This window comes from Telopea speciosissima, chromosome 4 (assembly GCF_018873765.1).
Source record: "Telopea speciosissima isolate NSW1024214 ecotype Mountain lineage chromosome 4, Tspe_v1, whole genome shotgun sequence".
Classification (NCBI taxonomy): domain Eukaryota; kingdom Viridiplantae; phylum Streptophyta; class Magnoliopsida; order Proteales; family Proteaceae; genus Telopea; species Telopea speciosissima.
Window position 1 is genome coordinate 27,749,547 of NC_057919.1, and position 63,307 is coordinate 27,812,853.

The 63,307-nt window shown below is 41.0% G+C and overlaps 1 protein-coding gene and 2 pseudogenes across 2 annotated transcripts; all 3 read right to left on the minus strand.

The window, feature by feature from the left end:
* Nucleotides 1-6,400: 6,400 nt before the first annotated feature.
* LOC122659146 lies at nt 6,401-16,478 on the minus strand (annotated as a pseudogene).
* Nucleotides 16,479-19,613: 3,135 nt separating this feature from the next.
* On the minus strand, nt 19,614-45,045 carry LOC122660416 (WAT1-related protein At4g30420-like). 2 transcript variants are annotated; one of them, XM_043855719.1, is made up of 8 exons: nt 44,839-45,045; nt 44,695-44,748; nt 44,473-44,589; nt 42,895-43,123; nt 42,650-42,808; nt 42,406-42,557; nt 42,042-42,294; nt 19,614-19,651 (listed from the first exon to the last, which is right to left on the minus strand). In XM_043855719.1, the coding sequence occupies exons 1-7, from the start codon at nt 45,018-45,020 to the stop codon at nt 42,117-42,119; spliced, it is 1,071 nt and encodes a 356-aa protein (XP_043711654.1). In that variant the 5' UTR covers nt 45,021-45,045; the 3' UTR covers nt 19,614-19,651; nt 42,042-42,116. The 2 variants fall into 2 exon arrangements, with proteins under 2 accessions (XP_043711654.1, XP_043711653.1); XM_043855718.1 differs by having other exon boundaries at nt 44,695-44,757.
* Nucleotides 19,658-31,600, minus strand: LOC122660415 (annotated as a pseudogene).
* Nucleotides 45,046-63,307: the final 18,262 nt, after the last annotated feature.

Below are 63,307 nucleotides of genomic sequence, written 5' to 3' on the forward strand. Positions count from 1 at the left end.
AAGCAGCGGTGCCTTCTTGGAGTTCTTGATATCTGGAATGAAATGTTGAATGCATTAATTTAGTTTAGTTTTTAGAGAAATTCGATGTAACCATTGGTGCTTTTTGAGTGTTTTTGTATGTTCAGATTTCCTTCCCCAATGACTTGTTGGGTATCAATCGGATCCTATCTGCACATGAGATCCATGTGATATCAACCTTCACTCACACGTGAAGTCTCCTATCTTAATTATCTCAACCACCACTAGTATGGATGTCTCTTACATGAAGTCTTCCATCTTCATTACCTCAACCACCAACAACATGGATATCTTATCTCACCGACCAATGTGAGGCCATGTACATGTGTTTTGCATTTCTCCTATCTTCTTCTATATTTATATATTTGCATTGTAACTTATCATAGTTAGTTAATGAAATCAGAATTCTAATTCTAATATGGTATATAGAGCTATCGAGCAACCTCACCTCTATTTCTTCTCTTTTTTTTATTTTTTTATTTTTTTTCTTGCTCCACCGAGCAAGCATCCATGTTGAATTCACTTACACCTGCTTCTACCACAGCCGTGATTACTGTCGCCCCTCTACTCTCTTCTTCCACGTCTGGTTCTCATGGCTCCCACCATTACCTTTCTATCAAGCTTTCATCTAAGAACTTTGTTTATTGGAAAACCCAGCTCATCCCTTATCTCAAAGGACAGAGACTCTTCGGCTATGTTTCCGGCACCAAATTGTGCCCTACGGACCCTGCACTTGCTGAAACTTGGATGGAATAAGGTGCAGCCATTATGAGTATTTTGATTGCTTCACTCTCCGATAAAGCCCTTTCTCTCGCTGTTGACAAAAATACCAGCAAGGACTTGTGGGATGCCCTCTTTGCTGCCTTTAGTTTTGTCCATTATGCGACTTTTATCTCTCAATGTTACTCTGCAGAACCTTGCTCATAAACTTTATAAAACGGTGACCCATTTTCTCCACCGTGCAAAGGCTCTCTCCAACGAATTGACTGCTGCTGGCAAGCCTCTTGCACCTGCTGATTTCAATATACATATTTTCAGGTCTCTTCGATCTGAGTTTCACCCACTGGTTCCTACACTCATGGCACGTACTGATCCTATTCCATACACTGAGCTTCACAGCCTTTTGCTCAGTCATGAATATCTTCTTACCTCAAGATAATCTATTATTGATCCCACAGTTGCTGCTTCTGCCAATCTCATGTAACAAAGCCACACCTATGGCCCTTCTTCTTCATAACCACGTCCTAGTCGTGGTGGTCGTGGTAGAAGGGGCGGTTGCTCAGGTTCTCCAGGATGCTTTCTCTGTCCAATATGCAACCGCACTAATCACACTGCCGACCGGTGCTTCTATCGGCAGCAACACTTAGGCTAGTCATCTACTCCACCACTTCTCCCTACACCACCCTATTACCCTCCATCAAACCGCCAACCACCATCTCCCGCTGCTTATTTTACCCAAAATCAGCAACCCTCTCCCACTCCAAACCCTTACTCCTACCTCCCTCACCCTTACCAGAGTCCAACCAATACCCAAACATGGATTCCAGACACGGGTGCTACTCATCATGCAACGCCAGATCTTCAATCTCTATCTTCCTATGACACTTATTCGGGTAATATTCAACTTCAAGTAGGCAATGGTAAGGATGCTCCTATTTCACATATTGGTTCTACTTCTATCTCTTCTCTTTCTCGTTCTTTTCAACTTTCCAATATACTTCATGTTCCGTCTCTTACCAATTCTTTACTTTTCGTTCAAAATTTGCGCATGACAATAACGTTTATTTTGAATTTCATGCATCTTATTTTCTTATCAAGGATCCGACGTCCAAGCGTATTCTACTTTTAGGGCCAAGTAGAGATGGGCTCTACCTTATGCCCTCCTCCACAACTGTTCCACCCTCAGTTCATCTTGTAGCTTCTTCCTCCTACAATCGTTGGCATCAGTGTCTTGGCCATCCTCATGATCGTGCCCTCCGTCTTATGCTAAAGGATCACCAGTTCCCGTCGCAGTCTCATCTTTGTCTTGCATGTCAAATGCACAAGTCCTGTCGCCTCCCTCTCCATAAAACTACTTCTCGCAGTGTTTTTCCTTTAAAACTTGTTTTTAGTGATATATGGGGACCTTCCCCCACTATCTCTTCAGTTGGGTATAGATATTTTATCATTTTTGTGGATGATTTCAGTAAGTTCATTTGGTTCTTTCCTTTGAAAAATAAATCTAATGTATTTCCAACTTTTAAATGTTTTCAATTACTTGTTGAGCATCAATTTTCCCGTCAAATAAAATTCATACAGACTGATTGGGGTGAGGAATATCGTTACCTCTCTCCCTATTTCTTGTCCCTAGGCATTCAACATCGCCTCTCCTATCCTCACACTCATGAGCAATAGGGTTCTGTTGAGCACCGCTATAGGCACATTATTGAGACTGGTCTTTCCCTTCTTGCTAATGGCGGCATTCCTCTCACTTCTTGGGACTATGCCTTTGAAACAGCCGTTTATCTCATCAATCGGATGCCTTCCCCTGTGACATAATATTTCACCCTATCAATTGGTGTTCTATAAAAACCCCACATTCCTCCGTGTATTTTGCTGTTTATGTTTCCCTTTTCTGCACCCTTATAACCATCATAAAATGGACTACCGCTCTTCTCCCTGTGTTTTCTTGGGTTACAGCCCCTCTCACACTGGTTACCGCTACATGGATCTCTCCACTCATAGAATAGTGGGGTAAGGTCCCATACATCACTAAAAACAAGTTCTAAAGGAAAAGCACTACGAGAAGTAGTTTCATAGAGAGGGAGGCGACATGACTTGCCCATTTGACATGCAAGGCAAAGATGAGACAGTGACGGGAACTGGTGGTCCTTTAGCATAAGACAGAGGGCACGATCATGGGGATGGCCGAGACATTGATGCCAACGGTCATAGGAGGAAGAAGCTGCAAGATGAACTAAGGGTGGAACAGTTGTGGAGGAGGGCATAAGGTAGAGCCCATCTCTACTCGGCCCTGAAAGTAGAATACGCTTGCACATCGGATCCTTGATAAGAAAATAAGATGCATGAAATTCAAAATAAACGTTATTGTCATGTGCAAATTTTTGAACGGAAAGTAAAGAATTGGTAAGAGATAAAACATGAAGTACATTGAAAAGTTGAAAAGAATGAGAAACATAGGAGACAGAAGCAGAACCAATATGTGAAATAGGAGCACCCTTACCATTGCCTACTTGAAGTTGATTATTACCTGAATAAGTGTCATAGGAAGATAGAGATTGAAGATCTGGCATTGCATGATGAGTAGCACCCGTGTCTGGAATCTATGTTTGGGTATTGGTTGGAGTTTGGTAAGGGGGAAGGAGGTAGGAGTAAGAGTTTGGAGTGGGAGAGGGTTGCTGATTTTGTGTAAAATAAGCGGCAGGAGATGGTAGTTGGTGGTTTGATGGAGGGTAATAAGGTGGTGTAGGGAGAAGTGGTGCAGTATATAACTGGTCTGAGTGTTGCTGCCGATAGAAGCACCCGTCGGCAGTGTGATTAATGCATTTGCATATTGTACAAAGAATCCTGGAGAACCTGAGCGACCGTCCCTTCCACCACGACCACTATTGCCACAGCCACTACGGCTACCATGACTAGGATGTGGATATGAAGAAGGGCAATTGGTGTGGCTTTGTTGCATAAGATTGGCAGAAGTAGCAACTGTGGATCAATAATAGCTTATCTTGAGGTAAGAAGATATTCATGACTGAGCAAAAGGCTGTGAAGCTCAGTGTATGGAATAGGATCAGAAGTGCCATGAGTGTAGGAACCAGTGGCTGAAACTCAGATTGAAGAGACCTGAAAATATGTATATTGAAATCAGTAGGTACAAGAGGCTTGCCAGCAGTAGTCAATTTGTCGGAGAGAGCCTTTGCACGGTGGAGAAAATGGGTCACCGTTTCATTAGATTTATGAGCAAGGTTCTGCAGAGCGACATTGAGAGATAAAAGTCACGTAGTGGAGGCAGAACTGAAGGCAGCAAAGAGGGCATCCGACAGGTCCTTGCTGGTATTTTTGTCAATAGCGAGAGGAAGGGCTTCATCGGAGAGTGAAGCAATCAAAATACTCATAATGGCGGCATCTTGTTCCATCCAAGTTTCAGCAAGTGTAGGGTCAGTAGGGCATGGTTTAGTGCTGCAAACATAGCCGAAGAGTCTTTGTCCTTTGAGATAAGGGATGAGTTGGGTCTTCCAATAAACAAAGTTCTTAGATGAAAGCTTGATAGAAAGGTAATGGTGGGAGCCATGAGAACCAAACGTGGAAGAAGAGAGTAGAGGGGTGACAGTAACCATGGCCGTGGTAGAAGCGGGTGGAGGTGAATCCGGCATGGATGCTTGCTTGGTGGAGCAAGAAAAAAAAGAAGAAGAGAAGAATTAGAGGTGAGGTTGCTCGACAGCTCTGATACCATATTAGAATTAGAATTCTGATTTCATTAATTGATTATGATAGGTTACAATGCAAATATATAAATATAGAAGAAGATAGGAGAAGTGCAAAACACATGTACATGCAAAACATATGTACACGACTTCATATTGGTCGGTGAGATAAGATAAAAGACATCCATGTTGTTGGTGGTTGAGGTAATGAAGATGGGAGACTTCATGTAAGAGACATCCATGCTAGTGGTGGTTGAGATAATTAAGATAGGAGACTTCACGTGTGAGTGGAGGTTGATATCACATGGATCTTATGTGCAGATAGGATCCGATTGATACACCCCCTCAAGATAAGGATTGAAGCTCGTGGATCCTTAGCTTGTCACGCAAAAATTAAAACCGAACGGTACCAAGACCCTTGGTGAAGATGTCCGCAATTTGATCTTTAGTGGAGATGAACTAAACTTGAAGATCATGTTTGGCAACCTTGTCACGAACAAAATGAAAATCGATTTCAACATGCTTGGTATGAGCATGAAAGACCGGATTTGTAGAGAGATAGGTAGCCCCGATATTGTCGCACCATAGGATTGGGAAGTGGGTGACAGGGATACCAAGTTCACCAAAAAGAGACTGTAACCAAGTGAGTTCAGCCCATGCATCGGCAAGAGCCTTGTATTCGGACTCGTGGATGACTGGGCCACCATCTTTTGTTTCTCGGACATCCAGGAGATAAGATTGGGACCCATAAAAATAGCATAACCGCCAGTTGACTTATGATCATCACCGTCACCGTCCCAGTCCGCATCGGAGAAAGCCTGGAGACTAAGGGACGATGATTGGGAGATGAATAGACTGTATGATTTTGTATGCTTGAGGTACCGTAAGATCCATTTCACCATGGACCAATGAGATTCGGTTGGAGCATGCATATATTGGCATGCACGATTGACGGAGTAAGCAACATCTGGGCATGTGAGTGTAATATTCTGCAGGGCACCGACGATTGACCTATAGGTAGGGTCTGAAAGAGGAGCACCTCCTAAGTGAGACAGTTGGGCAGTGGTAGCCATGGGGGTGAGCACAGTCTTGCAATCAGTCATCCCAACACGGTGAAGGAGGTCAGTGATGTATTCGGATTGTGAGAGTAGGATCCCACCTTTTTGAGAAATAGCCTCAACACTAAGAAAGAAGCTCAGGGGACCAAGGTCCTTAATGGAAAATGCAGTTGCCAGTTGACCGAGAAGAGTAGTGACATGATCGAACTGATTGTCTGTAATCAAATATCATCAACATATACTAAGACATAAGTAGTGGTAGAGCCCTGAAGATAGATAAATAATGATGGGTCGGTTTGGGATGATCGAAAACTAGAGCGAACCAAGAACTGGGAGAGCCAATGGAACCAGCTCGTGGGGCCTATTTGAGGCCATAAAGGGATTTGTGCAGTTTGTACACATTGGAGATGGCTAGGGTGAGGATTGTACGAATGGTCGTAGGCTTGATAACAAGGCTAAATGTTTCATGAGAGTCCAGTCCAGGTTGCTGATGAAATCCCTTGGCAACAAGGCGGGCTTTGTAGCGTTCCAAGGAACCATCAACCTTTCTTTTGATTCCGTAGACCCACTTGCAACCAACTAAATTTATGGCCTGTGTGGGTGGCACTAGGGACCATGTGCCATTGCGAAGAAGGGCATTAAACTCAGTAGTCATAGCAGAGCGCCACTCAGGAATTTTATTTCCCAGTGTAAAGTCGGTCGGTTCGGTGAGTGAGGAGGTGATGTGAAGAGCATGGGGGTTGGAGGGACTGTGTAAAGCCTGTCGCCTCCCTTTCTTTTAGGTGATTCTGTCTTTTTAAATGATGAAATCTGATGGGCTAGTAAAACTTTTTGCTAATTCCGGACAAAATATGACATAAATTGTCAAAATTTTGATTCTAAATCGACTTTAAGATTACAAATCTAATAAGATTGTGAATCTGTGATGACTCTAGCCATCAATCTATCTCTCCTCTTCATCTCAACAATCTGCTTTCCACTTAATCCAAACTCCTTCTTCAAGAGCTCTTCTTTTATCCCAGACCCAAAATCCATCGTCGGGATTCTCTGCAATACAGGGTTTTGGTAGTTAAAGCTCCCATAAATCGTCGCCGATGAATCTCTGACATTCATCTAGAAATGCAACAGACCTTTTGGAAACACCATCACCTCCCCTTTTTCAATAACTTCCAATTAGTTGAATCAATGAAACCCGAGTAAACCTTTCCTTTCAGCACCAATGCAACATTTGTGGCTCTGGGATGGAAATGAGGCACATTGATGCCACCCACATCAAGGTTTGCTCGCACGATCAACATCCCTAGCATGTTAAGCCCCGGAAAGGCTGTGGGGTTGATAGACAAGGCTGAAAAGCTAGACCCTTTGAAGTCTTCGACGAATTTTATTTTGGAGAAGATGAAATTGTTTGCGGTGCCTTTTTATGCATTCTTGCACTGTTAGAGACTACTCAGTCGGCCGATTCTTACCAAATCAGGATTTGGTGTATAAGAAATGTAAAAATCTTGGACAAGATCTAGGTCGCTACTTCAACTTCCTTCTCTCCAGCAACGGCCATACGAGAAGGAACAAAATCATAAAAACCCTTCTGTGACTGGTTGGCCAGATGGCTGCCTAAACCAGGGTTAGGGTAGGGGTACGGGTTGGTGTAACCAGGGTTAGAGTAGGGGTTGGGGTAACCAAGGTTAGTTAAGAGTTAAATGCTTATTCTTAAATTGTGATTGTTAGATTAAACTCCGCCATGTGTCACAATTCTAAGGGGGTACTTACATGAACTTACAGATGGGGGAACCTGAGAGGAGAAAAATCTCACCTAGCCAACGTGCTCTCATTGGTTGCCGCACATGTGTGGCTCTTGCACTCTCCCAAAATTAAGACATTCAAACATTTTGAATGAAAAATTAAAGAGAGAAAGAATGCTAATAGGTGCTATGTGTGGGTGTGTACCTGCACCCAGACAAAGCCCAACTCGAAAAGATGATTGCAATCCTGGACCTTTTGTCACGCCCCAAATCACCCCCTGAGAGGATTTAGGCAAGTGACCCGGATATCCTACGACATCCACAAATCCCCAAGGATCCAGAAGCAGTACTTACATGTCACAAACCACACAATGAGGGTAAAAAGATAATAAATGTATATCGGAGTGCAACAGAAGACTTGAACTACCCATAGAATATTTATATCATTTATAATAAAATCCCAAATACCTATGTTATACCATATACATACATATCCATTTATGCTCAAAAGTATAACATTCTGATAATTACACTTCTTGAAAGAAAGAAACTTAAATAATAATAAAATTTTTGTAGATCAACAATGTGAGGAAGATCTACAGTTCCATCAACAGCTTCATTGTCCATTGGCAAACCAGTATTTGCAAAATCTCCTAAAAGAGAATATACAAAAGTGTGAGCTCCACCGAGCCCGTGAATGAAATATAAACCATGCATGCACATGCAAGCACAACCAAATGAATCCTATATGAAATGAGGTTCTTTATTATTATTAAGCCACCTAGCATCAAAACTAAGGCAGGTTCTGTGCTACTACAATCCCCAATAGATGTATCTCTGGTGTAGGATTCTAACCTCTTCCCGTGATACACCCATTGAGTTATCAGAGAAAACCAGTCGGCTCCCACATCAATCACCAAGGTTAGCCCGACCAGCCCTCTAGGTTACCACTGTGCTACCACCAGTCCTATTAACTGATGGGCCTACAGACAGAGCAATGTCTCCTTGAGACATTGGCCTCACACATTTCTATGCTACCACCACGTCCTAATGATCATGATGGGTCTACTGACCGAGCAATGCCTCCTTGAGACATTGGCCTCACACTTTTGTGGTATCCAACACCTAAACCCCTGTTGGCAAGGGTTCGTAGCACGGGTGATGATACTCTAGCCCAATGCATTCTATATGGCATAGTATGAGTCGGGTGGTGTCAATCGCATCCTATTCTATGGGCTACCACAAGCCTCATTTCCAAGCCGGCTACGGCATCGAGTCTAGCAATTGCATAAGTATAACATTAACATTCAATTCCTATAGCCATTAGATATGTATCAGAGTCAATAACAATATAAAGCAATTTAATGTCCTAGAATTGGTCTAGGTTGTGTTTGATTTAGGTTTGAGTTCATAATCACTAAGCTGTAATTCTCTGGGACTTGCACTGGGCCTTTGGGTCAAACTCCCAGTGCATCACCCAGAGATACAAAACCCATGTTCTAATAAATTTTAGGAAAAGATCAATTTAATCACAGCCCCAGCCAAAGGTTTCAACTCTTGTTTAGCTCAATCTGGGTATGTGTACCTGGCTCTATGGGGCCCACTTGTGCACCCAAAGTGTGGATGACAGCAAGGGTGGTAGGGGTAGGGGTTCATAATGGTTTTTATGCTATAAATACTATTTTGGGGTTGTGGGTGAAGTCCCATAAGGTTTGGATTAGGTTTGGTCACAAATTAGCTACTGGGCCTTTCACTGGGCGTTTGGGTCAATCGCCCAGTGCATCACCCAGTGCCTGTAGGACATGGGTTTCCAAGCTCCAATTGTGATCTTGGCTGCTGGGTTGGCCCCAAATCGACCAAGGATGAGTTCTGAAAAATTGTAATGGTCAAATTGAGATGACTGGGATGGAATTTATGTAACCATAGCTTGGTTAACCAAGGGGTGATGGTTTGGGTTCTCACACCATAGAGACACTCAAGCTTGGCTGAAATCAGATGCATAATCTTCATTAATCCACACCATAAGCTTGAAAACAGGTTCTATTTATCCATTACAGTAGCTAACTTAGGTTACAAACCAAGCTACCCAACATGCATGTAAGGTTTGAGGTCTCTAAGACTCTATTCACTTCATATGCATGCATTCCATTTCAAAACTGTACATGTATCATGGCTGGAATCGAAACCATGTATAAATAGATCATATCTAGTACAAACATCAATTAAAACATATGGAACCAAGCATGTATGCATGATCCATGGTTGTCCTAGCATTCTAGGTGATGAATTCATATACTACATTCAAGATTATGGCCAACTGACATGAGGAATGGGCTCAAACACTGTGAACAGAAGTGAGACATGGGGAAAAATATATTTTAATGGTCCTAGCTGGGTTACCTTGAGCTTGGAGAGTCGATCTAAATCTCCCAAGCCTTCAATCCCTTCCTCCTTTCCTCTCCTTCTTCCCTTTTCCTTCATCTCCTTCCTTCTCCCTCTCTTTCTTTCTTTCTCTCTTCTTTCTAATGTTAGGAACAGTAGTGAAAACGAAGTAAGGGCTGGGCCCTCCTATTTATAGGCCAGGCTTCACTAAGGCCTGTTTGGCCTTGCTGTCCCAAGCTCAAAATACATTTTTAAGCTAATTCTCCCTAATTCTAGCTACCTAGGTGGGGTCCACATGGTTCCCAAGGTAGGGAATGGTTCCTAAAATCCCAATGCACATGTATGAGGTGGTTACACACCAAGGAACTGGTTCCCAAAGTCCTAGAATGAAAAACACATGCTTCAGCAACTCTGGGCCTTGCACTGGGCGTTTGGGTCAATCGCCCAGTGCATCGCCCAGAGATTTCATTTGCAGAATTTGCTTGGATTGGAATGAAATTTTAGTTCATTTAGAGGCATAATTGGATTATGGTTCCTTCTAAGAAAATGAAGATCTATGAATCTAGTTTCTATCAAAATTGGAATCAAATAAAATAAAGATTGTATTATAAAGTTATGTTATTTTTATTATACAAAGGTCAATCTATCAAAACAGCAGGATTCAATTTTGACAGCAACTTGAAATGAACTTTTAACTAACTTAGAGACATAACTAGGTAATGGTTTCTTCTAATAAAATTTAGCCCTATATATGAGTTTAGTTTCTAACAAAATTGGAACCAAGATAAATGGAGTTATATCATTTTAACTAAGAAAAGGTCAATCTACAGAGTAGCAGAATTTGATATTTATGTTGGGATTTAACATGCATATGGAATTGGGTTCTCATCATCAAATCAATCATGCAAATTGATGTTTAGGTCTAAAAATACTTTATCTAAAACATTCAAAGTGATGAGGGTCATCATTAGTTTAACCTAGAACTAGGTCCTATGGTTGGGTTCTATACCTTAGATTTTGGGAGCAATTTGATAGAATTCCAAGCTTGGCTTCTCACACTCAAACTAAGTTTAGGAGCCTAGGCCTCCCTTTTATTCTTCTTTCTTTCTTACTGAAACAATGCCGAATCACCCCGATTATTACTGCCTTCGCGTATTAACCTTCCCTACATGTTTCATAGGCCTAATGTATCATGTACTCGGGTAGGGCCTGAGAAATCAAGGGATGATACTTTTCTTAGGCTGTACATTTGGTGGTGAGCTGTACAGTTGCAAGGAGTTGGTGTTTGCCTTCTTAATGGTATGTAGGTCATCACCAACGGGGCTATCTCATTAATTTCAACCACGGGTTCAATGCACCACAGTGTACTGGTAGCTTTGACCCCGGCTTCCGGACCTTCAACAAAAATTCAAATTAGCCCGTATTTTTTGGCACGGGTTTAACCCCTTTCCACCTTTCCAGGGGGTGTGGCGGTCTTTTCTCATCGGGCTGTGTCTGGGCGCAGATACACACCCACACACAACATTAGTTGGCGTTCCTTTTTCCAAAATAAAATATTTAAACAATTATAACTTTATAATTATTATAAAAAAAACATATACCAATAATCAATTCAAAAGAATTCGTTTGAATAAAGAATTTAAAAATAATCATTTAAAATCGAAAAACATTGAAACTGAAATCATTTAAAATTGAAATCGGACTATTTAACCCCAAGGAGCAGCGCAGTTGGCAAGGGACGAGGCCTAAGGAGGCTAAAGGTCGAGTTCGAGTCCTCCTCCCCCTTGGGGCCACCCGCCTGAGAGGAAACTCCCTGGTGAACATGGGCCCTGACTCAACTAGCCCAATCAAGATTGTGTTTGGTATGCATTCCAGGTCAATTTCGCATTCTAAGGTGATAAAAATAATTGTTTTATCGTCTGAGAATGCAAAATCGACTTGGAATGCATTCCAAAAAATGCATAGCAAATGCAGCCTAAAACACCATATGTGTGGCTCGACGGAAGGAGACCTTACATTCCCGTACCGCCACTTCCACCCAAGGTTTTAGTAGTCGGTATTGGTATCAGTAACGGTATCACGGTCTCTGTCGATACCGATCCAATACCGATCTGGATTGGTACGTATTGGTCTAGATTGGTCAATTTTACTTCTATTTTTTTCAACAAAATTTTTAAAAAAATTTTATTACATTTTTATCCATGTCCGTACCGATCCACTATATGAGATCGGCTAGAAATCAGTATCAATCTCTAGCGATACCGATTCCTCAAACCATGCTTCCACCTTCACAATCTCTACGAAAAAAGGGTGGAAATTTTCAATAATGTTTTTTTTTTGTTGAAATTTCAATAATGTTCATTTTCTAAAGAAGATAGGATCTATCAATCTTTTTTGCTTTTTTTAATGTAATCACTATTCTCTCCTCCCTCTCTCAATATTGTGATTTGCTTCGTCACATCCGAAAGAATCAACATACATATTCATCATCCAATTTTCTATCCCTACATCAAATCCATTTTTCCCATGGGGCTCTATTAGATGGATAGATCCCCCCACCGTACCCGGAAAACAAAAAATAAATAAATAAATAAAATACAAAACAATATGGATAACTTAGGCACAGACAAATCCGATTAATACTTTAGGACTTTATATGTGCCAAAAACATAGAGGGAAAGAAGTTCCATAATGCTTTAAGCCAAAACCTCTCCAATACTTTGGGAACCTTCCCACCTGCTTAATATGGTTGCCTAATTACATTTCTGGTTTTTTTTTTAAAAAAAATTTTCATCATGGAAGAACAATTACCTCATTCCAAGTCTTCTGGCCATTGAAAAGATGAGGACTACGTGAATCAACTAGATGCTAAATTTGATGGTTGTCATATTTTCAATTGGGGGAGGGGATGGTTGTTAATCTCTGTAACCCTTCTCTCAACTCTCATGGGCTTACTTGTGGGCATGTTATAATGAATGTCGTAGAGGACTACATTGAAAGGCGAAAATGGTTTCGTTGTATCGTTTGGGATGGTTATTCAAAAAATTAATCAACACATAAAGAAGGGAAATTATATCGTGGTTACCTTTAGTCTTACTTGCACAAGACCTCCACATGATTTTATCCCTTCAATGAATTGTTCTTCACTTCATGACAACAATCGATGCTCCGTCTGATTCATGTAGCGATGGATTCAACTTCACATCTTCAAGCTTAAATGGAGAAGATGAAGTGGAAGTATGAGAGGTTCCTTAGTCGTGTGAGAGAGAGAGAGAGGGAGAGAACTCATTCTCATATATATATATATATATATATATATATATATATATATATATATAGATAGAGAGAGAGAGAGAGAGAGAGAGAGAGAGAGAGTGGTTACCCACACCGCTGTGTAACTTTGCTCCATGGCACCACAGAAGGCTTCCACTATGCCATGGCAGACAAACATAGCGCCGCGCTCGTAGGGTGCCCACCTATAAATAGGGGTGACCCCCTTCCCCCAAAAGGAGGAAGAAGAGCGTGGGGGAGAGGTTCCCAGCCTGTTTTCTAGTCATTTTTGCCTCCTTTGAAGCCCTTTGAGTGATTTTTGTGAGGGTTCTCTTGAGTCGCAAGTAGATCCTTCGATTACCCTATTTGAAGAGGGAGTACTCCCATCTTAGGTCAAGTCGTTACTCCGTCTACATATGGGTGACGAAACCCCCCCCCTTTTGTAGAGTCGTTGGTTTGCCCGATGTCTAAGTAAGGAAATCCATCTCATATGGTCCTTACTTTGTCCAACAAGAGAGAGGCAAGCCGATCGTTCGTCTCCACCTGAGCCGTGGGACATCGCATATTTCGCATTTGGTACATTTTCATCCATTTCATTTATTGCTTGACAGGTATTTGTCTCTTTCCTTCTTATTATTTTTTGGCACAATGTAGACCATTAAAGTAGTTCAATTTAGTGTACATAGTAATTAATTTTTTCCTTTCTTTGTCATGTTTAGTGCATCATAACTTAGTCTTACATGATGATATAGGACGCATTATTAAAGGAGAGATTTTGAAACCTTGCATCTAGTAGAATGACCGATTTAACCAGGCGAGATGAGGTGCTAATACCTTCCCACGCTGGTAACCTGACCACTTACCCATAATCTCTTACCAGACCATACAGAATCACATAGCACATTTCCACTCACCCGGCCGAATAGGGCTACACCCATTGGGTCCTAGGCCCTAATCCTAGATGGCGACTCCATTTTTATGAAGCATGATCCCAATCCCCCACAATGATGTATCCAAATGATACACCATAATCCATCAAAGGTAAATCCTGTCGCCATAAGGCCGAGGAAAGCCCCTCCGAGGACCGCTGTACTTACACTAGTCAAAATAGGAATCTGGCTACATCTTGGAATCTCTGTCTTATTTCTCCCCCTCCCAAATTCATGATGTATCCCTCTTTGTTTTCTGTTTCCTCCCCCCCTCCCCTCCCTGTTTTTGATTGTATCAACTTTTTGTAGATGTTTTCTTCCCTCTCTGTTTTAGGTGTATCATCCTTTTGATAGTTGTTCTCCCTTTCCCAATTTTTTTTAATGGTCCTTTGTAGTTGTTTTGTTTTAGTTTGGGGGTCTCCCTTGTTTAGCCTGCTTAATTGGATGTTTGTTTGCATTCTGCTCTTTCCTTTAATATATTTTCCATTAAAAAAACCCCTACAAAGTAAGATGGTGGATAGTGGATACCCTTATCTGGATTTAAAATTGGATCACTAGATTGGGGTTTCTGAGTATCTTGCGGAATGAATAAATAAAAGGGTGCCTTCAAACTCAAATCGGCATTTGTTAGGTTGTGAATGGGTGGTTCGGCCACTTCCGCGAACAACAACAGGACTGAAGAGAATGAAGGAAGAATTGGGGTGGAAGGGATCAGTTTACCTCTACCATGACCAAGTCTTGAAGTAAAAAAAGCATCTTTAGCTTCTACATAAGGTCTTGGCTTACCAGGATTTGAGCAGCAAGTCAGATCCGAAGCACGGTTAATCGGGAATCGGATCGGTGATTTGGCAATGATCAATCAGGCTGGTTCGATATGGTCGATTCATGTAGGGGTGTCAATTCCAAGCCCGGCCCGGCAGACCCGATCGAGCCCGCCCGGCTAAAGCCCGACCCGATTACTAAATGTGTTGGGCTTAAGCCCGACATGTTTAGTAATTGGGCAGTCCCGGTATGGGGTCCTAGCCCGTCGAGCGCCCGACCGAACCTACAGATTCCAGGCCTGACCTAGCCCGACCCTTTAACATTTTTAGGCCATAATATATATATATATATATATATATATATATATATATATATATATATATCACTATGCAAAAGCAGTTGGTACCTTCTATTCCCTTTGGACACCACATATATTTAGGAAAAAAATAAACATTTCTCCTTTGTTTTTTTAAGTTTGTCTTGTAACATGGAGAGAGTAGACATTATCGTCTTTAAAAATACTCTTAGAAACCCACAAGTTTCATAAACCACAGAAAACAGAAGTGATTTAGAAGTGGTTTTGGGTGTTGGAAGTGTTGATGGTGATCGGAAGTGATTTTGGGTTTTGAAATGTTGATGATGAATCGCTCTGCATATAAACTGTTCTTTTAACCCTTCATGATAAAAATAAGGTGATCATTAAGAGGACAAGTTAATGATGCCTAAGACAACCATGTGTACATGTAGTTGTTACTAGTGACGGAACGATCGCCAGAAGAGTGAGACTGGGCTGTCATTAGCCCAAAATGGAGCCGTGTGGACATAGCTATTGAGACACAAAAGGATCGAAATTGCATCTTGGGTGGAGTCACAAATCCTAGATTTGGAACAAAATCGGGTGTCGCACTACTAAGAAATGGCTGCACCGTTTAAAGCCCGTTTATATTTAAACAAGGCCACAACCCAGTTTTGCACTGTTTAAGGCCCGATTATATTACCCGATTATAGCCCGAAGCCTGACCTAACCCGTCTGAGCCCGACCCGAATAATTAAATGGTCGATCACGATGTAGGCTTTAAGCACCGTGAGGCTCAGCTAGGCCCGATCGAACCCGACCGGTTAACAGCCCTAGATTCATGGTCCAAAACCCTAAAATCATTGAGTTTTCATATCTGAGGGTCGATTCTAGAGTTTTTTCCAGAATAGATTCTGATCCCCAATTCCGTGTTTTGAAACCTAAGAGCCTGAATAGAGCCTTGGCCTTATCCTCGACCTCCACTACCTCCATCAGAAAATGTGGTGTAAGAAAAAGAGGAGATTATTAGGCTCCGTTTGTTGGTGTTAATGAACAGTTCTTCAGTGACATTGGTGTAACGCCACCAAATCCGCACAGGGGTTTAGGCCGTTAACGGTCCACAAGACCAATAGTCTTAGCGAAAAGGAACCAGCGTCTAAACCCTATATAAATCATCATAGCCTCACATTATAGTAGCAGTGTATCTAATCATAACCATTGACATAAACACAGCCGGTGCATTAGTCAAACCAAACGGCATCACTACAAGCTCATAGTGTCCATAGCGTGTTCAGAACGCCGTCTTGGATATGTCTTCCTTCCTCACTTTCAACTGATGATACCCAGACCATAGATCTATCTTAGAAAAGACACTTGCTCCCTGCAAACTGATCAAAGAGATCATCAATCCGAGGTAGTGGGAATCGGTTCATGATGGTGATTTTGTTGAGTTTGCGATAATTAATACATAACTGCATAGTCCCATCCTTATTTTTCACAAATAAGACTGGTGCACCCCAAGGTGATACACTAGGTCGAATGTACCTCTTGTCTAGGAGTTCTTGCAATTGATCCTTCAACTCTTTCAGCTCAGCTGGTGCCATCCAATAGGGTGCTTTACAGATAGGCGTCGTACCGGGTATCAGGTCAATAGTAAATTCCACTTCCCTATCTAGAGGTACTCCCACGAGATCTACTGGGAAGGCATCTGGGAAGTCTCTAACCACATCAATATCTTCTATTTTATTTTCCTACTTTTCCTCTACCATGGCCACAAGGTAACCTTGGCATCCCTGAGAGAGAAGCTTCCTAACTCGTAGTGCTGATATAATTGGTGTGGTTGCCTTTCCTCTCTTCAAACCAAAAAATTTTAATTTCATTCCTTTTTCGGATCTAAAAATTATCTCCTTATCATAACAGGAGATGGTAGCTTGGTGAGTGGCTAGTCAATCCATTCCAAGGATCACGTCCAAATTCTTCATGTTTAGAAGTATCAAGTTTACCTCTAGTGTTTTATTTTCTATCTGTACTGGGCATGCCTCATAAATTGTTTCAGCTATCAGTGTTGCACCTGATGGCAATGTTATTGCTAATTTCTATTTCAAAGGTTTTGGTTCAACATTCATCTTTTGAGCAAAACTTTTAGACACAAAAGAGTGTGTTGCTCCAGAATCAAACAATTCACAAGCAGAAGCAACATTTAAAGTACCTGTGTAGGTCTTTGTGTGAGTTTTGGTTTCCCTCTAAATGTATATCATCATTAATAATCCATCAAAATACTTTAAATTAAAGAAACCAAAAGTACCTGTCACCATGTCGTTGGCTTGTTTCGCTTCCTCAGTCGAAAGAGCAAAGACTCTAGTCGGTACCTTAGGTGTTGAACTTCTAGGTGCTGGTTGATTGCACTATTGTACTTGCGGTGTGCCCTGTGGTTTTTGTCCCTGGTATGGAGAATGTGGAGGCAGACCAGAAGGCTGACCCTATAGTGGTTTCTGATGGTTAGCCTAGTGGTTAGGACTTTATATGTAATTAAAGTGGTCTAAGGATTGAATCTGGAGGGAAGTAATTTCAAGGGGGATTTTATTCTTTTGCTTTGAATAACATGGTGACCCCTACTTAAAAACTACCAGGTGAGAGAAAAGGAGAAAACCACGTTGAGAGGAGAAGAAATTAAAGGGAGAGAAAATAGGGGATTGGATTGTGCTCCATGGCTTAGAGGGGCTAACAGAGAGAAACAAGGAAATAGGGGATTGGATTGTGCTTCACGGCTTGGAGGGGCTAACTGAGAGAAACCAGGGAAGAAAAGAAAGAGGCAGAGAGAGAGAGGGATCATGAAATAAAGAAAGAAAGAAAAATAAAGGAGAAAAAATAAATACAAAAGATAGAGAGATTGAGTTGAAATAGGAAGAGGGGGAGAGAGTCTGATTGAGTTGAAGTAGGAAAGAGGCGGACATATATCATGAAAGAAGAGAGAGAGAGAGAGACAGAAAACGTGAAAGAGAGAGATTAGTGAAAAAAGAAGAAATAGAAGGGGAGAGAGAGAGAGAGATCGTGGTAGAGAAGGAGGAAAAGGAGAAGAGCAAGGAGGAAATCATACCTTCTTCTCCAACAATCTTAGTTTGCTCAAGCTTGGGAAGACTACTTCAAGCTTGGATTCGTGATCTAGGAAAACTTTAATTGGGGAAGACAAGACCTTATATCTAAAGGTTCAATTGATTATTTGATTCAAGAGCGGGTAAGTAAACATCATACTTCAATTCATGTGTTCTTCCATCTCTCCATTTAGGATTTTAAACTTGACTTTAATCCTACAAATGTTGATTTTTTTTAGCTAACCTATGATTTATTTCTCAATCCTATCAACTCTGATTTTTTTCTTTTGATCAATGATCCTGCTCTCTTATTGATCCTTATTATAAGATGATTTACCTAGATCCCATAAATCAAAGCATGATGATTATTTCAATACCATGATTTTTCCTAGCATGAGTTTCGGTTGATGTTTAGCAATATGCATGATATTTTAAGCGAAGGAAATAATGTTTTCCTATGGATTCTTATATTTATACAAAGTGATTCCTATCACTATGTGATTTTAAATAATTATGTGATATCTACCGGAATGGTTAATGTCATATTGTTTAAGGTTGTATCACGTTACAAGCTGTATTACGTTACGGGACAATATTTCACACTCTCGTAGGTTGTACTAAGAATATTTAAAAGAAAGGCTTAGAATAGAATCTGAATCTGGTTAAAGGTTGTATTATGTTACAAGCCGTATCACGTTACAGGGTTATAATTCAAATTGCTCTTCTTTTTTTTTAATTAATACTATTAAAGGTTGGAATTTAAATGAAGATATTTTTATATAACGTATGCATGGCATGATATGAAACTGTTCCTTGTCTCTATTCAATTTGTTGTCTTAAATCTTAATTTACTCTTGACTATTGATTGTCGTTTCAAGACCTTTGATTGAATACTTGAAGGGTTGTATGATGTGTACTTGCTAAGCTTTTTTCTCAAAAGCTTACCCCTTTATATGATTTCAGATGGTGTGCCCATAGAAACTGAACCTGAAACCTTACTTGGTGGATGGGCGAGCGGAGAAGAGGAGCCTCGTGATGATAATGATGGACCTTACTATCTTTGCTGTTAGAAGATATTATAGCTTAGATTTAAATTTTTGGAGTTTATAAACAAGGATTTTAATTTGAGACGTTATGGAGGGTTGTATGTAATCGACATCATGTTTAGGATTTTGAGGATGACTGTAACAAGGTACATGTTGAATTATTTAAGACTTCCGCTGATATTCTCTGTTATGGATGGTTAATTGGAAATTTTTAGATGAATTGATTTTATTTATTGCTCATAGATATGATACCGGATTCTATTTTCCCCGAAATGTATTGATTCTTGAACTGTTAACGGCCTAATTCCCGAATCGAAAGGCAGGGCATTACAGCTGGTCTTCAAAAGTTTTCACTTTTGTTCGCTACACTGTTGCTTTCCTCAGTTTGAGATTACAAAAGGGAGTTAAGAAGAAGAGTAAAGATAGAGTTGTAGAGTTGGGAAGGGCTCGCTCATTTTGATTTGTGAAGGCAGGAAGGGGATAAAGTCAAGATTATAAAATTATGTTTCATTTACTAAATACTATTATACTGAATTGAGGGCCAAAACGTAAAGTTAAAACTTGAAAGTAATTTTATCAGCTCTTGAAGTATCAAGAAGATTTTTCCATAAACACAAAATATGAAATTAGTGTTGATGGCATAAAAGATAGCCGTTTTTCATCAACACTTTGATCATCTATGTTTCATCTCTCTTTCCTTCCCCAAAACATATATTTCATCTTCCATGAACATTATGAGATTTATCAGTTAGTAATGGTTCTTGCAGATTAATTTTGCAACTCTTCGAAGATTCATTCATCGGCTTCCTATCTTTCTCTGTGTCTACTGCATCTTTTGCTTTACCCCAAAGCACAGTGAACAAACCAGCCACAACAACTATTGCACCTAGCAAGCTGAATTATAACAAAGAAACTAGTAAGATTCATGAGTAACTACTAATACTTAAAACCCATAAAGAAAACCTTAACAACAACAAAAAACAATAGAAGAAATTGAACCAAAATCAATATCTTACCTTCCTATATAAAGCTCCTCGTGAAGAAGTAGATAAGCAGAAACAGCCACAATCACAGTGCATAAAGGACTAAATGTTGCTGAGAAGAGTGGCCCCTTCTTGGATATGCACCAAGATAGAACAAAATATGACAGTGCAGATCCTACAATCCCCTGTATATTTTGAACATAACTGTGAGCACTCTATGTTGATATATAATAAGATGGAAAAAGGAAGAAATCTCTCACAGGTTCTCTCCTCATTAAATCTCTCCCTAACAGAATATTAGGTAAAACCATTTCAACTGTTATATTTTGGCACTCACTGAATAAAAAACACAAAAAAATTCGATACTGGATTTGAGTTTCCAGGCACTTAGGTCAGGTTCTAAAAGGAATGCCAGAGTAGCTGATTGTAAAGTTCCCAGAAAACACATCCAAGCAGATAAAGAGACCGGATCAGGATAGTGCTTTGACATTGGAACCTGTTAGCCAAGATAGAAGAAACAGTATTAACCTTCTTGATTTCTTATATGGTTGAAGACCATGGAGTAATTTCAAAAGATGAATACCTGAAAAATAATCCAAAATGACCAGCAACACCAGCTAACCATGAGAAAGAGGCAGCCCATCAACTAGCTATTGCTACCAAAGAGAGAAATTGATGATTCTCTTGGAAATTCAATACTCAATAGTTTAGGACCCTTCAATAGTGACATTGAAGTTGCTCCACTGACACACAAGAAGGTCCCAATTACCTTAGCCATGCTTCTTGTACTTTTTATATCTACTTTCTCCCATCTAAGGAGTTTGAAGAAAAACAGAACAATGTTAACATCTTTCGCTTTGGTTCCTTATATGCAGTTGTAGTTTTAAGAGTTTTGCTAATAGATTCTTGGAACTTAATAACCTATAAAATTGTAAGTTTGAGTGCATGTTAATTGGCTGATAGCTTCCTTTTAGACATTAATAACTAATTTAGCCTCTTCCTAAATGAAGTTCTTTGGTATATACTTTGTGTTAGATCACATAATTGAGATCCAAATAAACTCGGTTTTAGATCGTACCTAAATATTTACAAAAATGCAGTGAAAGAAGGAACAAAAGCCAAGCTTATGATTATGAGCACACGAATGAATCTCCACGATCGCGATAGGCTTCTCTACAGAGAACTCCACACCATAAATCCCTAAGAAGAGATGGAATCCCAAAGAGAACACAAAACACTAGAGAGAGGGAGAATTTGGTTTCTCAGATAATGTGGTCTTAGGGTTACAGGCTTTCTATTTAAAGCCAAAATCCTAAGACCCCTGCCCCTATTTAGACTCCCATTAGGAATCGACCAAACAGGGGGGAAGAGACCCAACCACTTAAGTAGTTGGTTCTCTCCATGCCAAGCGGGTCGGGTCGGGTTGGGTCTGGCCTACCCGTGTGGGCTGCTTGGATCAGGCATGGCCCATGTTTGATTTATATCTCCCACTCGCCCACATGGGGCGCATTAGTTTGACTATGCATCCAAGTCTCTCTCAATTGTATAACTCTTCATACAGAAAATGGGGCGTGCGACCTATCGAGATAATACAGGGTAAGAGTACTATATCAAGCTTCCATCTAACCAACATAGTACATCACTCACTAACAATCTCGAAATACCCCAAACAATCCAATTACACTAGATCTAGCACTCTTGATCCCTCATAATGAGCAGTGCTAACCCTTTATATGTAATGCACTCATGACTACATTGATCACAAATACGACAAGTCGCCTGGGCAATGAGTCACAAAACAAAGGTGTAATGTCAGATGGCTTTCCCTCAGCCCCTCATATCATACCAATTATCTTCAATAGCTTTCCCAATCGTTTCCCACTGGACCACATCATCCATGGTCCTAAGGAGAACGTCAAAGTAGCGTCATTGAATGTCCTCTTCATGACATTTTCTCAAGTGATAAGGGTATTGTGGGATTAATATAATCCACGTGGCTCACACAGTGATGAAGTAGGGATCCATTCAGTCACTCTCACAGTTGGTCGGTATAAGCACATGTAGTATGATATGCATGCTATGGCGCAACTCCCATTGAGGTTGGCATGCCACTTACGAAAATATAAATGCTATACGGATCTTAGTCTAGTCGCTACTTCAAGCACCTAACCTGAGTTTCTAGTGCAGTCACCCTCATGATTTTTGCTTGAAACCTCACATTCAACTTTCCACAGGCTATATAGAAATGTGGTATTTTCTAAGTTGGACTAGATAAGGTCTCATCTTAGCTCTAACTAAGGCACCTTGAAACACAAATGCTTATAGGCTCATCTTACTCGTTATCTACAAGCGCCAAGGTGAGTCACCCGTGTGAGTGGGTCAACTCAATGTCTGGTGACATCTTTACAATAATGAATGGATACACACAACATTGCTCAAATAAATATTCTCATTAATAATGTAAGAGGAATACAAATAAATGTCCATCCACAAAAGTGTTCCGAAAAAAAACGCATCAAATCCTCCTGAGTCCCAGGTTTCTAACATGAACTAGGAAAACATCTCTGGCAGGGCTTTGTCAAAGGGTCAGCCAACATATTTCCAATAGAGATATGTTGCAGAACAACTTCACCTTTGCGCAACCATATCTCGAATGTAGTGATACCATATATCAATGTGCTTAGCTCTACCATGAAACTTGGGGTCCTTCGCAAATACAAGCGCTTTCATGTTGTCACACTGTATAAGCACAACATCGTCTTAGTGAGCAGAAACACTAAGTCTCTACAAGAACCTTCTGAGTCAAATGGCCTCCTAAACTGCTGTCGAACATGTGACGTACTCCGACTCCATCATGGATAGGGTGATGCAGGTCTGTTTCTTGCTACTCCAAGTAACAGTTCCGCCTTTTAGGATAAATGCATACCCTGAAGTGGATTTGCGCTCGTCTCTATCACTAGCCCAATCAGCATCACTATAGCCTCTTAGTCTCAAGTCTGAACCACTGAAGGTGAGCAAGAGGTTTGTAGTTCCACGTAGGTAGCGAAGGATTCTCTTTACTGCCTACCAGTGAACTGGTCCTGGGTTGCTCTGGTAACGGCTAACCATGCCAACAACAAAGCATATATCTAGACGTGTGCACATCATCGCATACATCAGACTACCTACTGTTGCCACATAAGGTATTACATTTGGTTTCTCTCTTCATCAGTCTTAGGGCACTGGTCTAGGCTTAAAGTGCATGCCTTGTTTATTGGAGTATCTATAGGTTTCGAGTTGTTCATATGGAATCGCTCCAGGACTTTCTTTATGTAAGTCTTTTGAGACAAACTAAGAATTCTCCTAGTGTGGTCCCTCACAATCTTCACGCCCAACACAAAATGTTCTTCATCTAAAAAATAGAGGACAACCACTCTTTAATGGCGACAATCATCTCAATGTCATTCCCAGCCAGCAAGATGTCATCAACATATAAGGATAGGATAAGGAAACCTTCCTTGGACCGTTTAACATACACGTAGTGGTCTTCTTCAATCATGTTAAAACCTATAGAGGTAATGTCATGATGGAATCTAATGTGCCACTGCCTGGACTCCTGCTTAAGGTCATAGATGGAACGTTTGAGACGGCATACTTTGCGCTCTTGTCCCTCCTTCTTAAAACCCACAGGTTGAGCCATAAATATCTTCTCGTCTAGTTATCCATTGAGAAAAATAGTTTTAACGTCTATTTGATAGAGTTCCAAATCCAACTTTGCGACAATGGCTAGAATGAGGCGAATTGAGGTCATTCTCACCGCAAGGGAGAATGTCTCATTATAGTCTACACCCTCTCTTTGGGTATATCCCTTCGTCACAAGGCATGCTTTATACTTGTCAATTGAACCATCTACCTTGCACTTGACCTTCAGAACCCATTTGTTCCTAATGGCTTTGCGTCCAGGCGGAAGGTCAACTAACTCCCAGACTTGGTTCTTACTCATAAAACTCAACTCATCTTCCATAGCAGCTTGCCACATTTCCTTAGGTGGAGAGGAGAGTGCCTCACTTATTGAGGCAGGCTCATCCTCATCCCTTGGAACACAAAGGAGGGCATCCCCTTAAATCTCAAAACGATGACGGGGAACATGTCCACGTGCGCTCCTACGTGCGAAGGGATCTTGTCCTTCGGGTTATGTGCTTTCACTAAGTAGCGCACTCCCACTGGGCTGATGATCACTCTCACCCTCTCTGGCAATCTCATAATGAATTATTAATTCTCCACCTTCGCTAAGAGTAGGTGAAAAGTTTTCATTCATCAGTCTCTATCTCAAAGACATCAAGATCTGTCCCAGCATCTCTAATACTAGGGAAATCAGTCTCAAGAAAATCAACATTACGGGACTCAGTCTCAGTCATTCCTCCATCTTGATGTTCACCGTACATTACATAGCCTTTAGAGGTATCAGAATATCTTATAAAGATGTTCACCGTACATTACATAGCCATATAAAGATATGCTTTTATCTCTAGGGCCAAGTTTCCCAAACTTATGGGAAGTACTATGAACATATTCCGCACATCCCCATGGTCGCATATACCCCAAAGTGGATTTTGCGCCTTTCCATAATTCATAGGGAGTGGAAGGAACTGATTGTGAGGGTACACCATTAAGGATGTAGGCAGCGGTCAATAAAGCATCCCCCCTAGAAAGATATTGGGAGATTGGCCTGCGCCATCATCGATCTAACGATATCTAGAAGTATCTTATTCCTTCGCTCTACTACACTATTTTGCTGCGGAGTGTAAAGAATAGTTAATTGTCTGGTGATTCCTTTTTCCTCACACAGTTCTTTGAACTGATCTGACAAATATTTATATCCTCAGTCAATGCATAGAATTTTTAAGCTCTAGCCTTGTTGATTCTCAATCTCTGTTACAAAGCGTTTGAAGCAATCTAATGCTTCGTAGCGGTGAGAGATCAAAATGACATAACTACATCGCGAATAGTCATCTATGAAGGTAAGAAAATAAAAAGCACCATGCGTGGCTTTACATTCATTGGTCCGCAAATGTCCGAATGGATAAGCTCTAGGGTCTAGGTTGCCCAGATTACCTTTTGAAAAGGCTTCTGGTGGGCCTTACCAGCTAAATAGGGCTCACATGTCGGTAGGTTGATTTTAGCGAGTGGGCCAAGAAGGCCTTCTCTAGCTAACCGTCCCATCCTATCTCGACCTATGTGTCCTAGTCTAGCATGTCATGTAATTGATTTCGAATAAAGATCAATATTAATTACAAAAGATGAAGAAGTAACCACAAGAGTTATTAAGTCTAATTTAATAAAACCATTCTCAAATTTGCATTGTCCAAAAGAACTACCATCTAAAAGTATCTCAAAAGTGTCACCATAAAAAAAAATGAATAACCTAAAGTCAAAAGTGCAGTAACAAAAAGCAGATTATATTGGATTTTCGGTGTGTATAGCAATAATCTACGAACCCCCTCGATCATGCACTATGTGTCTTATTACTCCCGTATCTACAATCCAGTCAAATTGGATTTTGGCAACCAAAACATGTGTACAGACAAAAGTACAAAGAGAGAGGGATAGAAATGGCACCTTCTTCGCTTCAGTGCAATCACGAGCGAAGTGCCCCATCTTCTGATAGTTATAGCACTTGACCTTGGTAATATCTCTTTTTCCACCTCGCTTACCACGTTTGCGCTTGGTGGATTTGCCTCCACTTGGTGCAACGTTTTAAGCCTATCCCTGATTCCTTGTATTCCTTTATCTCTTGTACTTAGACCCAAAAGTCTTGCGCTGCCCCACTTGGGCGACAAGGGCAATTGGGTTGCCTCTAGGCGCTCCGCCTCTAGCTCCACATGAGCGACAATGTCATTGAAAGTTTTGACACTGTCGTTATGTGTAAGAACCACTTTCATTTAGGCCCAGGAATCAGGTAACGTCATAATGACTGCTTGAATTTGCTGCTCATCGGTAAGGTGTACCCCCAGCATCATTTAACTTTCGTATCATGTCTTTCACAACCCTAAGGTGTTCAACCATGTTGTGCTTGGGGTCCTTATGATACACCTCAAACTTCAAGGTCATGGCTCGCAGCCTTGTAGTTGATATACCGCCATATTCTAACTTAACCAGATCCCATATGGACTTGGCAGTTTTGCACTTTTCATACTGGCCAATGAGATCATCGTGCATCGAGCTTAACATAATAAAGCGAGCACTATGGTCTCCCTTAAACCAAGCCTCATAGGCTTCCTTTTCTTGACGGTGACGGACGATAGTACCCTCATCGGGATTAGCCATTTCAGTGGTCAAGTGTTCAAGGTAATATTGTTCATTAAGTAAGAACTTCATCTTACGATGTCACATGTCATAGTTGGTTCCATCCAACTTGTTGCCTTGGTTAAGGTCAGCAACAACATTCTTGGTAGCCATCACTACAATGTGCAAGGGAGGACATTTAGTATACATTTATAAAAACAAATTTGTTCAAGAAACCCTAATTAAAATTAACGGTTCCCTCTTCCACACGGTGAGACTAAAAATTTGACTAGGCTCATAATCAAATCTCACAATGTGTGGGTTTGGGAACGTATAATTTTAATTGATTTCGAACAAAATAGGAGGAAAGGGCATCTCCAAACCACAATTTAATGCACCATACATCAGGTACATAAGGGACTCACACAAGAGACCCAGATTGGTACTTAAAGTAATATGCCGAGTCGATACAAGGTTATGATACACAGTGCAGTAGGCTCCCATTACATGGCTTCTCAAAAAATAAAATATTACAAATTACAAACAGCTCTTTATATTCAAGAATCCTACTACATTACTACTGAGGAGCACCGCACTTTGTATCGTGTCCAAGTACCAACTCTATCGCACATACATCCCAAACATATCCCTTACACAAGTACCAATATTCCATCCCATAAAATACAAAATAAAATCACATGGGTTGCATGGGATGGGGTTTGACCTCTTACCCATATGGTATGAGTCAAATAAAGTCTATACCGCCTAGGGAGGGTAAAATTGCCAATTTAAATTTGCAAACACATAATAGCAAAAATAAAAAAATAAGGGCAATTAAAATCAATTAGGCATACAATCACAATTACAGTCCAATTAGGAAAAAAAAGAAAGAGGGTGGGTGAAGGGATTCCCACTTCACCCATCTTCTTCCCAAAAAACCCTAAGATAAAAACGAATCTGATCATCACCCTTTTTTTTTTTTTTATAAGAACCCGGTAGGGGGCAATAAGCCTACTGCCAAGGTTTTTTTAAAAAGGCAGCCTTTAATGCACATCCTCTGAATATGTATGAAAATGCAGTGGAAAAAGGATCAAAAGTCAAGCTTATGATTACGAGCACACGAATGAATCTCCATGATCACGATAGGCTTCTCCACAGAGAACCCCACACCATAAATCCCTAGGAAGAGATGCAATCCCAAAGAGAACACAAAACACTGGAGAGTAGGGGTGTCAACCGGTCGGTCACGGTCGATTTCGGTCGGGCCTGATCGGGCCACATCATTTTTAACCTCTACATCGTGACCGCCCGTTTATGAGATCGGGCATGCATATGGCAGACATGGACATATTTAATATCGGTGGTCGATTGTCGGTTTTTAATCGGGTAAAATAGGCATCCATTCTGTGAGAAATTAGACTCAGGAAGCTAAATTTGAAGATCATCCAATTACATTATAAGTCACTTCAAAAAAAAAAATACTAGTAGAATCGGATATAGAAACAGAAGAAATAGATTGACCGTGGATCAAGGTTTATTTCATGGAGATTGGAAAATAAAATGGCCAGAGAAGAGAGAGCATTTTTGTTACCATCATTAAGCAGGAGGAGCAGGCATCGATGGAGATTTTGTTGCCATCGTCTAGCAAGAGCAACACTTAGCGATCAAAGAACTTCTGTTGATAGAGAGAGAGATATTACGTTGCCATAATCTATGAGAGGTAGAATCGAGCAGCAAGAGTCTTAGTTTGACTGAGAACTGATCATGGAGTCATAGAGTAGAGGCGGTGAGGCGTAGAAGGATTAGGGTTAGGGAAAGAGAAATAACTTAGGTTTGAGAGGTTTAACATTTTAGTAGTTTTGTGATTGTGATTTTTATATTTTATATTATGAATTAATAAAGATGGTAAGGTCTGTGAACACGTTTTGTCAGGGTTGGACTCCCAAAATGGTCAGTTTCAACCAAATAAATACTATTATATCAATATATGCTGAGATGCATCAGGATTCAGGGGCCATTTGAAACAACTTTTGGTCGGTCGGTCGGTCTCCCACAATGCATTGGGAACGACTGAGTAATATTCGGACGGGCTTAAGCCCGGCACATTCATTAATCGATCAGGTTGGGGTTGGTTTTTGATCAGTCAGTACCGGTCGGCTTTACCGGTGCGATCTTGTAATTGACACCCCTACTGGAGAGAGGGAGAATTTGGTTTCTCAAATAATGTGGTCTTAGGGTTACAGGATTTCTATTTAAAGCCAAAACCCTAAGACCCCTGCCCCTATTTTGACTCCCATTGGGAATCGACCAAAGAGGGGGGAAGAGACCCAACCATTTAAGTGGCTGGTTCTCTCCATGCCAAGCGGGTTGGGTCGGGTCCGGCTTGCCCCTTGTGGGCGGCTTGGACCAGGCCTGGCCCATGTTCGATTTACACTTTGTGTTGATGATATTGTTTTAGTGGATGAGAGAAAAGCAGAGAATTAATAATGGTTAGTTGGAGTTTTGGAGATCAACCTTGGAATCCAAAGGTTTTAAGATAAGTAGAACGAAGACGAAGTATATGGCGTGTAACTTTAGTTACATTACGACAGACAATGAGATTATGAAAATTAATAAGAGGGAGCTTCTCCAAAGTGATTATTTTAGGTATCCGAGTTCAATCATAAATAAAGAAGGTGATATAGGGGATGATGTTTCATAGAAAATAAAAATAGGATGGATGAAGTGGAGAGGTGCATCTGTGTGTTGTGTGGTCGACGTATTCCTTACAGAAAAATTTTATATAGGATAGTCAAACAACCAACTATCATGTATGATGCAGAATGTTGGACAATTACGAAAGGTTATATAGATAAACTAAGTGTAGAGGAGATGAGGATGTTGAGATGGATATGTAGCCAAACTAGGAAGGATAAAGTAAAGATTGATAGGGCAGATTTGAGAGTAGCCCCGATACATGGATAAGCTACGAGAAAGTTGTTTGAGGTGGCATGACCATGTTCAATGGAGGCCTTGGGATGCTCTAGACAAAGGAGTGATTGAATTCATATTGAAGGAACTAAAAGAGGTAGGGCAGGCCTAGGAGAAATGGTGAGGAAAGACATGCATAACTTAGTCATTGTATCAAGTATAACATCAATAGAGCTAATTGGATCCCAATGATCCATGTAGCCGATCCCATTTAGTTGGGATAAGACTGAGTTGTTGTTGTTGTATAAGGCCTAAAGTAATGAAGGTTTAAAGTTGAAAGTACATCATCATAGTTGAAAGTATCTCTTGGCAATTGAAAAGTAATGAAGGTTCAAGGTTTACATCAATCAGGCTATGCTTGGATGCCAAGAAAAGAAGGAAAAAAAAAAACATAATGAGACAAAAATCATGATGATGTAATGATAGATTTATGTGTATATGTCTCTCTCTCTCTCTTCAAAGCTTTCGAGCTTGACATTTGATGAACAACTACACTCTTTCAAAGCCTTGCATGCTTTATCAAAGCGTTGCTAGTTGAACGGCTGAACAACTAGCTTTAGGATTACTTGTAGCATTGCTAGCTCGACAACTTTCTTACATATGGGGGGGGGTTAACTAGTGTAGGAGACTCCCGCCATTGTGGGGTCTGGGGAAGGTCATACTGTATGCACCCTTACACCTGTTATTGCAGAGAGGCTGTTTCCAACTCGAACCCTGCCATTATGATTTTCTTGCATAATGAGACAAAAATCATGATGATTCAATGATTGATTTATGTGTATATTTCTCTCCTCAAATTCAAAATTTCTTTTTTAAAATTTTCTTTTATTTTCTTGACATACAAACATAGCCTCGATGTCTAAAAAGCTCAATGCATGAATTAATACATAAATCAACATGAAGTTAGGAGGACTTAAAACTCTACAGTTTAGCGTTGTTTGGTTGAGTAAATCTAAGTGGGCTTTCTGACCCTTTGATATTTTGTGTGATTTTTTGAGGGCCAAAATGTTGACAAAAAAATGTAATAAATAAAAACAAAACCAAAGGGTGAATAAAATTGATTAAAACTAAGAATCAAGCTATACGAAGTTCAAATTTGGAAGTGGCCTGTTTCAGTGAATATGATTCATTTAAAATAAGAATAAAGCTACGAATCAACTGGAACATCACAATGGACAGTGTTTTTTGGGTTGAATTTCTTTTTCCCAAACATAAATATGAACTCAATCTTATTTTCCACTTTAACCCCTTTCCCAATATGGAGGCTCCCACTGGCAAATATAAGAGCCAGAAGAGGCCACCCCACTTTAAACCAATTGGCTTTAAGATGGAAGCTTAATATGGTATCAGAGCAGATACGTTGGGCCTTCGTCGATGATGTGCTCTACTCCACCCATGAAGAAGAGGCCACCCCACTTTAAACCAATTGGCTTTAAGATGGAAGCTTAATATGGTATCAGAGCAGATACGTTGGGCCTTCGTCGATGATGTGCTCTGCCCCACCCATGAAGACAGAGTCCACAAGAAGGCCTGCACGTAAGGGGGAGTATTGAGGCTCCGACTATTAAGTATAAGAGCCAGACGAGGCCACCCCACTTTGAACCAATTGATTTTAAGATGGAAGCTTAATACCCAATTTTAATTGTCCTTTTGTTTCAGAAATTAAAAATTTAGAATGCCAAGAGGAGATTATAAATTTCGTTGAGTCCACATGCTTTCCAAAATCTAAACTAATCTGTTCATGAGTCTTAGATGATTTTACCCAAGAGAAGCCGAAACCAAGAAAGTAATTGCAGGGACAAGGTTACCCATGGCTGAGGAGACAGAAGGAGATGCCATATGTATGCCCTCAAGATTTAAATTTTGGTACCCTGTTACCCTGAAAGAACTCCATTAAATAAGATTTTGTATAACTAGGAACGTAGATAGATCAGAATGAAGTAGCAACAAAGACAATATAATCCCTTATAAACAGAGGAAATATACCCAATAAGTGAAGCTGTAAACATCATACAGAAGGCCTTCGTTCCTACGGTTGCCCTGTTTGCCCTTTTCCTATTTAACACGAAACCATATGAGAGAGAGAAAAAGAGAGAGAGAGATGAGGTTGAGGGTTTTGTTTATGTTACCTTCCAAGGAAAAAAGCTATGGGTGCAATTACTAATGTTGCAATGGCTTGCCTGTAAACCACAAAGACCCTGGCACTCATTCCATGATTAAGAGAAGCTTTTGTTGATAAAGCAACTCCTGCATAGGAGAATTGCAAGGTTAACATAGCCATGAGAGGCCCGTATTCCTCCAAACAACCCATGGCCTCTCCTTGGCCCTTGCAGAGATAAATATGTAAATTTGTAAGCTCGATATGGTGAGCTACTGAGCTTATCTTTTTTTGTTTTTTTGGTGAAACTACTGAGCTTCGCAAACACACTTATGCTTGCACTTGACACAGTACACTCATTACCAGCTTGTCTCTTTTTCATAATTATTGTGAGCAGGTGATTGGCCAAGGTTGTGCTTTGTGATGGGGTCCTTCAAATTTTAGGCCTCGAATTGGTTATCCCTTACTGTGTTTTCTTTATTAGATTAGTAACCCTTCCATAAGTTTCCACTTTTAAGTCCACATCATGCTTTTAATGCACGGTATTGGAACGGGTATCGATAAACTCGGAAATCAATCCGGTATCGGATTGATATTAACATGGATTGGTTGTATCGGACATCTCAGCCCTTGATTCTCCTCTAAAAATGGGGTTTTGACCATTTTACCCCTTGTTCATAGCGTATCACCGATACATTGTTAGCACGGTATCAGGATCGGTCGCTTGCAAAACCGGTGTATATTGCCCGATGCGGACAATACGGTACCAAGACCTCAAACCATGGTCTACATGGTAAGGGTGTCAATTGATCCGGTTCTAGGCTGTTGATTAGGTTCTTTAACGGTTTCGGCCCTAATCAGGACCAGAATTGGACCAATAAGCTAATTGGCTCTAACTTTTAGATCTAGAACCACTAATTAATGGGTAGGCCGGTTCCACTTCCTAATCGGTTCCAAGTAGTCCAAAATAAATAAATAAAAAACTCCCTAACACCTGTTGCGTATATTCAATAATATTATGATAAGACACTAAATTTTTTAAGTAAACAATAAGGCAATAATTTCAATCACACTAGATATGCGACCTGCCATCTTCTTGTTTTATATTCATTAATTAATAAGTAATAATGCCATCACTCTGACAAATTACGATTATTTTAAGACATGTTCTTAAATTAGAATTCTCAAATGAACCTTTGTATTAATAGTAAAATCGTTGATAAAATAGTACATGAGACAAGAGGTACCAATCAAAATTGAAAAACTAAAAGAAAAAATGAAGGACTTGACAATAGCTCTCATGACTTTAAATCTTAAGAATTATAAAATATTAAGGATTAAGATATGTGAATTTATTTCTATTCCACCGGTTCCGGTTCTAACAGTTTCTAGTTGGTCTATCAGTTTAAGAACCGTTGGGAGATCTATAATTTAATCGGTAGATTAAGAATCAGACCAATAATTTATCGATAGGTCCAAAGCCTACCCAATAAGCTAATGACTGGGTCGGTTCCAATTTTTTGACGATTTAGTATCGATCCGATTTCCAGTTTGAGTGCCCAATTGACACGCTTACTACATGGATTGAGATTTTATATTTATTTTTTTATGTGTTTGTGTGTATCTTTGAATTACATGGACGAAAGATTTGGCACAATGACTGCTCAATTAATTTGTAGATCTCTATTATACGTCACTTGTCAAATTTGGTAGGTTATATCAACCAAATATCGGCTTTGCCTCTTGCTCTTTTCAAGGCTCCTATTGAATTCAAGTTGGCAAGGTTTAAGAACCCTCAATAGGGTTGAATTTGGAAAGATTTCAGTTCCAAATCCACTCGGTATATAAAAATAGGGAGAAAGAATGCTACTTGAGAACATGCAGTGCGTTGCCCCAGCGCCAAGACACAGGGCCATCAGAAATGACCGCCAAGCTCCCATGGAAATGCAAAATTCTTAAGGGCACAGTAGTTATTTTGCGAGCCCCTGTGTAGGGAGGTAAGGGCCAGGCAGCGCACCGCACGTGTCCAATTAGTGTTCTGTTTGTCATACAAATAAATTAAAATTATTAAAAGTCTAAAAATTCTAAAAAACACCAAAATATATGGCATCATATTTTAGTATTATATATTTAGGTACGATATTTTTTGATAAATTTTTCACTTGATAAAAATAGCTTTTGTAATAGAATTTATCTTCAAATACCCCTGTGTCTCTCTCTCTCATTGGGAATTCTTAAATGATAAAATGTTACCAACTTTCACTTCAAATTTTATTTTGGATTGCAATGTACTCTTATGCGATTCAAAATGGACTCAACCACCACAACGGTATATCAAAGTGAATTGTGATGTTAGTTTTTGTCAAGGAATAGCCAACGGAGATCTTGGATTTATATTTCGAAATTCTACAAGGGCTTCTCTTCATGTTGTTTCTATGCTTTGTTGTGTTTACATCGGTGCTTTTTGATGGAGCCATGTCCATTCGTTCAGCATTGTTAGAAAGTATTTCTGAAGGATATGAGCATTTGTTGGTGGAGACGGATCATAGAGATTTGGTATCTTATCTCCAACGTGGATTATGTTACCCACCACTAGAAGTAAACCAGTAGTAGATGATATTCTTTATTTGTCGTCCTATTTTACTTCTTGTTCATTTACATATGTTCCAAGGGAGGTTAATAGTGTAGCTGACTCCCTGGCGAGGAAGGCGCCGTTGGTAATGTGCACAATAGTCTGGCAAATTCCGATCCATGGATCCAAGAGTTATGTTCAACTTCATCAATGTGTAATTCACATTGATCTTAATAAAGTTTCTCAATATTTCTACCTCAAAAAAAAAAAAAAAAAACTCCCTCCCTCACTCTCTCTTTCCACGATCTCCCCGTACTCTCTCTCTCTCATGGTTTTAGTGCACGGTATCAGAACTGGTATCAGTCAACTTGGAAACCGATACGGTATTGGATTGGTATTGGCAAAGATCAGTCATGCTGGATAAATTTGACCCTATCCTCCTTTAAAAATAGTTTTTGTGGCCATTTTACCTCTTATCCGTACCATATCACCAATACGTTATCTACACGGTATTAGGATCGATAAGGTGCAAAACTGGACAGTACGGATCCAATACTGATACGTAGAACCATGCTCTCTCTTCTCTCTGTAGAGTTTATATATATGGGAAATTTACACATGCTTCCCCTAAGGTATCGATTAATTATCGTTTCATCCATCTTTCTTCACTATTTGCACATACCTCTCCTACTTTTCTAAATATTTAATAAGCAATCCAAGCTGTTGATTGAGCTGTTGGAGCAATTGGGTTCGTTGCCTCAGTTCGCCTTAGAGGTACCATTCTCCTCATTCCAGGGTTTATTTAAGCCTTTGAATATCAATTGGCAGCCATGGGTCTGCGCTAGTCTTGCTGTTCTCTGTTAAACCGAGGAATATTTCAGTTAGTTTTGACATGTGAAAGCCAAACCATGTAATTGATCACTTGGGCTATGATGTATTTGTGTCTTTGATAATTTCTCTATCCCTTTATCTGGGTGCTTCAGATGATTGCAGGTGTGACGCTGGGGCGAACAACAGGTTTTAGAGTCGCGGGTTTCAGGTGGGAGCAGAGTGGATAGGTAGAGGTGCACAAGCACATGTGATGTGGTCACAGGTTGAGGATGATTACAGGTGGAGGGGAAGAAGAAGAAGAAGAGGAGGAGGACATTAATATCATTTTACCCTACCAAGGGTATATTTGTAAGAGTAAAATATCATGGGCAGCAAGTATAAGACTAGAAACTAAATAAATAATAAATACAAGACTTATCTGATTGGTAGGACAAATAGTATCGCACCGCATCAACATTACACGTCCTCTTGTGTAATCCGAACAATAAATGGTAGAGTTGAGTCGCATCAAACGATGCTCTCCTTAAGGTTTTTAGATGCCCCAATTCTGCAATCCGGGTTGACCATGCATCTATACCTCCAAGATGAAACAACTCTCTAATCACATAGGTTGCAGTTCCAAATGTGATTACAAAGGGTGTCCAAAGGCTATATTCACTAATTCATCGACACTGATCGATTACGGTGGAAAAGAACTAAAAATGCTTCTAAAACTATTTTCAAAAGCAATTGTTAGAGAATGAGCAAGACCTCCTCTCTTTATATAGGAGAGGAAGAGACACCACTAAGGGATGTCTCCCAGAGATATGTCCCAACTCATATCTTTTCCCATAAGGCTTGTTTGTTAGCCACTCAAACAAGTCTTCCAATAGGGACCTATTGGCTATTTAGGTGTCTATTAGGAAAGCACTCAACCCTCCAACAAAACCGTATTTTGAATTTTTAATTTTAAAACAATTAAAAATCCAACAATCCCCCACAGATTCAAAATACCGATAAAACAAAACACTGAATAGTGAATATATTAGACATAGTAGGACACATCGTTGCAGGTGTCTTTCGGACTTGAACCTACACTAGGTTTGATGAACTTCGCTACAGAGTACGGGTGAAGTCAGACTTCTTGAACCTTTCCTCATTGGCGTAGCCGGCAAGCTCACCATCCATATCCTACCAGTCGACCTTACGTGACTTAACCCGTTCATGACAAAATTGGACATTTTTAACCGGCCTTGTCCCCTATCTTGGTCTCATGGACGTTTAAAAAGTTCGCCTTTAAAACTCTCATTGGTAGGCGGTCTCGCCTCCTACATCCATTAAGGTCAGCCAATGTGCACCACAGTTAACACACCCCCACATTTTCGTAGGATTTGGCTTGATTAAGAGTATCTAACTCATCCTCATTTCATTGTGGTGGTACTAGTTTCCCATGTAACCAGAATGAGTAAATTTTAGTAGTACTAGTCAGGTCATCCGTTGACTTCGTTTGTACCCTTTGAACCTAATTCAGGAGTTAAACCTCTTCACATAGGTTGGGTGTCCATCACATGACCTATGACACAGGCTTTAAACTCATTCCTTAAATGTATACCAAAATAATGGTCAGAGGCTATATAATAGTATTAGTCATTCTTGTCCCGACTATACTGAGCTGATAACGCTACCTTCCTTAACCTCACCAGATATATGTAACCAAGACATATTAGTCTTTATTTCTCTACTGACCATACCCTTTGTATTTCGTAACATAATTTTTGGCTTTGGTCATCACCATATATCTATTATTTATATTCATAGCCTTATGGCTCCAGATCCAACTTTCTTACGAAGCCATAAAAAATAAAACCATGGTGGAACCTATAACTTAGGCTTAAATTACCGATTCCATGAATCACAACCACCAACACATGTTTTTACATGCTACCTTTGAACCAAGATAACCTTCCAAATATTTACATAACCGAACCTAAACATATCTATTAGATTCAATTTTCAGGTAGAGATTATCACTCTACTTAGGCTTTATATATCTCTTAAAAGAGACTCAACATGTAAATATACACATTCTCATAATAACCCCCACATATTGGATTTATCATATTCAGAGACATAAGCCACTACAATATGAGAATGTCCTTGTGAGAGAGCTGTGACCCCCACACTTCCATACTAATTCAACCATGCAACTTTACTTGCATATCAAATTATAGCTTATCAATAAACAGTCATGAAACCATGCACTTATATATATACATAATTACATGCACCAATACTTGATAGAATAAGCATTCAACCAATATGTATCAAACCATGCCATTTGTCTCAAAGGACAACCGACCAAGCCAACCAATTTGGTCACACGGCTTTATTAGCCAATAAATAGATAATTTGGATCAAACCAAACAAATAGATATGGCTGCATTGGGCATATCGGATTACAATTGGACCCAATAACATCTCTCATACTCATTATACGTATCACAAAATTTAAAAGATACTAAACATTTCTTTCACCTTCTAAAATTCAAACGAAAATAGAAGAGAGAATAGTGCAACAGTGGGTAGTCCCTTGGGAACACACGAACTGATCCAAACGAGGTACGAACAGTCCTCAACTATCACCCTCAATGGCCACAGAAGATATGTAATGCTGCTGTAAACATTCCCTGTGAGAGGAATCTTAAATACTATGATGGATAGTGAAATCATAAGGAGAACTACTGCCCAAACTTTCAATGAAATCATTTGGGACAGAATACATTAACTACAGTGGGTACTCCCAAATACTCGATGCAAACCAGAGATGTGTATCTCGCATCCTCTCCCTCTATTGTTTCAAGAGGTTTCTAACTCATATCCCTTCACTTCAACCATCGTAGCGGGTGACTACTTTTCCTTGCCCCTGTCCCTGCCCCAAATTCCAACGGACCACACCTTTTTGGTGCATCAAATACAACCTTTTCCTCACCCCCCTCTTGAGAAGAAAATCGTTGTCCCTTGGATGGTTGATCCGGAAATATTAAATAATCCGATACCCAAAAACAAGTCACATGTCAAAGAGTAATAGATCAAGATAATCATATGCACCGCCTGACAAACGACGGGACTGATTCATAAAACATATGATAATAAACGAAACAAGGCTTCCTGGCATTTAATCAATCCGTAATAAACCAGAAACACAATAAAACTAAGAGAACTATTTATTAAAAAGGTATGATGGTTCAGATAAGACAAACAAAGCTCTTTGTTTAAAGATGAATGCATGAAGTAATAAACAAACATATGTATACATACAATCATGCAACTTGAGTGAACCATCATGACTATCCACCATAACAACATGCATGACTACTAATATGATATGATCTTTGTATCCGGTTTGTATAAACCAACAACCAAATGCGCGCTATTCATGCAAACTAACATGTAAACGCCATTTGCACGTTCAAATCAATTCATGGAACTGTAAAGCATCTAAGAGGCACATCGATTGGGTTGGCAACCAAAGATCATTCTTAATGCTGCCGCCATCGATCTCTAGCCCTGAAAATTCACTGGTTTCCCAAGTTTTTTAACTTGGACGGCTATGCACGGACCCATACGGCTGTAGCAGCCTTTAATGGCTTCAAGGTTGCTTATTTTCTAAAAATGTTAATGGAGAAATCAGTCCTTTCCAGCCATGAATTCATCTTCATGGATTACTCCATGCAACACTAAACAAAAAACCCAATCTGTGCATACCTCAAAACCCAATGCAACATTCTTCAAACTATAAAAACTATGCACCCTTTTGAATGGGTGGCTGCAATCTGTCCTTGAACTGTTGAGCATATTATAATAAGGTAGACATCTATATCTTTACCCACTCACTCTTAGACAAGAAATAAGCCAGCACCCTCTTTCTTTTGAGTACTCTCCACAAACTAGTGCTTTCAACCGTTTCACACATAGGCTTTTGGGTAAATGCCATTGACAGCATTTCATGTCCAATGAGAATGATACATGTGAAAAATCAAACTTCACAAATACTTGTGTTGTTTGCCATGTTCAGTGTATGTAATAGAGACGCTCTCCCTTTCAATCCAATAAATATAGAACAAATTTTTTCACATACGAAATCAAGCAATTCTACAGTCTTATACCCATCTAAAAACCTTAAGGAGAGCATCGTTTGATGCGACTCAACTCTACCATTTATTGTTCGGATTACACAAGAGGACGTGTAATGTTGATGCGGTGCGATACTATTTGTCCTACCAATCAGATAAGTCTTGTATTTATTATTTATTTAGTTTCTAGTCTTATACTTGCTGCCCATGATATTTTACTCTTACAATCTTAAGGTTTTTAGATGCCCCGGATTGCAGAATTGGGGCATCTAAAAACCTTAAGATTGTAAGAGTAAAATATCATGGGCAGCAAGTATAAGACTAGAAACTAAATAAATAATAAATACAAGACTTATCTGATTGGTAGGATAAATAGTATCGCACCGCATCAACATTACACGTCCTCTTGTGTAATCCGAACAATAAATGGTAGAGTTGAGTCGCATCAAACGATGCTCTCCTTAAGGTTTTTAGATGCCCCAATTCTGCAATCCGGGTTGACCATGCATCTATACCTCCAAGATGAAACAACTCTCTAATCACATAGGTTGCAGTTCCAAATGTGATTACAAAGGGTGTCCAAAGGCTATATTCACTAATTCATTGACACTGATCGATTACGGTGGAAAAGAACTAAAAATGCTTCTAAAACTATTTTCAAAAGCAATTGTTAGAGAATGAGCAAGACCTCCTCTCTTTATATAGGAGAGGAAGAGACACCACTAAGGGATGTCTCCAAGAGATATGTCCCAACTCATGTCTTTTCCCATAAGGCTTGTTTGTTAGCCACTCAAACAAGCCTTCCAATAGGCACCTATTGGCTATTTAAGTATCTATTAGGAAAGCACTCAACCCTCCAACAAAACCGTATTTTGAATCTTTAATTTTAAAACAATTAAAAATCCAACAATATTGATCTTAAAATTTCTAAAACACACTTACCGTTTGTCACCAACGGAAATCACTAACAGACTGGATTAACTTATTAAATATTTAGAAAAATAGGAGAGGTACGTGTAAATAGTGAAGAAAGATGAATGCATCGATAATAAATCGATACTTAAGGGGAGGCATGTGTAAATATCCTTATATATAAACTGAAAAGGTGAAATAAAATTGGGACTCCGTCTATTGAGAAAACAATGATGATCAAAGACAGGAAGTCACAAGGGCTTAGGTACCGTTTGATAACATTACGTTACGCGTGTTTCTATTCCCTCCAAGTTTTCAGCCCAAGAATAGTGTCAACAACGAGGCTATTTAAAGCAATTCTTGATAAAATGAACTCTCTCATTTCACCTATAAGGAGTCTCAGTAGTATTTATAAGCATTTGAATGTATAGCTGTTGCAAGCTGTTACAAGAAGTTACTCAGTTATAATCAGTTGATCTAGTTGTCGCACCAGAGAACAGGAGGTACAGGTAGAAACAAGTGTAATTCTTGCAAAAGATGTTGGAGCCAAGATAATTCAGCAGTGGGAAATGCTAACCCACGGTATTCTAATTCTGTCCTGGATCGAACCACCGTGCCCTGTTTCTTAGAAATCCAAGATACAAGATTTGGACCAAGAAACACTGAGTAGCCACTTGTTGAACGCCCTATCATTGGGGCATCCTGCCCAATGGCATCGGAGAAGTTATGAATGAGGGAACGTTGGAGATGAAGACCAAACTCAATGGCATTTGTCCAGTGGGTTATAGTAGGGGAATGCATAAATTGGGAGACTTTATTTATAGAGTATGTAATTTCCGACCTAGTAACAGTAGCATATTGAAGGGCGCCAACAATGCTTCGATACAACATGACATCATATCACCAATAAATTTGGAGAGACAGATTCTTGTGGCTGTTGGAGTAGAGCAAACCTTTGCCCCATCCATCCTAGTGTGGAGAAGAAGATCCTCAATGTATTTATGCTGTGAAAGAAGAAGACCAGTGGAAGTGGCAATGCTTCAATTACAATGAAATAATGAAGTGGGCCAAGAGCTTTGAGTTTGAACGCCATATTTAAATCATGAATAAGTGAAGAAATGATAATGTTGTCACTGCGGGTGATGAGAATATCATTGACATAAGCAAGGACTACTATGAGATAGCCATTCAAGTGAGAAATGAATAAGGAGGTGTAAGATTTGGCATTGTGAAAGCTCAGTTCAAGGAGCTTGCTTCTAAGGCAATGGAACCATGCCCATGGTGCCTGTTTAAGGCCATATAGGGCCTTATGAAGTCAACACACATGAGTTGGTTGGGCAGGGTTAACAAAACCAGATGGCTGGGCTATATATACTTTTTCATGGAGTAAGCCATGCAAGAATGCATTGTTGACAAATTTCTTTAAACCAGATGGCTGGGCCATGTATACTTCTTCATGGAGTAAGCCATACAAGAATGCATTGTTGGTAGTAGATTCAAACTTTTTTAAACTGAACAAAACGAATGATGCGGCAAACAGGATTTCTATCCAGATGTATATCGATAGCAGAGATTTTATCAATCGAGTCTACTGTGTTAAACTATCACTTAAAAAAGGATGAATACCAATGTCCCTTGTATCTGTATCCATTTGTCAAAGACATTTTTAGTATCTCTTATTGTTGAGAGTTCAAGTTTAAATTCGGGTTTGTGGCAAGAAAATGAGATCAACTTGCACACAGTCTTTGAATATCTTCTTAATGCTGGGTGGAAGGAAGAGTTCCCTGAGTGGTTTTGTATAGCTACTGAGTTGGATGTCAAGGAATGTAAGAAGACTTCTTAGTTTATGTGGATAGATTATAATGCTCTTACATTAAAACAAAACAAAACACAAAAAAGTGATTGCATTTGCAATTGATCTATTTGCTATGTTGCTGGACTTCTCCATCAAGCTCTTGTTTTGTCAAACTCGTGTGTTTGGAAACTCAAAAATCATGAAATGGTAAGACATCACTAGGAGGCCTGTCATGGAGTCAATTCAGACTTCAGAAACCAAAAGAAACCCCTCAAATTTAAGACTAGGTTTTTCTCCATCTGCCTTCTGTAATTGAAGTCAGCAATGATGTCCAAAATGTTTAGACATAATATATTCCAAAAAAATTGAATGACATTTCTGAACATTTCATTTCCTTCACCAAACTGAAATCTCCACAAAAATTAAAATTACAAATATTATAGAAACCTGAATTCAAGACCCTTTGAGTAAACAAAAAAAAAACCACACTCAAAACAGAGGCAGCCTTCTTTCATCAGCACTATAATATTCATTGTTTTATCTCTTTCATTCTCCAAAGTATATTTTTCATCTCCCATTAACACCATGGGATTTTTTCTCTAAAAGAGGTTCCTGCAGATCGATTTTACAACTCTCCGATGATTCATTTATCAGCTGTCCATCTGTGTGTGTGTTTACTAAATCTTTTGCTTTACCCCAGAGGACAGCATACAAGCCAGCCACAACAGTTATTGCACCAAGCAAGCTGAAGAATACAGAACAACTAGTAAGACTATTGAGTCACCACTATTATTTACATCCAAAATATAAATCCAAAAGAAAATCGTAACAGCAAACTCAAGAATCAATGTATTACCTCCCTGTGTAAAGTTCCTCATGTAGAAATAAACAAGCAAAAAAGGCCACAATCACAGTGCACATAGGACTGAATGTTGATACAAAGAGTGGCCCCCTCTTGGAAATGCACCAAGATAGAACAAAATATGAGAGAGCAGATCCTATTGTCCCCTGTACATTTAGGACATAATTATGATTTATGAGCACTTTATGATGATATATAACAAAACTAATGAGTTAAAAGTTAGCTTTTGGATACTTACTGTATAGAAAACACAGAAAAATTCAATGTTGGATTTGAGATTCCAGGCCCTTGGATCTGGTTCTAAAAATAATGCGAGAGTTGCTGATTGTAAAGTTCCCAAGAAACACATCCAAGCAGATAAAGAGAGGTGATCTGGATACTGCTTTGACATGGGCACCTGATAGCCATGACAGAAGAAAAATATCAACCATCTTAATTCTGCAACTCATAGAAGAACATGGAACAATCTCGGGAGAATAATACCTGAAAAATCATCCAAAATGTCCAGCAACAACAACAGCACATGAGGAGGAGGCATCCTGTCAACCAGTGCTTGGTACCAAAGAGAAAAATTGATCCTTCTGTTGAAAATTTGGTATTCAATAGTTTTGGACCTTTCAGAAATGACATGAACATGGCTCCACTAACGCACAGGAAGGTCCCAATTACCTTAGCAATGCTTCTAATGCTTCTAATATCCACTTTCTCCCATCTGATATATTTGTTGGAGGTAAACAGAACAATGTTACAAGACTCCAAGATTTGATTTCTTCTCTATAGTTGTCATTTTAGTAGCTTTTGTTAACAAATACTCTTGAGCTCAGTAACCTCTTAAATTGTCAATGGAGTGCATGTTCATTGGCAGATAGCTCAAGCAGAGATTAATCACAAATCTAACCTGATTGCATTGAAGCATGTTGGATAATGAGGCTTAAATGAACCAGCACCATAGCGCATCATCATAATTGAGTTTATATATAGGTAAGCCTCGTGCAGTAGGAATGTGAGGTGGTGAAGGTTGAAGGTTTGTGTTGATTAGTGTTCAAAACTCAAATGAGTTGACACAAAAATCAGCATGGAGTCTGTAGGAACCCCAATTATGTTAGGTACCTGACCGACATGCCAAAAGCTCCAGAATTGATGGAAAGCATTAAATCAAGCCCTTTAACCTATACCACTCTAGGCTGGCCCAATCTAGCACCCATGCACTAGATTGAGCCCCATTAGACACATAACAAACCACCACACTTCCGTAGCCTTCATACTCGGCGGCTCTCACTCTGGGCAGCTCTCGCTCTGGCAATAGGTAGCTCTTTCCAAGCGGTTTCACTCTACCACAGAGTTTCTGCCTAACAGCAGGTAGCCCTTGACGGCTTTCACTCTATGAGCTGATGAAATGTGTTAAATCAAGCCCTTTAACCTATCCCATACTAGGCTGGCCTAAATGCCCATACACTAGATGGAGCCTCATTAGGCACATAACAAATTATGAGGGAATGGAGAAGAAAATGTGCTGGGAAACAGAACTACAGAGTAGAAAGAGCCCAAAAAGGCATGGTTGGAACTGGGAACAAACAATTTGAAAAGGAACAAAAAAGGCAATAACAAGGAATTGGCCAAACAGTAATTCCCAGGATACTAGGTATCTCCACATCATCTAATGCAAATCACAGCATTTCCACGCTGTTCAGACTCTCCCAAGCTAAAATGATTCAAGAGGAAAGTTTCATCGAAAGTATAATTTAGTAAAACTAGGAAGTAAGCTAGAAGACTTAAATTGGAGGGTTTTCCAGTTCTAGTAAACACAATGCATTAAATCTAGGAATCAGGGTAACAGAGCAACCAAATGTATAATTGTTTTGGAGTTCAATTTTATTTTTGTACTTCAATATGAAGTGGTGGAGCTCATATCTGAAAGCCCAAACCCTAAACCCAATCCACAATTAGATTTGTTCGTTGTTCTTCTGTTTTAAATGTTAGGACGCCAAGGCGATTAGATTTGATTGAGTTCATTCACTTTGTGAATCTATACTAATGAAGTTACGGGTCTCAGAAGATTACCCAAGAAAAGCTGCGACTATGAAAGTAAGTGCAGGAACAAGGTTACTCATGGCTGTTGCAACAGAGGAAGATGCCAAATGTATACCCTCAAAATATAAATTTTGGAACGCTGTTACCCTGAAAGAAATTCATAAATTAAAATCTCCTATCAACTTGCAAAATAAATGTAGCAGAAGGTAGGCAACAAAGACTTTAATCTCTTATAAACAGAGGAAAATATACCCAAAAAGTGAAGCTATAAACATCATACAGAAGCTCTTCAGTCCAATGGCTGCCCTGTTTCCCCTTTTTCAACATAAAAGCAGGTATAAGTAAGGAGGGAGAGGGAAAGAGCGAGAGAGAGAAAGGGGGTTCTGTTTATTTTACCTTCCGTGGAAATAAGCTATGGGTGTGATGACAAGAGTAGCAATGGCTTGCCTGTAAACCACAAATACTCTGGTACTTAATCCATGGTCAAGAGCAGCTTTTGTTGATAGAGCAACACCTGCATAGGTGAACTGCAAGGCCAACATAGCCATGAGAGGCCCGTAATCCTCCCAAAAACCCATGACCTCCTACTTCTTTGCAGAAATTAATGTATGACTAGTAACGCTTCACTAAGCTTGCTCTATTGAGCTTCACAAGACACCAAAACACAATTATGCTGGAGCCTCACGCAACATTTTCTTTTGAAGTAAGTGCCAATAGGGAGCAGTTTTTATGGGCGGGCGGGCCTGTCAACGGTCCACAGGGAATCTGTTTGACAAAAAAGTTAGGAGAAACGTTCCAAGGGTCAAGAGGTAGGCTGTATTCAGATCGTCTACGGCGTCCTGTCCAGAGCGGCTTGAGCGGCGCACAAACAGGGCACCCTGTAATGATCGTCTTACCCCCACTCGGGCAAGGTGCTCGGGCAGGGGCAAGACGGTCATTACAGAGCGACCTGTATGTGCACCACTCAGGCCGCTTTGCCCGTGGCGTCGTTGAAGATCAGGGTCTAGGTAGGCCCAAAGGTTTGGGAAACAGATCCTCTATGGCGTGCTGTCTGGTCCTGCCTATACTACGCAGACATAGGGCTACGTGCAATGACCGCCTTATCACCCAATTTGGATCCTCTACTGTTGAGCTGTCCGGCAGGACCGTGCTGCCAAGACACGATGAGGCGTGCAATGTCCGTCTTACCCCCACTCGGGCAAGGCGCTCGGGCAGGGGTAAGGTGGACATTACGCGCCTCACCGTGTCTTGGCAGCTCGGCAGTAGAGGATTTGAATCTCTTATCCCCACTCGAACAAGGCACTTGGGTAGAGGTAAGGCGATCATTGCACGCAGCCATGTGTCTGTGCAGCACAGGCAGGACAGAGCAACGGGCCATAGAAGATCTGAATCCAAAGGTTTGTTGTTAACACTCAATTAGTTCCAAGGGTTAGAGAGCGATAAAATTTTCAAAATGAGAAAGAGAACGCTATTTGGTCGAGTGGGTCGCGTGGCCCTGTGCCCAGACATAAGGCTGCACAAAATAACCACGGTGGTCTTACAAATTTCTGCATTTCCCTGGGATGCGATGAACATTTTAGGCGGCCTCTGCCCAGTGTTCTTTCTCCCTTTCAAAATTTCAAAATATTTTGTTGATAATCAATGATAAAAAATTAGCACCATCACTAATCTACATAAAACGACTCAGTTTGTATTGTAATTGACAGAAATCCAAACCAAAACCCAATCAATTATTAATCAGTTTTAAGTTCTTAAATCGAACCGATTTTAGTTTCAGTTAACCGATTCATAAATTTTTTTTTTTTTGGTGGAAGGGAAATTCATTGATCAGAAGAGCGTGATACAACCAAGGTATCCAGGTTTCGGTTAATGGATTTCTAATAGGTTTTGGCTTTGCAAAGCTCACAGGATATGCGTGGGCTGAGCTGGAGGTAAACTGTAGAGAAACTCTGACTTTTGATACCGTACGAGTAACAAGTAAAAAGGGGTTTTGACAAAGCTCACATGATATGCGTGGGCTAGTGAGATTGAGTGTCACAATCATGAATGGGGCCTGCGACGTGTATGTCGATTGAATTGAATTGTGGATCCCAAGTCCCAACAACTCACTCCCAACAACTTTGTTTTTTGGTAATACAACTCACTCCATTGAATAGATCCGGTTAGTTTCGGTTTTTTTTTTTTTGTTTTTAGGTTAAGGTTTCGGCTTTATGACTCTTGCAGAAAATATCCACTTTTAAATGCAAAAAAAATCCTCTCTAATTCTATAACACACGTATTTGATTGAGTAAATTTTTTTGGGATATAAATCTGTGAACTCATGAATCTCAAAATTTTAAACTGTTTGGTTGGGAAAATGGATTTATCATTTTAAGATTCATAATATCCAGTGATTCATTTTTTTATATTAAACAGTGAAATCTTGAGATTGATACAGGTTTTTACATTAGGGTATAAAAACCTCAAAATCTTGAGTGGCGGGAACTGGAGGGTCTAGCACCAGCTGCGATTAAGACACCTGGCATTAAAGTAAATCAACGGTCAACTGTAAATGGGCAAAAGTAAAATCCATTTTCCCTCTCTCACTCTCTCGTTCTGCCCAAACCCGACCCGAAATATACTTTGAAACCTAAGTTCGATTAAACAACCGGCGAAGGAATCCCTCCATCTTCCCCTTTTCTTTCTGATGGTCTCCATCGTCCTGGAGGAACGAAGCTAAAACCCTAGGTTTGGGACTCCATCCTCTGGTTAGACTCGCCTCTGCTGGTCGCCGTTCACCGTCCAATCTGAATGACTGAATCAAAGGGACTCCATCTTCTCCTCTTCTTATTTGAACGGCGAACGGTGATCGGCGGCGGCGAGGCTAACCAGGTAAGCTCTTCTCCTTATCTCTCTCTCATTTTCGTTCTGAAACCCTAACAAATAGATTTCGTTTTTGGTACAAGGGAAGTGGAAGAAGATTTTGAAGAGTATGGAGCATGTGAAAACCTGTGAATTCTTTTCTTGTATTTTTGGCTCAACCAGAACTGATCCCCACTTAAATATTTGTTTCTTCTTCCCTTCTTCAATATGGAGATAAATTGGGTTTGAAATCTGTAATCAGAACCACTATTCCTCTCTTCGATGTGAATTTCCCTGTAGTTTTTTTCCAGTTCATCATCTTCGAAATCAGAAGACCTAGGATTTAGTAGGGCGGATCTGGTCAAGTGGACTACTTGTATCATCAGGATCGTTGTCCTGGGATTTTTCTCTTCCACTGCAGCCCTTGCAGCTGCTGCTGCATAAGCTGCAGATTCAAAAGCAACTTGAGCTTGCTCGTCTCTCTCTATCGCCTCTGTCAAATGATACTCATCCCCATGCTTGGGCAGGTTCTTCTGGTTCACCTCCACCTAGCATCAGTGAAGAATCAAAGATCCTCTTGAAGTTTCATGTTTCAAAAATTCTATAAAGTTGCGTTTAATTCCTTGTACCTCAATAGTCACAGAAGACTCCCCTTGAAGCTTAAAGAGTGATTCCATTCAGTGAAGAATCAAAGATCCTCTTTTAACAACTTCATTCTGTTCTCCAAACTCGATTGTCGAGTTGAGAATTTCTGAATGTTCTACAGAGACCGGAAACAAAGATTAAATCTCATTCCATAAGAAAGAAACTGAATTAACACAAATATATAAGAGAATCTGCAAAACCATACCCTTGGATTAACTCCACAACTGTAGTTCTGGGAATTCCCCACATCTTGAAGCAGCAAAAAAATAAACAAAAAAATCAAATTAAGGTTTCGTATCCAGAAGATGTGGAAAACCCAAAATTGCAGGTTTTAGGGTTTAAGAACGAAAATGAGAGAGAGAGAGAGAGAGGGAGAGAAGAAGAAAGAAGAAGAGGGGAGAGTCAGATTACCTCGTATGCCGTCCGCCGTCCGCCGTTCGCCGTTCGCAGCACGAAGTCAACCAGGGGAAAGCCAGAAAAAGGTTAGAGAAAGAGGAGGACATGGGGTCGGGTATACTCAACTTGGTCGGGTAAGAGAGCCAAATGCATAAAAAATTGAGTTTATTAATTAGGGCCGTTGGATTCGTTGCTGGCCAGGTGGAGAGATCCTAGGAGGGTGCTGGACGCTCCAGCTCCCGCCACTGCATGACAGGAGCCAAATCCCTCGCCTAGGCCCTAGCTTCCTTCGTCTCAGTCTCGATGCCTGCGTTCTTCATCTTAGCGAAGCTTTTGAAGCACGGTGGTTGGCCCTGGTATTTACCTCATTTCTCTCCTCTCGCTTACTCTCCGTCTCAGAGTCCCCTCCCTGCTCTCTCACTATCTCTATATGTCTGTCTGTCTGTCTGTCTCTCTCTCTCTCTCTCTCTCTATCGCTTTCTCTCTGTCTTAGAGTCCTTCTCTGCTCTCTCGATATCTCTGTATCCCTCTCTCTCTCTCTGTTTGTCTCTCTATATTTCTGCTCACTGTCTCTCTATATTTTTCTCAAACAAATCTGTTGACTTGTTTTTAAAATTTGTTTTTAATTTTATCAACTTGATTAATGCAGGCAAAATAGAAGAGAGTTGGAGTTTCGTCCTGCAAATAGGGTTTTGGGGGTTGCGGAAGTGGGATCTGAGGTATCCAAGTAAGTGCAAATCTGCTCTCTCGCTTCTCGATTTGAGTTTCGTCCTGCAACTAAGATTTCAAATTTATGTTTTTGCCTTTTTGGTGGTTCAAAAGTTTATTATAGCTTCGTTGAATCTCTCTGTTGACCTCTGTTATATCTTTTCACGATTTGTCTGACATCATTTTCTGATTATGTAATTGGCCTTTGTAATAGGCAATACTTTTCTGGGTGGGGCTTTGGTTAATGCCATGATAGATTTTGGTCTCTATAATAGGCAATACCTTTTTGGGTGGGACTTTGGTTAACATGATAGATGCCTCGAAATCCCCCTCTTCTCTCATGGTTTGAGAGAGCTTTTAAACATGCAAAGCTGAAGGAAGGGGCTCAGTACTCTTCAGTGGAAATGTCTGCCACAAGACAACAAAGCAAACTTGCAATGAGTTATATATGGACCTCATAGGCAGGGCTGAGAGCATGGTGCAATTCAGGGCTGAGAGCTCGACACTTGGTAAACGACTAAGTGTGACATCCAACGGTGCTGAGCTCGAGAAACAAAAAAAATTGACTCAATTGGATGTCGTGTCAGTTAGGTGTCAACCTCTCAACCTTGAACTGAATACACACTTGGGATTTGGATCCTTTGCGGCCTGGGGTTAAGTGGCCATCGTGTTGTGCTCAACTCACAGCCTGCCATATGGATTTAATGCAAATCCAATGGTTGGTAGATGGTAGCCTGGGATTTTTGAATTTTGAGCGATAATTTTGATTTTTGAATTGAGCTCGTCTATCAACCATTGGATTTCTATCAAATCTTTGTGGCAGTCTGTGAGTTGAGCGCAAGTGTCACACCCTGATCCACCCCGATCCATCCCCTGGGAGGATTCAACTAGTGACCCGGATACCCACGGTATCCAACCACCTCCAGGATCTCAGAAGCAGTAAGTACAACTCACAAACCACACATCAATAATAGAAAGTGATTAAAGTTACAGAGTGCAGGGGAAGCTAAAAGATTATCCACATGGAAATTCAAATATTTATATATTTCGATCTTTGTTTCTACATCTCGTCTCATACTATACTTTGTTTGCTTAACCTCTTTAAAATTGTACATGCTATATACAATAGAAACCTATCTAATCCATCAGGTCATTTACAAGGGAGCATAGTAATCACATCCATAAGAGGGATCATGCCCTCCGAGCTCCATTTCCGCATAGACACAATCAGTATCATCTTCTGGTACAACATCATCTTCCCGCATAGGGATATCTCCACCTGCAAGATCATCTAAAAAGAAAGATTCCATGGGGATGAGCTCCACCTAGCCCAATGAGTGAATAATATGTCCTACATGTAAATGCAACACAATGATCCTATATGCATAAGATCAGATTTTATTCTCTAGTCCACCTAACACAAAACTAAGTCACTAGGTAAGTGAGTACTACTACAATCCCCAATACATGTATCTCTGGTGCGAGCTTCTAACCCCTTCCTGCGATACACCCATTGAGTTGTCGGAGAAGACTAGTCGGTTCCAGCATCCCTTCCCAAAGTCAGTCCGACCAGCCCTCTAAGTTACCACTGTGCTACCACCAGCCCTATTGACTAATGGGACAAAGACACCACCGGTCCTAATGACCTGATGAGTCTAATGACCGAGCAATGCCCCTCAAGACATTGGCCTCACACATTTGTGGTATCCAACACCTTAACCCCTGTTGGTAAGGGTTCGTAGTACGGGTTGTATTATTCCCTAGCCACATGCAATACTATTGTAAACACTCCAATGTTGCCCTTAGGGTTTTTCAAAAGCCATATATTACCCAGGGGCATTCTGGTCATTTTTAACCTAGTCCGGCACCCCCGAACTAACCCAGATTATATCCATCGACCAAATAATCCATGGAATCAAAAAATTAATTAAATGCAAAATTGAACCAGTCCAAAGCCGAACCAGTCTAAGCCCAAACCAACCTTAATAAATTGAGATCTAATTAGAAGGGCATTTGGGTCTTTTCAATTTGATAGGGAGGAGAGAAATGGAATGAGATCTTAACTTGGGGGTAATCCCTGTTGGTAAGGGTTCGTAGTACGGGTTGTATTATTCCCTAGCCACATGCAATACTATTGTAGACACTCCAATTTTGCCCTTAGGGTTTTTCAAAAGCCATATATTACCTAGGGGCATTCTGGTCATTTTTAACCTAGTCCGGTACTTCTGAACTAACCCAAATTATATCCATCGACCAAATAACCCATGGAATCAAAAAATTAATTAAATGTAAAATTGAACCAGTCCAAAGCCGAACCAGTCTAAGCCCAAACCAACCTTAATAAATTGAAATCTAATTAGAAGGGCATTTGGGTCTTTTCAATTTGATAGGGAGGAGAGAAATGGAATGAGATCTTAACTTGAGGGTAATTCGGTCAAAACCAAAAGACAAAGCAAACAAAAAGAAAAAGGAAAAATATAAAAGGAAAATGAGTCGGAGAGAGAGGGGGGTCATTTTTTTTTGTTTTTTTTTCTTTCTTTCGTTTTGGGGAGAGAAAACAAAGAGAAGAGAAAGAGAATCGGTTGGGGTTTGGCCTATGGGTGTCAACTGGTCCAGTTCTGGGCTATCGGTCTAGTTCTCTAGTGGTTCTGGCTCTAAGGTGTCAAGACCAGATCCGGACCAATAAGCTCACCAGTTCCAAATTTGAGATCCAGGACCATTAACTAATGGGTGGTCCGGTTCCGGTTCCTAATCAGGTCTAAATATGCCCTTGTTGAGTAGCCAAATGTAAAGCATTTTTCCCATTGGAACTGGAAATCTCAAGCAAGCTAGATTCTTTCAAAAGCAATTCATTAACTATTGGTGTGTGTCCTCTATGTGCAACAGATATGAGATGGGTAGAATACTAGAATTTAAGGGGCCAAGTGTCTTGCTTAGTCTTGGGTCATGTTCTAACAGCAACTGGATAAGAGCTGTTTACTAAAAGTTACTTCAACTATATGTTATAATAACAAAGATCATCTTTTAACATTTTAAAACAGAAAAAATGGTGCAAGACAAGTTCAACTGTATGCATTTCTTCCCGTTTCAATGGTTCCTTAACGGTTCCGGGGACCAGACCAAATCCGGACCAATAACCTGTCACTAAGACCAGATCCGGACCAATAAGCTATTGGATGGGTCGGTTCCGTTTCCTAATGGGACGGTTTCGGTCCAGTTACCGGTTCTGGTCCAAAATTGACACCCCTAGTTTGGCCATCTTGGGATTTCTGGAATCAAAGGGGGAAGAGTGAGAGAAGAGCGGAGATTTAGGGATAGGTTTTGAGATTTTCCGGCCTAGATTTCCGGAGTTTCTGTAGGAGATTCTCATGGCGCTCTTCAAAGTTCCATCCCAAGTTATCGGTCATCTGTTCACCGACGATCGAGGCATCTAAAGCAAGGAGGATTGTTGCAGCGCACCAATCGATGATCACCATCTCCTTCATCTTCATTTCTCTTTTCATTTTTCTAATTTCCTATAATATTCTTTCGGTATTGGATCTGTAATAAACCCCATCCCCTTGCATTTGGATCGGCTAGGTGCTTTGGCGGTGGAGATCGAAAGGAATAATCGCTGAGATCGATTGAGGTTTTCTGCAATTCTACCCGATTTCAAGTATGATTCCTTACTATTTCTTAAATTTCTTGATCTAGATGAATCTTTCTTGATCTATATGGATGAACATTTCTGTATATGTGCTTATGATCTCTATTCATTAGATTTCTCCCTCTGATTAAACCGTGGCTGATATGGAAATTGCTAATGATTCTGTTCATCATTCTGTCCTGAATGCGTAATTTCAGATTTAAGATACAAATGTCTATGGTCTTTTCTTGTATAAATGTTGATCCCTACACCACGATCCACTTCATGGATCCAACAGACATGAGTTCTGGATTTGGAATTCTTTTCATTAATACCTAAATCTGAAAATCTGAGTTTCTTGAATATTATCATGATCTTTGAATCTTGGATTTTAGATGCATATTATTAATTTCTAAAACTGGAAAATAATCTGTCCCTTGAGTGCCTCCACAGCCTCTCTCTCTACTCCACTTTTATTTGCCATTCGGTGACCAAGGTCTAGAATTGTATGCCTTTATATCACTGGTTCTAAAGGTCTAGGGAAATGCATGATCCTTATGTTTGATCTTTAGGTACAAAATATATTGCTATCAATTTCAAGATATATGAATCTTTATCATCAATCTTTAAATCTGAAATATAACTTTTGAAATGTCTCTATTACCTGTTATCTGATGATTCATGATTTTCATTCTATGACCTATTTTCTTGAACACCTTTGCCCTGTTTATATTTCTGGTAGTGATTTTTCTTTGGTAGCTTAATCTGATATCCTCATAATTCCTGTTTCTTGATTCATATGTTGTGACAAGCATGACCCGAACCCCCACTTGTCCTAATCACACCTGTAATGTTGGATCTGGTCTTGATAATGGCGACTGATTGGATCAAGCCATGACCCCTTGATTTTTATTTGATCCTATGGCTATCATACAATGGATTTTGGCAAATGCAATTTATCTAACTGTATGACAAAATCTATATTGTTCTGAATCTGGTTCATGGACTAGGCTCTGTATAATTTGAAATCTAATTCGGATTGAATCTGTGATAATGTGGATTAAATGCTATGGGCTAGACTTTGATGTATTTAGCCCGAGATGCAATCTGGTTTAATTGGGTATAATCTGGGCTAGGTCACTAATCTGAAGTGCATTTTAAATCCAATTTAGGATTTAATCATCTTAGGTGTAATCAAGAGAACCTGATCCTATGTTACTTATCATCTGAGATTTTATTTCTGGACCATTGGGCTTTACCTTTGTTGATCTGGAAGACCCACTGATATTAATATCCTTTGTGGGTGCCCATAATCAATAAAACCTATCAATGGATTAAGGCTCAATTCTGACCCATTTCTAGATCTATTTGGCTGATTTGAATTGGCCTTCCCAATCTTATGTTTTCACCATTTGGGCCTCGAACCAATTCCAGATTTTTTTGTACCCATGTGACCAAGGTAGATTGGCATTCCCAATCTTATATTTTCACCATTTGGGCCTTAAACCAATTCCAGACTTTATTGGATCCATGTGGCCAAAGTAGATTGGCATTCCCAATCTTATATTTTCATCATTTGGGCCTCAAGCCCATTCCAGATTTTATTGGGATAGAGAGACCTAGTTAGGCCCATCAAAAACCCATTTTGGGGTCTAATCCCTGAATCAGATTCACTTTTGACTGATCGAGGCCTAGTCAGGCCCAGTAGAGATTGGTTGTGATCCATAGAGTAGGATCACCCTAGATCCAGTCCTTTTCAGCCTAGACCCAGTCCGGCCCATTTTAAAATAAAACTTTGTTTTGATTTTTCTTTTGTCTTTTCTTTTATATATTTTTTTCTAAATCATTTTTTCTTTGATTTCAAAAATAATTTTTCATTGCCATCGACAAGTGGCTTAGATCCATCATGATCTTTGACCCAAGTTATTTGGCATACATCAACTGGCTCTAGGAAATCTCTCTTTTAATCGATTGCATCCCGAGTCCAACTCATAAGACCTTGGGATACCAAATCCCTAAAATCAAGTCAGTCACCAACAAATCATCCGAGTCCTCATCAAACTTTTAGGCTTCCAAAACAAGCCAACCAAATAATTGGGTTCAAGTCTGAACCTAATCGGATTTCCCTTCTAAAAACATTCCCTTGGAAGCATGTCATCTCATTTGGAGTCGATCTTTGTATTTGAGCTGTATTATAACAAAAGTTGAGTCGTTTTCTGTATCCGAATCATCCTATATTGGCCAGTCTAATATTAGGACTCCCCTAGGGCCGTACATTCCCAATTTGTCAATACAAGTTGGGTTTCTCCTTTTTTTTAATCTTCTTGTATTCTGTTTTCACTTTGAGTCCCTTTTTTAGTTGCATTCGGCCTATTGAATCTAAAATAAATCAAAGCATGAGTGTGGGGAGTTATAGCCTTCCAAATTAAGGCCATGAGCGATGATGTGCTACGATCTAGTATATAAGATCATATTGGGAGGTGAGTGTACAATCTCGGGCACCCAATGCGTGCCCTTCGATTAGCCATTCAGAGATGGCTAAATGGGTTTTTAATTAATCCACCATCCCATGCCATAATAGCCTTTATTTTATAATTCTTGTCTTTTATAATTATAAGTTTCTTGATGTATCATCTCTCTAGTCTTTTTTATAATCTTGCTTATGATTTGTCATTGTCCTTACTTTATTGCCTTCAAATGATAAGATAGAAGAACATAGCAATTTGGCCAAAGACAACACATACCATAGAATATACCAAACCTACGAAAAGTGCATTTTAGAGAGTTATTTAGGGCCTGGGAACAACAGGGAAACCGACCTTCTAGTCGGCCAGGTTGGGTGCCTAATAGCTTCCGAATCTGTAATTTGACACCCACCCAGAGTTCTGGGAATGATCCAAGTGCCTTATCCATTTCGGAGGCACTAGTTTTCTCTCCTCCAAATGAAGAGAGACATTCTTTGGGCCCTAGGCCCTCTAACCTAGGTGGTGACTTCTTCAAATTTGGCTTGATGGGGCCCTCTTGTGGCACCAAACTAGCCCATTTCATAGGAAACCCCTTTCATACTGCGTATGACCATGCGGTACGATCTTAGTCTATCCATCTAAAGACTCGAGGAACAATGCGTTGTCGCTACAACTATATGACATAGTATGAAGTGTATAGTGCTCTTGCATCCCATACTATGGCACACCATACCCTTCATTTCCAAGCCAGCTACGGCATCTAATATCAATTCATATGCATACAATCGAACAACATAGTATCTCAACAGTTCCCATTAAAGTTCCATACAACAATCATGAATAGAAGAAAGAGATTGAAACATAAATAAATCATCACATCATAACACAACCGTAATATTACACCTACATGAATGACATATTCTCACTCACCTCGTTTAAGATTTGGTTGTAAAATTTGATTCGGTTTTCGAAACATCGCCCGATAGGCTTCACCATTCAATTGGTCCTATCATACATTTGTTAAATTAAATATGAGTGTTAAATTGAGTTTGAAACTATAAGGGGGTCCTAGGGTACAAGTGGATCCATATTAGAACATGTTTTAAACCTAAAATAGGATTGGCAGTACTTTGGTCGATGGGTGCAGTCGGCCAAAGTTGAGCAGTAGCTACGCTTATAATTTTGACTGTGGTCGCATTCTCTGGTCGATTGGTGTAGTAGACCATAGACATCAACTAGAGATTTTACAATAGCAAAATCAAGGTCGAAAACAGGGGTTTTAGGGGGGCTTTTGATATGGATTTGCTCTATTGGCTTCAGGGTTGATGCCTACACATAGAATTGAGTTTCTATAACTCAAATTGGATTAGGGAAATGGGTAATTTGAAGAACTGAAGTGGGCTTGGGTGCATGCATAAGGTTTGGGTTCCAATTTAAGAATTCAGCCATGCATGGCTAGAAATCTGCATCTAATGATTCAATACAAGCATAGACACTGAAGGATAAGTAGAATTGGTTCAAAAACATATTTAGGTCTAGGGAATTAAGGTTGGATTAAGCATGCATGAAGGGTTTAAGTTCAATTTCATGATTTCCTAAACCAATTTACATTTAGAGATAGATAGTATTAGATAAGTCATGGTTTTAACCTGAATTCCAAGCTTAGGAAGAAAATTAGATGATAGGGTTTCAATTAAGATCAGAATGTACCTTGAAAGTGTGAGCAAGAGATGGATTCAACTTGATTCTTCCTACCAAGCTAAGCAATTGGAAAGAACCTTTTGATTTCAGGGTTTATATAATGGGAAGAATAGAATTGAGATGGCATGGGAAGAGAGAGTGGTGGTCCTTACCAAGCTAAACAAGAATAGAGTACAGCCTAGGCCCTTTCTCTTTCAATCCCCTCTTCTTCTTCTTCTCTTCTTCTCTTCCTTCTCTTTTCTTTTTCTTTTCCTTCTTCCCAACGTTTTGAATAGTAGCAATTAGGTTTTCAATCTCTTTAGATGGGTTTATACAGATGCGGTCCTAAGGGCTTGTTTGGCTAAGGCCAAACAGCCACAGCCTCAAAACAGGTTATTTATCTGAATTTGCGTGCACGGGTTGATACGTGGGACCCACGTACCAGACATTGTCGGGGAACGATCTTACACGGTAATTGGGATGCGGCGGTGAGATCCCCCACTCGAGACACTAGGCCCTGCACTCCCAGGAAAGAGATTTGCTATGAGAGCAGCTCTAGTCGATGAGAGTAGTCGACCAGAGAGATCAACCAGAGTGGGTTTTTCCTCGTTGCTTTTATGTCGGGACACCAGTGTCGGTGTCATCGTGTACTAACATTCTCCCATTATATATATAATTGTTAATTAAAAACTGTTCATAAGTTAAGACTAAATTTTTGAATAGAATTATCATATATATATATACTAGTAAACATCCACGTGCATTTGCACGTGTGGCCATATGTTGGGGGAGGGGGAGAGTTTTTGGAAGAGAGAAGTTACTTTGAGATGATGAACCCAAATTCACACCAACCAATTAGGAGCCACCACATGTCCCTCGGCGAAAAAGGTGCGCCGACTCGGACCAAGGGAGAACCGACCACCAAGGAGGGACTGGATCGAAGACCACCCACAGGAGTGGATCGAAGACCACCGATGGGAGCGGATCGAAGCCCCAGGAGTGAACTCTCCCTCGGGCGTGAACTCCCCCATAGGTGCGGACTCCCCCCGAATGCGGACCTCGGGAACAGATCAGCCTCTACAGACCATGATCTAAAAACAAGGTACCACCGCCGCCACCAACAAGACATGCACCAACATGAGGACTCTAGGCCATCGCCTATCAGTCACGTAGTCAGAACGGACTCATGTACCAGGAACCTCATCTACCACGTAGATAGGTCTATCCATCAAGATTACCAAGTCTATCGTGACACCACGTTTCACGGGAAGACAACCAGTCAAGGATGAGCCCTGCTACTTAGGGACTCTATTACCTACGAAGGACACTCTACATCAACTGGGACTCTCCACACCGCCCTACTCTATTATAAAAAGGAAGGTACTCTACCCCCTCACTCATCTTGAATTTTACTATTCATCTGTTTGCTCAGAGAGATCTAACTTAGGCATCGGAGAGTCCTAGGCTGGAACCACACCGGTTCTCCTTTGTCATCGTTGGTCCTTTTACAGGTGACGGCACTCGAGGGACCGCTCTACGATTTCCTGACTTAACAGATTGGCGTCGTCTGTGGGAACGACACTAGCCATCATATCTACTAGCTTGTTTCCCTACCGTTTTAATGGCACCACGAGGCAAGAAGCCGCTCCCTCCACCAACAATGCCCCGAGGGAGGGAATGGATCACCTCCTCTAGAGGGCTCACGTCACGGGGTCATGACCACATCTCTCACGAGGAAGAGATCCTGAGAGAACCACCAGGCTGAATGGCGGTTAACCTCAACCCGAGTAGCCATCGAAGCCACCGTGGAGCCATCACCGATCCCATTGCACCGGTGATTGTAGGTCGGATCAATGACTTGCGGCGTGCAGATCCTCCACGAGTGACTACTTGAGGCAACGTGCAACATCCCACCGTTGGAGAACGGACCCTTGGCAGCGGAGCGAGCCACGGGAGGTCACCTCCCGGGGGTGATAATCGAAGAGGCACACCAGCGTGGGAGAGCCTTCCCAACCTCCAGATCGAGGATCGTGGGAGATGTTCGCGAATGGTTTGAGTAACGCCACAGGAAGCGGAGCTGGTTTCATACTCACCAACCCCGAAGGATTTCGAATCCAGTATGCTCTCAGATTCACCTTCCTAGCATCCAATAATGAAGCAGAATACGAAGCATTACTGGCTGGACTCCGGGTGGCAAAAGCCATTCAAGTCACACACCTGTCCATCCGGAGTGACTCCTAGCTTGTAGTGAACTAGGTGAATGGAGAGTACGAAGCGAAGGTCGATCGAATGGAGTCATAATTAGCACGTGCTCGAGAATTGATCGAGGAGTTCGTGAAGTTCGAGATGGTTCGAGTTCCCAGGATCGAGAATGCCACCGTCGACGCACTGTCCAGGCTAGCCAATGACGAACTCAGAAACCTGGCCAGTGCAGTATACGTGGAAATATTGCATGAACCAACATACCAGGAGAAGCAAGTCAACGACATTGAAGAGGGGCCTAGCTGGATGGACCCTATATTCAACTACTTGCGAGAACAACGCCTTATCGAAGACAAGGTCGAGGCGAGAAAGATAAGGATGAGAGCTGCAAAGTACACCGCCCGAACGGAGTATCAGAGGGGCACAAAGACACCACCGCGGTGCCAGGACCCAAAGGAGCATAGTATGCCCGGCAGAGGTACAAGAAGGGATCTGCGGAAGCCACATGGGAAGAAGAGCTCTAGCCTATAAAATCCTCCATCAGGGACTCTACTGGCCAAGAATGTAAGAGGAAGCAATACAGTACGTCAAGGCTTGCGAGCAATGTCAATTGTTCGCCCTAGTACCCCATCTACCTGCCACCAAACTGACATCGATCCTCAACCCCATTCCCTTTGCCATGAGGGGGTTGGACATCTTAGGGGACTTGACAATAGCATCAGGCAACCGCAATTACTTGGTAGTCGCCATAGACTACTTCACCAAGTGGGTAGAAGCCAAGCCCCTGGCCAAGATTACAGAACATGAAATGGAGAAGTTCTTTCGCGACAACGTCATCTACAGGTTTGGCGTGCCAAGGATACTGGTCTCGGACAATGGGAAGCAGTTCAACAACCCAAAGTTCAGGGCCTTTTGTCAGAGCTACAACATTGACTATCGGCCTGTTTCGGAAGCATACCCACAGGCCAATGGTCAGGTGGAGCAGAGCTCTGCTAGATGGAATAAAGAAAAGACTGGAAGGAGCCAAAGTGAAGTGGGTTGAGGAACTACTAAGCGTTTTATGGGCATACCGCACCACAGTAAGGACACCCACAAGAGAAAGCTCGTTCTGCCTAGCATATGGCACAGAAGCACTAGCACCAATAGAGGTCCTCGCCATGTCCCACAGAGTACTGCACTTCAATGAACGCACCTACACAGATGGATTGCGAGCAAACCTGGACTTCTTGGATGAGGTACGAGAGAAGGCACTATTGAGAAATGTGGCATAACAGCAGCGAACAACCAAGTACTACAACGCCAGGGTGCGAGAACGATTATTCCACCAGGGGGACCTAGTCCTAACGAGGGCAAGTGCATCGCAGTCAACGAAGGAAGGGAAGCTATCAGCAAACTGGGAAGGACCTTACATAGTTTCCAAGCAGATACGTCTAGGGACATACCGCTTGAAAACTCCGGGGGGCAAGAAGGTAGACCGTACCTAAAACTCAGAACACCTGAAGAAGTACTATCAGTAGAAGTAACAGCAGCAGAGCAGCAACACTACCAAGGCGCAATGCTACCGAGGCCTGTTGGCCACCAAGGCGCAATGCCACCAATGCCCATTGGCCACCAAGGTCCGTTGACCACCAAGGCGCAATGCCACCAAGGTCCGTTGGCTACTAAGGTTTGTTGACCACCAAGGCGCAATGCCACCAAGGCCCGTTGGCCACTAAGGTCTGTTGACCACCAAGGCGCAATGCCACCAAGGCCCGTTGGCCACTAAGGTCCGTTGACCACTAAGGCGTAATGTCACCAAGGCCCATTGGCCACCAAGGTCCGTTGACCACCAAAGCGCAATGCCACCAAGGCCCGTTGGCCACCAAGGTCCGTAGACCGCCAAGACATAACACCACCAGTAGACCACCTGGGGTTACAAATGTAAGAGAACCATCGAAGCAACAAGGAAAAAATGCATGCCATATCAACATCACAGAAGGTAAAAGTTAAGTATATACAAGCTGAAAAAAGATCACAATCCAAAGTTCAAGATCTAAAAAGTTCAACATCCAAAGAACGTCTATAAACTCATGGAGCATCTGATGGAGGAGCGACATCCGACCCAGCAGGGGACATCATATCGGCCTCAACGGGGCGAGCAACACTCTCCTCTAGCAAGACTGCACCCTCCTTTGTCACTGCAGCACCACCCTCAGGAGAGACACCAAGATCCGGTCGTATGTCCACCGCACAACAACATCCAATCAAGAACACAAGACAAGTCAGACAGTGGGTACATAGAAGAAAAGCACATGAGCAAATATCAAAGAAGCCAAATATCTTACGTGGACTCAACTTCCAAGACATAAGAAGGCCTCGGAACCCAACTGACGGACGTCAAACGAATCGCATCCCTGACATCACTAGAGGGAGTCGCGCTCAAAGTCGCTCAACTCAAGAGGGCGGTTCACCCTCTTGATATCAATGGCCTCCCAGGTAGACCGCAGTGCACATCGGGGGACCGTGGCAAAAAAGAAGCGATCCCTCCAGTACTTCATTGAGTTGGTGATCCCCACCAGAGGATCGAGTGCGGTGAGAGACACCCTAGGGAGACGACAGGCGAATTGGTAGCACCCACCTTCCCCCTTCTTCAACACATAGAAGTACGAGAACAGGGGAATGATAGCAGCACACCCCACGCAGGCGAAGAACACATAGAAACCCAAGATGACCCGCCAAGAGTTGGGCAATACCTGCCCAGGGGTAAGACACCAGTGCTCCAACACCAACTCCATGAAACGGGAGATAGGGAAACGAAGACCATAAGCGAAGAAATACAAGAAAGGCAAACCTCATCCGCTCGATGAGAGTAAGTGCGGTTGTCAGGTTCAGGGACGCGAAGCACGACCTCAGAGGGTATATGGAACTCTCGGCGAAGTGACGCCAAGTCCGAGGAAGTCAAGATGCTAGCAATGTGAGCCAACTTACTCCTAGGGTCACCAACAGAGGTAGAAGCCCTGGAGGCCCTACGACCCCTACTAGGGGCGGAATCTCCAGAAACCTCCTCCTCCCCATCACTAGCATTAGGGGAAGGCAAGGAAGAAGAAGTATTCGAGAGGGAATATGACCCCGAAGAAGACTCCTTCGCGGATCCAACCACGACCGTAGTCGGATCAGAGTCGTCAGATGATGACATGGACAAACAATGAAGCAGACTAGCTACTTACTCACAACGACGGTCTCCCAAAGCCAAGCAACCAACCAAAGAGAGGGATGCGAACCTGCAACCATCAATGCAGATCCAATAAAAAAAAAAAAAAAAAAAAAAAAAAAAAAAGTGAAAAAGCAAGAGAGAGAGGAAGAGAAATGAAAAGCTAAAAGTGAAAAGAGAGAATGAGACAAGAGCAAATATCTACAAAAAGAAGGAAAGAAGAAAAAGAGAAAATAAAGATGGGAGAAGAGAGGTTTGAACCCACAACCTCTCCCTTACCAAATAAATTGCAGGCACACCCTCCAAGAAGAGATTATTCGCTGTGAACCCCTCAATTGATACAAGAAGACAGGGAATACTCTCTTGAGCACTCAGTTCCAAGAGAGTGGGGGGCAAATGATGAACCCAAATTCACACCAACCAATCAGGAGCTGCCACGTGTCCTGGCCCGAAAAGGTGGGGCGACTTGGGACCAAGGGAGAACCAGATAGGTGCGAACCAAGGAGGGACTCGACGAAGACCACCCATAGGAATGGATCGAAGACCACCCACAGGAGTGGATTGAAGACCTCCCACAAGAGTGGATCAAAGACCACCCATAGGAGCGGATCGAAGCCCAGGAGTGAACTCTCCCTTGGGCGTGAACTCCCCCATGGGTGCGGACTCCCCTCGAATGCGGACCTCGGGAACAGATCAGCCTCTACAGACCATGATCTAAAAGCAATGTACCACCGCCGCCACCAACAAGACATGCACCAATATGAGAACTCTAGGCCATCGCCTATCAGTCACGTAGTCAGAACGGACTCATGTGCCAGGAACCTCATCCACCACGTAGATAGGTTTATCCATCAAGATTACCAAGTCTATCGTGACACCACATTTCACGGGAAGACAACCAGTCAAGGATGAGCCATGCTACTCAGGGACTCTATCACCTATGAAGGACACTCTACATCAACTGGGACTCTCCACACCGCCATACTCTACTATAAAAGGGAAGGTACTCTACCCCCTCACCCAACTTGAATTCTACTATTCATCTGTTTGTTCAGAGTGATCTAACTTAGGCATCAGAGAGTCCTAGGCCGGAACCACATTGGTTCTCCTTTG

Coding starts and splice junctions, on each gene's coding strand:
- LOC122660416 (XM_043855718.1), bottom strand. CDS start 45,020: ATGGGTTTTTGGGAGGATTACGGGCCTCTCATGGCTATGTTGGCCTTG. Junction 42,558..42,649: donor TTTTCTGTGTTTTCTATACA/GTAAGTATCCAA, acceptor CTAAATGTACAG/GGGACAATAGGATCTGCTCT. Junction 42,295..42,405: donor GAGGAACTTTACACAGGGAG/GTAATACATTGA, acceptor TGTATTCTTCAG/CTTGCTTGGTGCAATAACTG.